The 67232-nt window shown below is 49.6% G+C and overlaps 7 protein-coding genes across 12 annotated transcripts in view; all 7 read right to left on the reverse strand.

The window, feature by feature from the left end:
* Window positions 1-3429, reverse strand: part of HOXB3 (homeobox B3) — a 16712-nt gene extending 13283 nt beyond the window's left edge. Inside the window, exon 1 of the mRNA XM_039564708.1 lies at window positions 1958-3429. The gene's annotated coding sequence lies outside the window, so the exon portion shown is untranslated. The remainder of the gene's footprint in view (window positions 1-1957) is intronic.
* Window positions 3430-13352: 9923 nt separating this feature from the next.
* Window positions 13353-45233, reverse strand: HOXB4 (homeobox B4). 4 transcript variants are annotated; one of them, XM_039564589.1, is made up of 3 exons: window positions 16154-16350; window positions 15594-16020; window positions 13353-13641 (listed from the first exon to the last, which is right to left on the reverse strand). In XM_039564589.1, the coding sequence occupies exons 1-3, from the start codon at window positions 16265-16267 to the stop codon at window positions 13418-13420; spliced, it is 765 nt and encodes a 254-aa protein (XP_039420523.1). In that variant the 5' UTR covers window positions 16268-16350; the 3' UTR covers window positions 13353-13417. The 4 variants fall into 4 exon arrangements, with proteins under 4 accessions (XP_039420523.1, XP_039420524.1, XP_039420525.1 ...); XM_039564590.1 differs by lacking the exons at window positions 13353-13641; window positions 16154-16350 and adding exons at window positions 13880-14715; window positions 45156-45233; XM_039564591.1 differs by lacking the exons at window positions 13353-13641; window positions 16154-16350 and adding exons at window positions 13880-14715; window positions 28690-28761.
* HOXB5 (homeobox B5) lies at window positions 30997-33185 on the reverse strand. Its single transcript, XM_039564592.1, has 2 exons — window positions 32299-33185; window positions 30997-31287 (listed from the first exon to the last, which is right to left on the reverse strand). Exons 1-2 carry the CDS (start codon window positions 32846-32848, stop codon window positions 31040-31042), a joined length of 798 nt encoding a protein of 265 aa, XP_039420526.1. The 5' UTR covers window positions 32849-33185; the 3' UTR covers window positions 30997-31039.
* On the reverse strand, window positions 36089-45242 carry HOXB6 (homeobox B6). 2 transcript variants are annotated; one of them, XM_039564596.1, is made up of 3 exons: window positions 45156-45242; window positions 37642-38230; window positions 36089-36394 (listed from the first exon to the last, which is right to left on the reverse strand). In XM_039564596.1, the coding sequence occupies exons 2-3, from the start codon at window positions 38048-38050 to the stop codon at window positions 36135-36137; spliced, it is 669 nt and encodes a 222-aa protein (XP_039420530.1). In that variant the 5' UTR covers window positions 38051-38230; window positions 45156-45242; the 3' UTR covers window positions 36089-36134. The 2 variants fall into 2 exon arrangements, with proteins under 2 accessions (XP_039420530.1, XP_039420529.1); XM_039564595.1 differs by lacking the exon at window positions 45156-45242 and adding an exon at window positions 38837-39477.
* Window positions 45243-47854: 2612 nt separating this feature from the next.
* Window positions 47855-52680, reverse strand: HOXB7 (homeobox B7). Its single transcript, XM_010390524.3, is given in 3 exon segments — window positions 47855-48904; window positions 51748-51946; window positions 51948-52680. Coding segments are annotated over 3 exon segments (654 nt in total). The 5' UTR covers window positions 52149-52680; the 3' UTR covers window positions 47855-48650.
* Window positions 52681-53722: 1042 nt separating this feature from the next.
* HOXB8 (homeobox B8) lies at window positions 53723-56642 on the reverse strand. 2 transcript variants are annotated; one of them, XM_039564593.1, is made up of 2 exons: window positions 55763-56642; window positions 53723-54948 (listed from the first exon to the last, which is right to left on the reverse strand). In XM_039564593.1, exons 1-2 carry the CDS (start codon window positions 56181-56183, stop codon window positions 54641-54643), a joined length of 729 nt encoding a protein of 242 aa, XP_039420527.1. In that variant the 5' UTR covers window positions 56184-56642; the 3' UTR covers window positions 53723-54640. The 2 variants fall into 2 exon arrangements, with proteins under 2 accessions (XP_039420527.1, XP_039420528.1); XM_039564594.1 differs by having other exon boundaries at window positions 53723-54945; window positions 55763-56641.
* A 7983-nt stretch (window positions 56643-64625) lies between these two features.
* Window positions 64626-67232, reverse strand: part of HOXB9 (homeobox B9) — a 4768-nt gene continuing 2161 nt past the window's right edge. The window contains exon 2 of the mRNA XM_039564714.1: window positions 64626-65409. Coding sequence (XP_039420648.1) covers window positions 65174-65409 — 236 coding nt within the window. The 3' untranslated portion in view covers window positions 64626-65173. The remainder of the gene's footprint in view (window positions 65410-67232) is intronic.

Consider the following 67232-nt stretch of genomic DNA (forward strand, 5'->3'; position numbering starts at 1 on the left):
CGGGCATCCTCATCACCACATCAAAGGGCTCGCGGCCATCCCGAGCTCCGGGTTAATTTTTAATCGGGGGAAAAATTTGGGAGCGGGGATGTTCGAGGCAGCAGAGGACACGCAGGGGGTTAAATCCTATTCCTATTTTTAACAGGGATGCGCGGCCGTGTCGGGACACAATTCCCTGTGGGTTTGACCAAAATATCCCTTCCCTACACCCACAGAATCCCTGCAATAACCCACAGAGGGGAATAACCAGAATAAATTCATTTTTCAGTGCTCAACCTCCCCTGGAAAAAAAAAAAAAATCTTATCAAGGATCTGAGCTCCCAGGGAGCAGATTGCCCAGGCTGGGAGTAAAATCCGGGTTTTTTTTAAAGGGAGGGTGGAAGAAACGCCAACTTAGAAAGGTGGAGAAATAAATCCACATTATTGCCCTAAAATCCTCCTGTCCCAAAAGAGCAGGAGCGGGAGCAGCAGCCCCACAAAGATCCATCCGGTTAAAGATCAGAAAGTGTCCATTAATATCAATTTACTTCAACGAAAACTTTGGTTCTTCATGAAGTTGGTGATTTATGATAAAATCAATTAAATTACGGCCACTTAGGGCCTGCGGTTTCTCCTCGGATTTCATTCGCCAACAGATCGAGCTCTCGGTTAAAGAAAAAAAAAAGAAAAAAAAAAAGAAAATTCAAGTTTCGCTGGAGGCGAATGGAGATAATTCCGAAGCTGGAGAAATGGGATGCGAAGCAATTTTCAGGAAATAAAATAATAATAATAATAATAATAATAATAAATAAAAAGGAAAGCAAAGCAGAGCAGACGCTGGTGGAGCCGAGCTCCTGCCAATGCAGCCTCGGGAAATATCCGACACCGAGCCCAAAACTTTCCCAGTTTCCCAATGGATGAGGACATTTTCAGAACTGGCAGCTTGTCCTGAGTTATTATCTCGCTCCAGAGGCAGCGGGGCCACAGGAGAACAGGGAGCACAAATAAATTCAAATTTAGAACAAAACTTCGCTGCTTTAATTCGATTTCTCGGAGGTTTTTGTCCCCACTCCGTATAAAGGATTTTCCTGTCTTGCCGTTCAAACTCACATCGGGCCTTCATGGGGGAGGAGGGAGAGGGGATTTTGGTTTTGCCCTGCGACAGAGATTTTCACCACAAATCCACAGAATATAAAATATCCGCTATTCCCACGCCCTCCCTTTCCAACCCTGCCACGGTTTTGAGCGAAACGAGCCATTTTCATCATCCCCCCCTCCCCCCTCGAAGCTCCAAACCAAACATTTTTCAAAGCCTGATATTTTTAAGCCGGGATTCCCCCAAAAGAGCCGCCGATTTTTTGGATGAATTCTGAGGCGCCTCAACCTTCCCCACTCCCCTGAAACGCACGCAAAGGAAAAGCAGCTCGAGCATCCAGATGTTTTTGAGGCACATCTGGCCGCTCCAGCCCGACCTGGGGAGGCAAAACACGCTCGGGACAGACGCAGAGCTTGGGAAACCTCTCCCTCTTTTTCTTTTTTTTGCTGTAATTAGGCTTTGCTCCGAGTAAACAAAAAACTTGGTGGGGCCATAAATCACCGTCCCCAACATTCGGCGCTTTAAAAGCCGCTTTTCCAACGGGCTTTTTTAGGGGTGGTTTTTTTTTTTCGGTCGTTTCTTTTTCAAACGACACAGGAGGTGCGAAACCTTTAACAAATGTGTCCCGGGCAAACTTTGGCGGGGGGGAAAAACGAGTTTGGGAAGAAGCTGGTGCCGGTTATGGATAATTTTTGCTCCTCTTCTGCTTCCCCGAGGCATCAGTCTTAATTTGTTCGCGGGGGAAGAGGCAGCTCCGGCTCCTGGTGAAGCCTTGTCAAAGCTTTCGGAGCAATTAATTACAACTCGCGGCCCCGGAGCTGCGGCGTTCGTTGGTTTATTTATTTATTTATGTATTTATTTATTTATTTTTGAACTTCTTACCTGCGAGACTCCGGGCCAGGACTCCAAGGAGAAGGAGAAAAGCCGGATCGGGGCGGTGCGGGTTCGCCACTGGAGCAGGCAAATTAAGGAGAAGAAACTACTTTATTTCACCCCCGCTGGATCTCGCCGACAGCTCGCTCGGATTGGAATTTTTTTTTCCCCTCTCAAAGATGTTTTGAATATTTTTTTGATTTTTTTTTTTTTTTGGACTTGTTCTGTTCAAACAGAAAGGGCTCGAGGTGGAGAAAAATTAGAAATTCGTCCAAAAGAGCTCAAAGTATGGCAAGGATGAGAATCCCTTCGCGGAGAGACAGCGAGCCCAGAAGGGATGAGGTGGGGGAGAGGGGGGCGATCGAACGCTCCCCTCTTGGAAAAAAAAACCCATAAGAAAGAGGGAAAAAAGTCCCAAAAAAACCTCCCCCACTCCCGAATCCCTGGTATCTGTCTGGAAAGCTGTTTCTCTTTATAAAGACTTAAAATGTTGCAAGAGGGTTATAATACTGAGTGACAAGGGGTGCTGGAGAGAAGGGAACCAAATGGATTCTGCTTTTTAGAGCCAGTAGGAATTGGCCAGCCTTCAGTGTCAGGATTGGAAATTGATTCCATATGTCTCGTCCGGGGAAAGGGGAAAAAACCGAAGGGAAGGAAGAAAGACGGCAAGAAAGAGCGAGAGAGAGAAGGGGAGGGAGGGGAATAAAAGTTATTCAGAGCCCACCCGGGTTTTTACTTTCTTTCAGCAACCCCCCCCCGCCCTTCGCAGTAAATCCCAGCGCTAAATCTCGCCCTTTTCCAGGGAATATTTGGGACTCTTGGAGCACGAGAGAGGGGGAGAGGTACCGGTAGCAACAAACCAGATCCCGGAGGTTATTTTTAGCCTCGGCTTTGCTTGGAGCTGACCTCAGCGCGGGGAGAGGGAATACGGATCTGGGAGATGCTGGAGGGGCCGTGGTGCGGATCCTGCCCCCCAAAACCCTAAAAGCGGGGGGGGGGGGGTAGAAACTTCCCCATCCTAAAGAAAACCACCCCAAACCCACGCCGGGAGCCGGAGCAGGTGATGGGGTGGCAGCTCCCGGCTGGCAGCGGTGGCAGAGGGGCTGGCAGGGGGTGGCCGCTCCCTGTCCCCCCATCCCGGAGGCTGCGGATTCCCATTCCCAACTGATTCCAGCGGGAAAAGCCTCGGGGAGAATTCGACCCGAAGTTTTTCAGGCTTCTCCCCCTGACCTCCAATAGCGCTGCCAATAAAGCGCTGATGTATTTCACATCAAAAGGAGACGGGAGAGCAACGAGTGGGGATTTCTCCTTAACCCCTCCCCTCATATCTACGCTAAAAAACAAAGAAGGAAAAGAGGGGGTGGGGGGGTGGAAAAAGGAGTCGAATCGCCACCACGGCCTCTGATTTATAGCCTCCCTTTTCATCTCGGGATGGCTGCGCGCAGGGAAGTGTCGAAACGGCGTTGTTGCCTTTTATTCCCTTCGTGTCCCCCTCCTTTCCCTCCTCCCCGCGCAGCAAAAAAAAAAAAAAAAAAAAAAAAAAGAGAGAGAAAACTTCAAAGAAAACCCTCCCCACTTCCAAACTTTTCCCTGTTTGGCTGCGAAGCCACCGAACTCTTCCCTTTTGTCTCGGCTGCCTGCGACTCGTGTTCGCCTCTGGTTTTAGAGATGAAAATGAAGCGGCAGCCGCGGCCCCGGGCCCTCCCCGGCGGCTCCTCGGCCCTGCCGAGGGTGGGACCGGGGTGATCGCGGCTCTGGGAGCCCGGGGGTGACGCTGAGGGGGCCAAACCCTGCCTCAAACCCCGTCCCGAGGGAAAACACCGATAAAAAGGGGGGGAAACAGCTTCTGCCCCGCGCCCGAGCCCCAGATTGCCGCTTTTCATCCTCCTTTTTTTGCTCCTCTCTCCGCTCCTCGCAGCTCTCGCCCTCCGCGAGGCTTTGATCTGAAATAACTCTCCCCTGCCGCCCGCAATAAATTATGAATTAAGGTGCTGTTGACTCATATTTACGGCGTTAATCGCTTCCTCTCTGGGAAAAGATCGGGCCAGGAGGGGAAAGGGGGGGAGGTTTCTTTTGGGGGCGCGCTGTGATGAGCGCGGACTCGCGGCGCTGATGGACCAGGACCTTCGGAGGAGATGACAGGCGAGGAGAAAGGCTGATTGCCCAGAAATCAATGAAATACCGCTCGCTCGAGCCACTTGAAATAGCCAATTATCCCCCCCCCGCCGCCCCCCGAGCGTTTTATCTGCCGTGTGTGGCTGCGAGGCACAATGGCTGCTGCTGGGGGAAAAACTCGTTTTCAGCCAGTTAATAAAGAAGCGGGGCTTTAAAAAATAGTGAGGGAGGGGGTTTTAGAGGATCTGGGGAAGAAGAGAAGCTGCTGAGAGGGGAGAGGCTGCGCGGGGCAGGAGCTGCTGGTCCGGACTTCCCTTCGCAGCTCCGGCCCAAACCGAGTCCCGTCCCTCGCGTCACCCGTGGGGGAAATTTGGGATTTTGCAGAGGATGGAGCTGATGGGAAGGAGGGAGGCAGAGCCCTGAGGGTCTGAGGCAAAATCCGGGGGAGCGAGGCTCTCCCAAAAAAAACCTTCTGGAGAGGTTTTGTGTCAGCCCAGCCCTTCCCTGCTCTGGACCCGTCCTGGAGCCACCGGCCAGGATGGAGCAGGACAGGGGGCTCTGCCTTCCGCAGCCCCAGAGCCCACCCTGGTTGGTTTTGGGGTCCCCTCCCTCCTCTGGCTCCCGTTCTGGGTCTGTCGCCCCCTCCCAGCTCTGGGTCCTGTCGTGCTCTGGGGTCTCTCCAAGGCTGCAGACTTTTCCCTGGAGTTTTGGGGTCTTAACTCTGTTCTGGGGTGTCCTCCTGGCTCTGAGTCTCCTGATGGAAGTGTGGAGTTGTTATCCAGGATCTGAGCTCCTGTTCTGGCTCTGAGTGTCTTAATCAGGAGCTGAGAGTCGTGTTGGGGTCATTTTGGGGCCCGGAGCCCCACCCCGTGTCCGGGCTCCCCTCGGGGCAGTGTCCGCAGCGCCAGGGCTCGGCCACAGCCACCCTGCAGCCCTCGGCCACCCCATCTCCGGGTGACATCCCATCACTGAAGGGCGACACTCGCACAAAGGCGTCTGGACCGGGGGTAAATAAAGCCCCGGGACCGATTTAAAGGGCGCTGACTCCCAGGGCGGGGGGCTCCGGGGTGGATCCCCCTCCGAGGGCCGATTTCTCACGCTCTGGGTCCCAAACCGAGCGGGGGGGAAATAAATAAATAAATAAATTTTTTTTTAAAGGCAACAAAATGCAATAAAATGCTACCGAATAAAATAAAGAACTGGGGGAAGTGGGGAGGGGTCTGCATCCAAGTCGACAACTTAAATTAATACAGGGCTTGACAGAGAGTGATGCCGTATTTCTGGCTCAGTCACCGTCCCTGGATCTCCCTGAATATTTAATGAAAGTCGCTGAGCTCCTCTAATTCTGCTACATAAAGGTTTACTCTGGCAGACAGAGTTAAATATCCCCGGCCGGGCTGTGCGAGGCTTGGCTGGCGAGCAGAGGGGAGGGAAGGGAGGGGGGGGGAAAAGCGGTGAATTCTCACCCGAGAATCCGGTGCGAACATTTAATCTTTGCTCCTGTTGTCAGTTTTATTGACTCCTCGCATGTTGGAGCTTGTAAAATATTTAAAAACGCGAGCTCCCACTTCCTCCTCTCCCTTTCAACACTCCCGCTCAGGACCGATTTGGTCCGGTTCGGGGCCGGGAGGGGAGGGCAGCGCTGCCTCCTGAGCCCCGCTCCCCGCGGAGGATGCGCTCCGCGGGCTGACAGCCGCGCAGGTAGCGCTGTCCCCCGTTCGGGACATAAATCTCGTCCCCAAAGCCTCAGCCTTCCCTACCCCGCCTCAGTGGCTCGACTGAGATTTCCCCGTGGCAGCCCGGCGATATTTTACATAAGGTAACAGCTGCCGGCCAGGTTTTGCTGGTTTTAAGCCCATTTTCGGCGCTGTTTCTCCTCGGAGCTCTGTTTTTCCCGAGGTGAAGCCCAGGCCGAGGCTCCCGAAGAGAAAGGCGATCCTTCAGGGCACTTTCTCCAACTTTCATCCTGCACATCCTCAACCTCTCCTAGTCCATCTCCATCCCAGCCTTAGCGGGAGCCTAAAAATGGGCGCAAAATCCGGCAGGAAAAGCTCAAGGAATGAGCCACAATGAGTTTATTCCCCTCGCTGTCGTTGCCAGGGGTTATGGGGACAACCCGCCCCTGTTGGGGTCACTCGGCAGCGCCCCAGCTCCCCATTGTTCTGGGGCTGAGGGGCAAACCCCTCTTCCTGCCCGCGCCCGGAGCCTGCGCTGAGGCAGAGCTCCCTCGCAGCCCTCCCGCTGCAGCCCCTTCTTTTATTATTCATTTTGTTTTCATTTTGTTTCCATTTTTTTTAAAGTCCGGATTCTGGTTTAAAATCAGCGAAGCAACCTGTGCCTGCGCTGCAGCCAGGGCTGGGGAGAAAATGAGCTCTCGTTGATAAAGGGACGCAGCAACGCTGTAATTTTTATATTAAGGTCGTGCTCTTTTCCCGAGGTTTACACGCCAATGAGGCGTTCCCGGTTTCCCAAATTTATACAAATCTCTGCTTAATTGGTAATCACAGATGCCGTAATTTAAGACCCCCAGCTACAGAGCTTTCATATTAGCCGCTGATCTATTACTGTAAATCGCCTGAAATAATCAACTCCAGGGAGCGGGGTAGGGGAGAGATCCTCGCTCTAAAATATCATCGCTTGCACATCATTTTCACTCGAGCAATGATTTATCTTGGACACCGCCATAAACAACACAACTCTCTCCCAAACACACACACAATGGCAGCCGCGCTGCTGCTGACATGTTTATTGTAATAAATCAAGAAAGGGGGAAGAAGGGAAAAAAAAAAAAAAAAAAAAGAGGTTGCGAGGAGAGAGGGAGAGGGAGAGGAATATTCCTAAAAATATCAATGAAATGCCTCGATGGGTATAAACACACATAGCCCCATGTGAAGAGAAATGGGAGGAAATGAAGACGGCGATTTGTCACATTTTACGACAATAACATTAATAACAAACAATAAATTTACATGGACATATAGACACGCTAGGAATTGGGAAGCCCCTGCTACTTACAATAATCCAGCCCTCGGCGTGGCTTCGTGGTTCCTGAGAATTGTTTTATTGCAGACTCCTCTCCCTCTCTCCTCCTCTCTCCCCCTCTTTCTCTCTCTCCCTCTCGCTCTTTTCTCTCCCTTTTTTTTTTTTTTTTTCCTCCTTCCCTCTCGGCTCTCGGCTTGTTTTTTAAAGGACAGTTGAATTTCACGTCAGACACAAGGAGACCATGTCTGCGATTTTCCTGACGAATACATATCTATTCTGCAACCTCTGCATTAATTATTTAATGAATCACGTGATGGGGAAGGGGGAAGGGGGTCTCTCAGTTTCAGACTCAAAGGACCACTGTGACCTTCCACCGGAACAGGATTTTTTTGAAGAAGTTTCCAACTGAACGCGGCTTTGCTCGGTGGGCACGGACCCCTCTCCCCGGGCTGGGTCGCAGGGTGCCAGGCTGTGAAGGGCGAGGGGCACCCAATTCTCTGTTAAACAGCACGATTTGGGGTTTATTTCCCCACCCTGGCCGGAGCTGAGAGCGCTCAAACCCTTCCCTAAGCCTTTCCTGGAAGTTGGCTTTGTTGGACCCTGGCTTAGCCAAGGCACTTCCCCACTTCCTTTATTTTAGATTTTCTTTTTCTCTGCCCACGCTGAGATTTTTTTATCACAAATCTCTCCCTGAATGGCACAACTGTTCCAGAGCCCAAACCAGCTGAGAATATTTATATTCCTATTTTAAAGCTCTCGGCTTCCCCTGACTTCCAGGCCTTCTCTCCCCGCTGCTGTTATTGTTTGGCCAGACTTTATTGCATTAGAGAGGGAGGGAAAAAAAAAAGAAAGGAAAAAAAAAAATCAAATTTTGAGTCTGGGGAGAGCTGCCAAGTACAAGGATCTCGGGAAAAAAGAAGAGAGAGAGGGAGAGAGAGAGAGAGAGAGAGACAGCAACAAAGGAAACCGCAGGGAAAGGCCGCGGAGCAGCCGCGGAGCAGGAGCCGGGCGCGCTGCCCGGGCAGAGCGCTGCCTCCCCAACGCCCACGGGGGGAAGGGATCCCCCCAAAACTGGCACCGAACAGAACCTGGAAGCCTCAGGGTCACGACCCAGAGCCCCCGAGTCCGCCAGAGCCGGGGGGCGACCGCGACACCCCGGGACAGAGCATCCCCCCGCCCCCTCCACGCACCCCCACCCAGAACTCCAATTCCTCCCTCGCTCCCTCCCGGGATAAAACCTGGAGGGAGCTCGCATGAAACGCAAAAATGAATTAAAAGCCTTAAAAAGCGGATTTTTGACTCCCTGGAAGGCGAACCGCACGGGCTGGCCCGGGGGGGGCCGGGCTGGGCTCCCCCCGGGCGGGAAGGAGCGAGCGGGGAAGCGCTCGGGTTTCAAAAGCCCTCGATTATTTCTGCATCGATTTTATCGAGTGCGAGGGGCTGGCGGGAGAAAGACGCTCGGGAAAAGGTGTGGGAGGGATAAAAAATCAGATGAAAAGGGGTTCCCGCGGCTGGGGGGCTCCACGAGGGAGGAAACTTCGCGGGGGTGGCGGGAGGAGGGAATTTTAGGACAACTTCAGGTCAATTCGGAAGCCGCTACTTTCACTTCATAACCACTTCCTTTTTTTCTCTCTCTCTCTCTCTCCTTCTTTCTCTTTTTTCCCCTCTTTTTTCTCTCATAAAACTCGTGTCCCCGTGAATGGGTAAATACATTTTAAAAGAGAGGGGGGAAAAGAAGGAACAACACAAAAAAAAAACCCGAACAGAGCCATCCCAGGCAACAAACGGAGCAGAGACGCTCCCCCCGCCCTTCACCTCCGCTGGCATTTTTGGGTTTGTTTCATGCAAAAGAAGCCCCATTTTGGGTTTGGCGGTATTTTTTGTTTTGTTTTGTTTTAAAACTCCCCGGTTCAAAGGGTCGGAAACGCGGCCATAAACAGCGGCTTCACCCTCCGAGGTGCCGTGATCAAAGGCGTCCTCTTTGTGAAGATAAAATGAACGTTTATATAGTGCGAAAGCGAGATTGATTTACAGATTTAAACACGCCGTTCTTATTGCGGATCATAAATCTGTCACCGGCGCTGAGAAACTCCCAAGCCGCTCCCAGAGCAGCCTTTAAAGGGACTCGGAGCTACTCCGGGCCACCGCCGCCCCCCCTCCGCCTGTCCCCAGCTCCCCTGCACCAGCCAGACCCCCCCTCATACCCATATATCCATATAGAAATATATAGACGCAAATAAATTTAATTTTCCTTCCTTTTCACTGCGTCCCTCCAGTCGCTACGGCCCGCTGGGGTTGGGCTCCGCGTTTTCCTCACACAACCCCCGTTTTTTGTCCGATTTTGGGATCTTTTGGGGGGATTTTTTTGTCCAATTTCGGGATTTTCGGGGGGGATTTTTTTTTTTTTTTTTGGTCCGATTTTGGGGATCTTTGGGGGATTTTTTGGTTCTGGGTTTGGGTAGAGATAACAAAGCAGATCGGGTTTGCGGGGGGCTCTGGGAGGATCGCTCCGGTTCGGGAGTCCCCGGGAGAGACTTCCCGAGGATCCCAGGTCCCGGGGGGATCCCCCGCGCCGCTCCGCGCTGCTCCGCGCAGGCAGCTGAGCACAGAGGAGCTTTTGAGAGCGCCGTGGGCAGCGGCGGAGTGGGAGGAGGTGCGGGGGGGAGAAAAGGAGGGAGGGGGGAAGCAGAGGGGCTCTGGGAAACAAAGGAATTTCTGAAAATAAGCGGAGAGATGAGACCAGGGACGCGGCGAGGCCGCGGCTTCGCTCCTCCGCTTGCGCTTTGGGGTTGGTTTTCCCTCCCCCCCAGAATTATTTTTATAGGGCCAAGAGCTGCCCGGAGCCAAACCGCCGAGGTTCCCCGCGCCCGCCGCCCTCTCCCCTGCCCAATTTCCCTCTCCCAAAGCAAAGCAAGGCGCAAAAAACCCGATTTTTTGCAGCGAAACGAGAAGGGAAAGGCTCTGGCAGGCCCGGCCTCGGGGCCAGAACGATTAAACCGTGAGAAAGCACAAATAAACCAACTTTTAAGGATTTTTTTTTTTTCTCCCCTCCCGGTGCTGATTCCCCCTTTTCCAGGGCCGGGCACCGGCGGGACACGCGGAGTTCTGCTGGGCTGGGGGCTGAGCTGTCGGCCAGCACAATGTCCAGCCTCGGGGAGGTCAAGGGGTTTGCGAGGTCACTCCCCGGCTATAATACCCAGCTAATCGCCTAGAAAACGTGTCCTCTGCGTGAACTCTATCCCCCGAGCGGGGCTCGCCACAGCTCGGTTTTGTCTCCCCAATTTTCCCCGTTTTTCCCAGCGTAATTCCCGCATCGCTGGCGGGACGAGGGAGTCACCCCCGGGAGCGCCAGCAGCTCCAGGACAGCGACAATCCCGGGATAACGACACCGCCGGCACGGCCTGAAACCGGGAATATTCACATTTCCCGGGACAGCCTCAAACCGGGACACCCAGCGGACGCTCGGCCAAACCCTCCCCAAACCGCCCCGTGAGAGATTTAGCTCGGGGAAAAAAAAAAAAAAAAAAAGAGGACATAAAAACCGACTTTTAAACATGAACGGCCCCCCAAAATCTCCCCCCGGAACCACCGCCCCGGGGTCCCACAGCAAAACCCCAAACACGCCCAGCTCCAAAGCGAGGAGGAATAAACAAAACCCCCAACCCCTCCCGCCACCGACGCGCCTCAAACTTTCTCCTCCCGCTCCCCTCGCTCCAAAGAAACGGAGGAAAAGAAGGAAAACCCCACGCGAGGACTCGCGGGGTGTTTCTCTTTCCTCTATTTTTTTTTTTTTTTAAACTCCTTTTTTCCTCCCGATTTCGCGCAGGTTTCTGGCGAAAGGAGGCCACAAACCGATCCCAAAGGCATGCCAAGAGAGCAGCTCCGTTACCTGGTTCGCTCCCACATCCTTTTTCCAACGCCCTCATGCTTGGGGTGGTTTCTTCCAAAGTGAGAGAGCTCTGGGGGAGGGGGGTGGCTCGGGGAGGGGGTGCTGTTGGATTTTTGGCTTTTCTCCCCCAAAAAGAAAAGCTTTCCCCTTTAGGGTGCAGATTTTATTAGGAATATTATTGTTATTATTGGTATTATTATTGTTATTGCCCCTGAAGGTTTCTTGGAGGACTCCGGGTGCTTTTTTCCCGACAGACGGTCTGCGGAGATTTGCTGTTGAATAACAATGGGAAAAGGGATAAGTATTTAAAGAAAAGAAGTGATTAATGATTTTCTGTATAATTCTCGCATTTTTCTTGGCTTCTGTCTGCTTATAATGGCTGTGAACTTTTAGGTCCTATAGAAATCTTCTTTTCTCCCCCTTCTATCCCATTCATACTTCCCAGCTTTGATTTGCCTCTATAGACCCCGCATTCCTGGAAGCATATGCCTCTCCTTTTTTTTGTTGTTGTTGTTTTTTTTGGGGTTGAAACACCCATTTTTTGCCATTCTTAGGAGCCCCCTCTCGAAAATAACACCCTCTTTACAAGCGCAGCAGATCAAAGAGAGAAACAGCGGAATAAAATGCAACAACAACAAAACAAAACCTCCCCCCCCCCCCCAAACCTTCAGGCATTAGAATAAAATACAACCCTTGCCAAAAAGAAAAGTGAATAAAAAAGAAACTTTCAACTTTTGCAGTCGCTACCTCTAAAAACGCCAGAATTGAACAAAAATCCAGCCATAAATCCGTTTGTGGTTTGTTTTTTTTTTTTTTTTTTTACATCACACCGTGCAGCCCGGACCATGTGACCGCATGAATATTATTTTTAAGTATTAAAAGGGGAAGAAAAAACCCATCCAGCAGCGCTTTGTTGGAACCGGGGGAGGGGGATTTTGGGGGGGACACTCGGATTTGCGCAAGGTGCGGTGGCGGCTTCCCCCAGCCAGGGCAGCGACGCTGCTTTTGAAGGGTTCCAGCCCTGCCTTTGTCTCTGGATAAGGCGAGGGCGGGGGGAGGAAATTTCGGTGCTGTTCGGGGTTCTCGGAGAATTCCGTGAACGTTGAACAAATAAGCAAAACCCTTTTATTGTTATTATTATTATTATTATTACTGTTACTATTATTGTTATTGTTATTATTATTGTTGTTGTTGTTATTGTTGTTATTATTATTATTACTGTTATTACTACTACTATTGCTACTACTACTGCTATTATTATTATTATTATTTTTGAGGCGAATCCGAGAAAATGATCACTTTCTTCAGCTGCCGCACACGTTCCACCCCCCCTCGAGGACAATCATCTTTTCTTTCTCTCCATTCCTAACTCAGAACCTCGCCGTTATTTCGTCCTGAGCGGGGCCTTTTTTTTTTTTTTTCCCTTTTTTTTTTTTCCGATACTTTTCTATGAGAAAGAAAATGAAAATTAATACAAGAGCTGCGGCTCACAAAAGGAGCCATTTGTCTTCTTGATTATCTATTTGCTTGTCAGGCTATGAGCTATCGCAGGAGCCAGCTCCTTTGTAATATCAAAATACACAGAAAACCTGCAAACACCGAGAAACATCTGTGCAAAAATTAGACTCATTAATGCATTAACTACCTTGGAGAAGGAGGGTTTGGGTTTTTTGTTTTTTGGTTTTTTTTAAATTAAAAAAAAAAAAATCCAGAAGGCTCTCTGGAGAAATCCAAGGCTCCCTCCATCCCTCGCAGCCCAGCAAAGCGCTAATGAGCGCCCCTGTTTTGTCTGGGTTTGGGAAGAGCGTATTAATATGTGCTTTGAACAAATAAATCATAATATGTGAGGCTTAGCAGTACTTAAAGCTGATCTAGCCCTGCTCAAACATCTTTTGTTTTCATTAGGGGGCTGGAGGCTGTGCCACTGACAACAGAAACCCCTGGAAAAAAAAAAAAAAAGAAAGAAAAAGAAAAAAGAAAGAAAGAAGTTGTTTAATTCATGGCTTGAAATAAATACATTTATTTTTTTTCCCCCTCCTCGCCAACAAAACAACCCACATCCAGCCCAAGAAACAACCGAAAAAAACCACACAGGGGCAGATTCAGAATGAAAAATTTATTTCCGAGTTGTTGCTGTTGTTGGGTTTTTTCTCTGCTATTTACAGGTAAATCCTGGACATCCCGAAGGACAAAGGGAGGGATGGACACGGCCGGGGGGGTCGGGGGAAGCCTCGCTCACCCCAGGAGGGGCAAACCCCTCCCCCCCTCCCTCGGCCCGTAATTCACATTTTCAGCCCCAAACCAGGGCAGGACGGTGGCGGAGGAGCTTTTCCCCCTGCGGGGGCGACTCCAGGTGCCCCAGTTCACCCCAGTTCCTACCCTAAACCCCCCCGCTCCCCTCTCCCTCCCCACCCCCCTTTTCCCAAACTCACAATGAACCTGCAGGACTCAAAAAAACCCCACAAAATAAAGGAAGGGGGGGTCTACATCACTCTCCATCCTCTTCCTTTCTTTGTCCACCACCTACTTGACCCAATTTTCCTCTTTTTTTTTTTTTTGTCCCCCTCCCCCCGGTGTCCGAGAGCTCCCCAGTCCCCGGAGGGGATTTTGGTTGTGTTTGTTGAGTTTTGGTCGGGTCGTTTTTTATTTTCCCCTCTCTCCAACTCCGTCTCTTTGGGATGGCGGGCCAGAAACTTTCCGTTTGTGGCTGGGAGGCGAGAAAAGAAAGGAGAGGAGAGGAGAGGAGAGGAGAGGAGAGGAGAGGAGAGGAGAGGAGAGGAGAGGAGAGGAGAGGAGAGGAGAGGAGAGGAGAGGAGAGGAGAGGAGAGGAGAGGAGAGGAGAGGAGAGGAGAGGAGAGGAGAGGAGAGGAGAGGAGAGGAGAGGAGAGGAGAGGAGAGGAGAGGAGAGGAGAGGAGAGGAGAGGAGAGGAGAGGAGAGGAGAGGAGAGGAGAGGAGAGGAGAGGAAGGGAGGGGAAGGAAAATTAAAAATAAAATTAAAAAAAAAAAGAAAAAGGGGGTGGTGTAGAAAATCCAGTTCGTCTTGAAGAAACGGAGCCTCATTTATTAAAGTGAGCGCTGGTTGTCGAGGTAATAGCAGACATAAGGTCCATCCTTTGTACGGGAGAGTAAACATGACAAATGGGGCAGAGCTTGGCGTGATTAAAGATGAAACAAGGATCCATCTTAGCCAAATCTGAAAACCACCATCTCCAGCCTCCTTTTAATGGGAGAGAGGCACCGCGGCGCAGCTCTGCTTTGTGTGGCAGCTGAGTCTCTCCCTCTGTTCCCTCTATAAATAAAGAGCACCCCCGCCTTCCCCTCGTTCAAATAATAATAATAATTATAATAATAATAATAAAAAATAATAATAATAAAAGTTAGAATTCTCGCGTGCTCCCTCCGCACTCGCACAAGCTCACAGCCCAAAACACGCACAGCCATCCTCGCAGCCATCCAGGGACAGTTATAGGCTGGCGGCCGGTCCGTGGGATCGCGTTTGGGACGCTCCTTGTGGCATCTGCAGGCTGCCGGAGGAGCTGGAGGAGTTAGACCTGATCTTGGTGTTGGGTAACTTGTGGTCTTTTTTCCATTTCATCCTCCGGTTCTGGAACCAGATTTTGATCTGGCGCTCGGAGAGGCAGAGGGAGTGCGCGATCTCGACCCTGCGCCTCCGCGTGAGATAGCGGTTGTAGTGGAATTCCTTCTCCAGCTCCAGGACTTGCTGCCTGGTGTAGGCTGTGCGAGAGCGTTTCGGTTCCCCTCCTGAGTAATTGGGGTTTACTGAGCAAACACAAAAGGAGGGAAAGGAAAAAAAAAAGGAAAAAAAAAAAAAAAGAGGGGAAAACAACAAAAAAAGGAGGGTAAAAAAAAAAAAAAGCCAGAATTACCGAGCTGTTCCTTTAATGGGTTCTTTCCCCCCTCAAAAAAAAAAAAAAAGAGAAAAAAAAGAAAAAACAAGCGTCACGCATTCTTTAGAAGGGGGGATTTGCTTTAAAAAAAAAAAAAAAATAGAAGGCGAACCTTCTAAAAATATCCCCAGAACCGATCTGCAAATCTCCACCTCCATCCTCATGGCTTGACGTGTATTCCTGTCTAAAGGTTTTGCTAAGGTCCCCCAGACACGTTTTCCGTGCCCTCTGCTTGTGGATATTCACATTTATGCGCACACAGCTCTGCGAGAGCATCGCGGAATTATCCCCAAAAGTTCCCCCTACACGCTTGGAAGCAGGCGGACACAGGCGCTCCCATTTATTAAATATCTCCCTAAAAAAAAAAAAAAAAAAAAGAAAAAGAGGAAAAAAAAAGAGGGCAGGGGAGGGGAAAATAGTAAAAGTTTACTCAACCCGCCACTTAAATACAAATTACGAAAACATAAAACTTAACTTATGAAGATTCAACAGCCATAAAAAGAAAAAAAAAAAAGAAAAAAAAAAAGAGAGAAGTAGCCTGCAAGAAATTGGAGGAGGATGGTAACAGAGACTTCAAAGGCACATGGCCAAGCAGAGCAATAAAAATTTATGGAGGATGTAATTATACCGCTCTGCAAACAGGCGCTCGTAAATCTCCGCGAATGGTTATTTTACAACTGGTGCAATAAGATTTCTACAAGACTTTGAGGTGCTACTTACTATAAAGCAAAGCCACTTTAGTTCACTTACCCGTGCTTACATGGACTTTTTTCATCCAGGGGTAAACTACCGGCTCTTTGCACGAGGAACTGGGAGGGCTTTGGTTCACAGAGTTTTGGCTGCACGAGGGTGGCGGGCTGGGGGTGCCCGGCTCGCGGGGCTGGCTCGGCTCCGAGAGGTGGCTCTGCAGTCCGGCCGGAGGATGGACATGACCCCGGGGGGATAACACCGCAGCCGGGTGGCCGGAGCTCTGACAGGACGAGTAGAGCTGCTCCTTGCAGGCGGACCGCGGCTCGTACATCGCTTCATGTTGGAAAGTGCTCTCTCGCCTCTGGCTGCTGTAATATTCCGGCGAGTGATTGGGAAGGTAATCGCTGTGGGAATACTCTTCACAGGGTGGGAACTTGGGGTCCACATAGTTGGAGTTGATCAAAAACGAGCTCATGGCCATTAATTTCTTGGAATTGCACACACGAAAAAAAATATATGTATATATATCTCTCTCTCTCTCTCTTTCTCTCCTAAAATTTATTCCTGTCCCCCCCCCCCCCTTTCCTCGTTTTCCTGTTTCGTGGAACCCTCCTACTTACTGTCAAGTGAACAAAGTTGAGTCCATGTGACAGCGCGGGCCAATGGCGAGGGGCACGGCGAGCCCCGGATAAGGAAACCTGCCCAGCCCGGGCTCTCCCGGGGCCCCCCAGCATCCCCGGGGAGGCGGCCGGGGGCGTCCGCTCCCCTCCGGCCGCCTCCGGCCCCACCGGCCCCGGGCTCCGCAGCGCCCCGCGGGCGAGCAGCGACACCCCCGCCTCGGCCCACACCCCTCGGGGGTGTGTCCTGGCTCGGGGACACGCAGGGAAGGGCGGTGGGAGCAGCAAATCCCCCCCCCACCACCACCACCCTCAAAAGCCAACAAATAGAGAATAATTAGAATATGAGGTAAAAATGATTTTTCAGGGGGTTCGCGGCCGCTGCCGCTCGCTGCCCGCGGCAGCTGAGCCGTGGCCCCCCCCTCCCCGAGCGGGGGCTGCATCTCATTCCCGGCTAAGGTGATCCGGGAGGGGACACTGCGCCCCGAGCCTGGCAGAGATGGATAGGGCTTGTTTGGGATCGATAAGAAATTCATCAGCTAATTCGGGGTACCCGGGCTCCTAAATCACATTTAGCCCGGCTCGGAGATTGAGTGTTTTCCCACGCACCGGTGGGAAAAAGGAGCCCGTCCTCCAAGCAAGAAATCAAGGACTTGATGAACAATTACAAAAGCGAATTAGCCCGAGTCCTAATGCATCTTCGCCTCGCCCTTCTCGTAATAAAGACGCTTTAAAAGCCAGAGCGACCCGGCAGCCTTTGAAAAGCCACCCCCAATTCCTCAAGCCAGACCCCAAACGCGCCGTGAGCTGCTGGCGAGCGGCAGGGAGGAAAGCAATCATATCAATAATATTTATTTTTTTAGCGATGTCAGCGCTGAGACCACACAAATTAAAGCGGCGGCGGGACCCCCGCTCTGCAATCGCAGCAATAACGCCCTCGACCCCCTCGCCCCCCTCCCCAAATCCCCCCCTCGCAGCTCAGATTTTATCTCGGAGTGATGATAAAGTTTTATCGCAGGAGCGCCGGAGTTGAGCTGAGGTCAAATCCAAAGGATTTCTTTTGAGCCCTAAAGCGGTTTTCTGGTTAAACCCTCGTTTCCACTCTTTTATTTTATGGGGTTTTGGGGTGCGGGTGGGGTTTTTTTTTTTGGGGGGGGGGGAGTTTAATGGCTTCTGGGTTTGTAGTGTTTGTGTCAACTACATATTCCCCTAGATACGAATTTGTGACCCAACTTCCTTTACACAAATTCGGATCTACAGGGTACATATAGAAGACAGATGCGTCCTCCTCGGTCAGAGATCTTCTCCTACCGCCACAATTCTCTTCTGGGGCAAAGTTTTGGGGTTTGAGGGATCAGGGATTCACCTCTGGGTAAAGCGGGTTGAAATATTCACTCGTCAGGGGGAAGGCGATTAATTAAGGCAGCGGGTCAGGATCTGAAGAGCTCATAGGAGAGGAAAATCAGGACTTTTCCACCCTCCTCTCCACACCTTGGGCATTGATTTGGGCTAAAAAAATCAGCGCCTAGGTTGAATGTGGACGTGTAGGCACGCAACGAGACGCGAACCCAAAAATCCGCCTTTTAAAAGCGAAATCCCCCAAGCTCCGTCCCCACCCCGCCCTGAAAGTCTCGTCATTATTTTCTGATCGGCAGCGCAAAGATTTCATCCATTTTTCGTTCTTGGAGGTCACCCAAGGTTTGGGTTTAGCCGTGCGTGTGCGGGTAAATGATACAAAAAAAAAAAAAAAAGGAAAAAAAAAAGAAAGAAACAGATGAAAAGAAATACAGAATGTAAAGGCAGATGGGACGACAGGTTTTTTTTTTAATGACAGGCAATTCTTTTTACAACCCGAGAAAAAGATCAAAGGCGTTTCATTTCCGAAAAAGGGATATAAAGCAATAAAATATTCATACTGTCTAGGTAATGAACCTTCATTCGGAACTAATGAGGGTAGCATCATGTTGAGATTTCGTTTAAAATTACAGTTGCCCAAGAGATTAAAAGTAGAGCAGCCCCCCCCCCTTTTTTTTCCCCCCTGTTTTTGTTTTTTTTTTTTTTTTTTTGTATTTCAAAAGGCAGAACATTTTTAGGTCAAGTATCTCCCGAATTAATTGCATTTAAATGCCGCAGCAGAGAGGGCATCAGGGAAAACCTGCGTTTCCCCTGCATTAAAATCCCTCTAAGTACATCCAGCAGATTCTACAAACTCCCGCATTTTCCCTAAAAAAAAATAATAGTTCTGGCCAAGAACAAAATCCCCGAATTCTCCCCCTTCTCGACGCCACGGAGTTTTTCAGGTACTTTGAGGTGAATAATCGCTTTTCCTGCTAAAAATTCCCAGATAAACCCGGGATAACCAAGCAGCGCTTTCAGAAACAAACCCAAACGCATCTAAGACAGTCCCAAAACCATTTTAGACGCATTTTTTAAAAACCCCCAAATTTCCAGCAGAAGCAGCGAGACCTTTCCGCACCGAGCAGAATTTCCCACCTCCCACAGCAGCACCTCCGGCTGCGGAGCCGCCAGCAACCCTCAAAATTTACCTTTCCCTCCAAAACCTGCCATAAAAGTGAGGAGCCAAATCTAATCTGCTTGTGGATGCCATAAAATAACGCTACAGAACCGACCCCCTTAGAGCTCCTGTCAGTTTTATTTTTATCCTTCCCCCCTCTCTCTCTGTCTCCCTCTCTCCCAGATTTTATTCCTCCTTCCCGAACTCCCCTCACTGATTTATTTTATTGGATTTTCTCACAGCCGCCGCTCCCTTCGCTATCTCCCACCCGAGGACGGGAGTCCGACTAGAAATATCCAGGCCTTATTCTCGATTTTTAACCCCCTCCCACATCCCTTTAAAAAAAAAAAAAAAAAAAATCGGGTTTAATTTCGCTTCCCGGTGACAACACAGGGCCGGTGTTTGCCAACCAGCACCCCTAGCGTCTACCAGAAATTTTTTCCCCCCTCCACACCTCCAAGAAATCTCCCCCTCGGCCGCCCCTGATCCCAAATAAACCCCCCTCATAAACACACACCTTCGGAATCCGCCCCGCGCCGCCGAAGTTTCTCACAGCGGATTTTGGGGGCTTTTTTTTTTTCCCATTACAAAGCCACCTCAGGCAGGGTGGGGTGACCCGGGGGAGCCCCCGGCCTGTTCTCCCTTTCCAGAGGAGTCCCAAACCCTTCCCAAAAGCTCCTCACGGCACCTGCCAGCGCAGGGGGAGTCTCGCAGCGCTGTCCCTGCCCCAAAAACAGGGGCGGGGGGCACCGAGCGGGCAGTGCCCGGGCCCCCCCAGCCCGCCCAGGTGTAGCGCCCACAGCGGTTCCTACCTTGGCAAAACGCGGCTCCTTTTCCTCGGAGTAATTCCCGAGGGGGTTTTAGGCGCTCCCTCAAAACTTGGGGAGGTTTTGCAGGCGGAATCCTACAGAAACCCCACAGCCCCCACCCCACAGCCGCCCCCTCCCCACTGCAGCCCGCCTTATCGTGCTCTCTGTTTCCGTGTTGCTTTTTCAGTGCGATTAATTCTGCCTAAGAACACTCATTTCTCTCTCTCTCTCTCTCTCTCTTTCCTTCTTCTTCTTCTCCTGTTTTTTATTTTTTGGGGGTTTTTTTGGTTTTTTTTTTTTGGTGGGGTCTGGCTGCTCCCCCTCCCCCGCTCCCCCACCAGACCCCACTATTGTCCTTCAAGGCGAGCGGAACTGCTCCTGGCAGCGCCAGGAGGCCCTCTGAGCATTTTGGGGTGGGAAACCCGCAAGTTTTGGTATTAATCTCATAGTTTGTCAGTCTTTGTTAAACAGCGAGGCGTGTCCGCAGCGCGGCGGCCGCCGAGAGCCGCGCTGACCCGCGGTTCACCCCGCGCCGCGCAATTTTTAGGGCTTTTTTTCTCCTTTTCCATCCCCCCCGGGGTGTTTTCCCCACTCCAATCTGGCAGCGGTGAAGACGGAGATTTATTTTTTTAATTTAATTTTTTTTTCTCTCTCTCTCTCTCTCTCTCTCTCTCCCGCTCCACCTCCTCCCCCGCTTTGCAGAAGCGCAAAACCTTTCGGGTTTTGGGAATTCGGGGGGGATTTCTCCCACGGAGGGAAAAGGGGAGCGCTGGAGGTCTGAGGGTTTTCTTCAGGGCAGAACTTTTAATAAATAAAAAGGCCAAAAGCGCCTCTGAGATGGATAAACGCAGGAAAGGGGAGGTGGGAATCAGCCCACACCTGCTTTGCAACGGGGAAAACTCAGCCTTAAACCCCGGCGTGCTTCCCCAGTCAGCTTCGTGCAGGCTTGAAATTCATAATAATGATCCAAAATGCAGTATTTTCGTGTCAGGCCGGGAAGCAGCACGCGAGGAGCCCCGGCAGGGTCGGGGTCCGCAGCCCTGCGGGAATTCCCCATTCACCCCCGCGTTTACACCACCAGCTCCAACACCGCCTTTCTCCCGGCCATAAAGGGGCGATTTGGGAAGTAAATCGCGATTAAAAAGCGTATTCAATTGATTGTCCGGCGGAAAAAAGAAACCCCAATAATAGGGGGAAAAAACCCAGCCTGAAACGCGTTCGCAGCGCCTGAGCCCGGCTCAGAGAGGCTCAGCCGCGGGCCGAGCCCAGCCCGTCCCGGCACGGGAGATAAATTAGAAATATCCTTGAAAATGATACCTTTAATTTCCTCCGTCTGCCCTCCCCTCCCCTCCCTCGCTGCCTCCAAATGAGCTCCCACCGCAGCCTCGCGCCCCTAAATTGAAACTTAAACGCTGTGATGGGGGAGTGAACATTAGAGGGGAAACTTGGGAGGTGGGTGTTGTATTTATACATATATATATATATATATATGATTTTATTTTTTACTTTTATTTTTATTGCCGCCAAATTATACCTGCTTGTTTTAATATCCCGAAAACAAATGGCCTTTATTATCCATTACCTGTTCCATAAACCTGGAGTAGAAATGACTGTTCGGGAGAGATAAGTGTAGTAATTACAAGGGCGAGGAGATGGATCACCCGAGTTGCGACTAAACGGTAGCCCTTATACAGCGATATTTTATAAATACCCAGCAAATTCACGGCAATTAATTAAAGCCGAGCCTTATCACGCGAAACAAAACGCTCCGCGTTCTCCTGGATTTCACCTACTCCATGAATACACCCCGCGTCGGGAAAGCAAATGGATTTTCCAGAATGCCTTTCCCAGGGCTCTAATATTCGCCCTCTTTCTCTCCCAAGAAAAATGAGCCTTGTTAGGAATATTTAGTCCCTGAAAATATTTAAAAGCCGGGAAGGAGGGGGGGGGGGGGGGGAAGGAAAGGAGAGGGGGGAGCAAATTCGCAGGGATTTTCTTTTTTTAATTCCCTTTTTTTCCAGGAGAGTTCGCCTTGCTCCGACTGTTTGCTTAAGGAGCCATTGAAAAGATCTTCCCCCGGTCCCAGCGCAAATAATATTTAAGAGTTTGGAGGGTTTCGAAGTCTGGCAGCGCAGAAATAACTTTGGGACGCCAAGGGAAATATTTATTATATCAGTTCATTAAACTGTTGCAGCGACCGGAGTGGAGTCGAGTTTCAAGCCAGGAATATAAAGCATTTCAGCCCAATTCCGACTGCAAAATAAAAGGATAAAATCGGCTCCTTTAACCGGCCCGAGCGAGGCGGGCACTTAAAAACGCCTTTAAATACATATATTGAATTTTTTAAAGCCCTCAGCCCATTGATTTCGCCCGTATATCACCATCCCGGCTTTCCCACGATTAAGGTGGGAACGCGAATAAATCGCGGACGTTACCCCGCGTAATTCTTTTGTTTTTGGGATTGGGGTTTGCATTTTAAAAACCATTCGGTGCCGGGGCTCCGGCACCTCTCCAAAGGCTTTGGAAGTGCTTCCAAGCCAAGATGTTCGAACAGATTTTCACCAACCGTGTCAGCTTTTTTTTTTTTTTTTTTTTTTTCCTGCTGGATAATTTAAACCCTCTCCAAACAAAATTGACGCTGGAATGAAAATTATTTTTTAACTGCTCGCGTTAATATCCTAGAGGGACCTCGGCGTAATTGGATTTAATAAATGCATTTCCCTGAGATTCTGCTAATTCCAGCCCAAACAGCGTTTCGGGGGTTATCTTAAAAAAATATTCAGCGTTTCCTCGCGGGAGACCCGAATCAATCCGCTTTATTTTCCACCCAAATTTCGCATCCCTCTCTTTTTTTTTCTTTTCTCCAGCCTCTCCTGCGGCTGAAGGTCGTTCCCACCTCTCCCTCGCCTTCTCCCCTCTGTGCCCAGACTTTTCCTCGCCCCCCTCGCCGCTTTCTTTTTCTCTCTCCCCCTCTCTCCCTTTTTTTTTTCCCACTGCCATCGCTCTATCAGGGTTATACACAAGACTGACTCACGCACAGCGTAAACTTTTGACCCTCAACTTTTTGACCCCTCGAGCTATAATGCTGTACTAACAAGCCCCCCAAGACCGCAGTTGCCGTCTGCAGCTCCAGAAACCAGCGCGGCGCTGCCATTCCCTGCTTTAATTCTTTTTTTTTTTTTTTTTCCCAAAGAAGGGGGGAAAAAAAAGGTTGGGGGGGGGGGGGGGAAATGGACATTTCTTGGAGATTTTTTTTCTCCCCTGGTGGGGAACCACAAAAATCAGAGCTTTATCTCCACATCGCCAGCGTTGTCTTAGATCTCTGCGCTTTTTTTCCCCCCCCTCTTTTCCTCCCCTCCACTTTTACCTTTTATCCGAAATATCAGGAAGGGAAAAAAAGAATTCCCTGAGCATTTAATGGCGTTGTTTCTCTTTTACCGGCGATTCCACCGCGGAATTCGCCCGCTCTGATATTTTCACGGGTGTTTTTTAGGGGATTAAAGAGGTTTGGAGCTGCGTTTTGAGGGCTCGGCACCAACAACGCCGCTGCCACCGGGGGGTCCCGGGGGTCCCCCAGGCTCCTCCCGGGGGTTGCGGGGTTGCGGGGCCGCCGGTCCCGCTCCAGCCCCAGCCCGGCCCGGCTCGGCCCGTCCCTGCTGGCAGTGAACTTGGTCTGAAGCGAGCTCTGCTGGCTGCTCGGGGACGTTACAGGCGCTGCAGCCAATTCACCGGACCCCCGTGCCCGGGGCTCGCCCGGTTTCCCCCGCTGCTCTCCATCCCCACCCCCCCAAAAAAAAAAATCCTTCCCCTCTCCTTGAGGGTTCGCGAAATCTCCCTCCATAAACAACCCCGGTTTGCCACCAAACAAAACGTCCCGGCCGCAAAATCCCAGCGCTGTGATTTGTTTTGACTTGAAGGGTGTATAAAAATATATCTGTATATACATACGTATATATATATATATATGTGTGTATATATCCGCCGACATCCCTCCACATGTTAAAAAGGGATAAATCAAAGGGCAGAAAAACCCTCGCGCCGCTCCGCTTCTTTCAACGCTGGCTGTCAAAATAGTTTCTTTTTGAAAGCTATTTAGGGTAACAGAACACGGAAAAACCGCGCCGGGTTGGACACCTCTCGAGTTAAGTTATCAAGCTCCTTCCAAATATCATTTATTTAATGTTAGCGGGGGGGGGGGAGAATGGGAAAAATCAGCGCAGACAGCGAAATAGCCGCGCTCTGAAAGAAAATTTCACTCCTAAATCCATCCTAGGGTTGGAAAGAGACCCCAGAGGAGGAGCCAAACCCCATAGAAGTCCTTTTCGGGGTCCCTAATTGAGAGACCTTTATCAAGAGGATTTTAAATAATCCCGTCAGTTTGTTCGCTTATTTAAAAAAAAGGGGGGGGAAAGGAAGAGGTTGGGGCTGGGGGAAAGAAAGAGCAATTTCTCAGCCTGAAATTCATCTGTGGGGGAGGGAAAGGGGCTGCAGGGAAGGGTTTCTTTGGGAAAGCGTTCCCTTCTCGGGGAGGTCACGGCGGGGCTGTGCAGGCTGGACTCGTTCAGGGGAGCATCGCAAATAAATCGCTGAATAATCGGGGTCTTCCCCGGAATAGAATGAGATACAAGAATTACAGCCCGGGCAGGGCGAGCTCTGCTCCCAGCCCCTCCCAGGCTGATCAGGACCCGCAGCCTCCTGACCTTCATTTCTGTGGTCAGGCAATAAAAAAAAAAATAGGGGGGGAAAAAAAAAAGAGGGAAGGGAGGGAGGGTGGGGGGGATGAAAAAATGGAGATCCCTGAGATCCCTTTGGCTCCTGCAAAGAATAATCAGCACATTGTTGGTGGATCGGAGCGATATGAAGCACACCCAGCCCTCCCCCTCCCTCTGCCAACACTCGCGGGCAGGAGGACCGGGTCCATTTGGGGGAAAAAAAGAAAAAAAGAAAAAAAAAAGAATGAAAGAAAGAGAACGAAAGAAAGAAAGAAAGAATAAAAAAAATATCCCGGAGCTGATGTTTTCCTTAAAAAGGTGACCCGGCAGCCCCGGGGTCCGTGTCGTGTTGTGATACTGATGCTCACCCTCTCCTCGGAGCGAGCAGCCGGGGCTGTCCAAGTCTGCTGACCTCGGGATGATCCCTCTCGCCTATGAATTATTGATGAGATATGAGCTCTGATTTCGCTGTTCAGTATGCAAACCCCATTATACTGTTAAAATGGCGATTTAATCGTTTAGAATAGCTGCGCTTTTTTTTTTTTTTTCTTTTCCTCTCCTCTCTTTCTCGCCCGACTCATTTGTGCCCCTTCCTTTTCATTTAATTCTCTTAATTAAATCCTTTAACAGATTTTAATCACTTTTCGGTGAATAAAATAAGACATCAGGCGCGTCTGTAACTGCGTTACCTTGGCGGAGTTTGGTTTTGGTGGGGTTTCTTTGGGTTGTTTTTTTTTTGGGGGGGGGGGGTTGTGTGAGCTGAGGCTTCCTCGGCGGAATTTTTGTGTGGGGAGGAAATTTTAATTTAATGTCGCACCTCACCCAGCGAGCGCGGAAAGGCCTAAACCGTACAAACGCTCAAAAAAAAAGGAGAAGAAAGCCTTAAAAAAAATAATACAAGAAATAAATGCCATTCAAGATGGCCTCGCCACGGCACTACAACCTCGAGCTGCTTTTGGCAGGGAAGCTCCCCCAAACCTCTCAGTGCCTCTCACAAATTCTCCCCTCCATCCACCTCTCCCCCCTCATTTCTTGCTGAACGAACCCCTGAACTGAATTTTATGGGCGAAATTTCATCCTTTTTTCACCTTTCAGCAGCAGCTTGGGCATGGAGGGGCCTTTCCTCCCCAGCCCCCACCCCCTTCCCCCCAAATGATGAGGGTTGTAATTAATCCAGATGCTCATCTGGGCTCTGGCAGGCTGGGGAACCTGAGCTTGGCTTTTGGGTGAGAAAGAGATGATTTAGGGTTTTTTACTCCCCTTCACATCCCTGTTTGTTACAGGAAACCTTCAGGAGCAGCACACAGGACAAGGGGGCAAAAAAAAAAAAGGGGGAAATTGGGTATAATTGCACCTCTTTTTTAGGGACGGATTCTGTGAGCCAGGTGAGCTCACGGGGAGGGTCCTCACTTGGCATTTTTGGGGCACAAAAAACCCCCCCAACCTACACCACTCAGCTTTGGAGAATCCTAAATCCCGAGGTTCCCTCACCTCGAGCCTGAAACCTCTGCACAGACACGGGGTTTAAAACCAGACATTTCCCTCTCTTAGAGCTTCTCCCTGGCCGGGGACTCGATATTAAAGCACTTTGTATTTATTCTGTCCTCTGCAGCTGCGGAAGGAGCGATTGTCCCGTGCCTGACGTGTGCCATGGAAGTGGGAGAAGCGATGAAAAATGCCCAGGAAAATCCCCGCCTACCTGCACGGTCAGAGCTGCGCTTTCCTGTTTACTCTCCTTACGCTTCCTTTGCACCAGAAACGGGGAGATTTGGGGTTTTTTTTTTAAATTTTTCCTTTAAAGGACAGCGAGGGGAAGCCTGTGCTGAGCCCGTGCTCAGCCCGTGACCCTTTCCAGGCTGTAAAATGGGAGACAATGACACCTCACAGGAAGCGGGAGGTTTGGCCATGCAGGAGAAAAAACAACAACAAAAAAAATACCCCAAAGAAACCCCAAACCCCTCCCAAAAGCCAGCTTGTTGAAAGAAAAACCTCCACGAACACCCCAAAAAATGCTGCAGGTAGAAATCAGAGCTCCTGGGCAGGGAGACTCCCTGGGATCGATTGGAAGGAGAAGGAGGAGGTTAAAATCCAGTCCCTGTGCCCGGGATGCTCCAGCCAAGGGGACAGCCCAGGGTTGGTACCTGTTGTCACCCCAACAAGGATCTCATCCCATAGCTAAAAACTCCATCGAAAAATTGGAAAATCCGCGCTTTTTTACCCCCTTGAAATCACAAATTGTCAGCAGCAACGAATTAGAGATGATGGTGTTTAGAGGGGAAAAAAAACCACCCCAATTTGTAGCTCCTGTGATCTGAGCGGGTTTGGAGGGAAAGTTTGGCTGGGAATATCTACAAAAATGAATCCCTGGGAGTGGGGACGTGGGGATGGGACGGGGATGCAGGGGATGGATGGGGAAGAGGTGGATGGATGGATGGATGGATGGATGGATGGATGGATGGATGGATGGATAATCTATGGATAGAGGGGCGCAGGAATTTTGGGAACACGAAGTTTGCGGCACGCTCTGAACGTGTGGTTACAGCCCAAACAGACACCAAAGCGAGGACACTTTTCCTGCCCAAATAGCTCGGATTTGGGATCAGGAGAAATCATTTCTGGCCCCCAGAACGGGCGAGGAGGGTGAAGAACGAGCAGGCCACTGCTCAATCCCATCCCAGCACCACCACATCCCTCTCCTCCAAGTCTTCCCCAGTTTGAGGACAAAACATCTGTTTTGGGGCCAAATTCCCCTTTAAACACCAACTCCTCCAGCATCCCACCCAATATCTTTATTATCCACTGAAAACAGGGATTCGGGAGAGGCTGCTGGAGATGGAGAAGGCTCCCCACGGCCTGGATTTCCAGGTTTGCTGAGCAGAGGGGGCTCAGGATCCGCCCGGCCAAGCCCGCACTGCTCGGGGAGCAGCCACGAGTTCAGCTGATGATAGCAAAGATATTCGGAGCCACATGGAGCAGGACAGGAAAAACAGCCCGAGGAAGGAAAAGCAATCTCCAAAGTGTGCTAAAGGGGGGACATTCTGCTCTGCGTGAAAAAAAAAAAAAAAAAAAAAAAAAGAGAAAGAGAAAGAGAAAGAAAAAGAGACGGACATGTGTCCACCAAATGTGGCCGGAGGGTGAAAAAAGGGAGAAAGAAAAAGAAAAAAAAAAAAAGAAAAGAAAAGAAAAAAAAAAAGCAAAGCTCGTGGCCGCTCTGAATTCTAGAAACTGCCCCATTCTCAGCCAGCACTTTCCCTTAGAGATATTCTTTTAAATTTTATTTCATTTTTTAAGGAGGGGGAAGGATGGGACGCGTTGGTTCAGGTGTGGACGAGGCGTCCCCCCCACCTCCTCTGCAGATGTGACAACAGAGCTTCCCCCCAGAAAAAAACCCCAAAAACCTACAGCAGCCTCTCCCGGCTTGGGATTTGGGGTTTTTCCCCTTCTATCTGCCCAATTCTGCTGTTTCTGCTGCGACCCCGAGCCCGGGGCCGGGGCCACCTGCCCGTCCCAGCCCCCGCCCCAGCCCCTCGCCCCCTTCCAGGGCCGCCTCTGCTCTCCTGCCCTTCCCCGCTCGCTTGTTTATTTTCCCAAAGAAGCGGGCTGGTGCCTGCCTTTCCCAGGAAAGCCGCCACCCTTTGGAGGGAGAGGGGGAAATGTGGGAGATGCCGGTGGGCGCGGGCAGCTTTGGAGGGTCCAGATGCAAACAGCAGCTCCTCTGATTATTTTTCTGTAGCACTTCAAGCCAGGCTGGAGACACAACAGTGGTCATTCAGTGTCTCCAGATGGCAGGGACGGAGCACGGAAATATGAGGACACTCGATCCTATTAAATGTGGGGAGGGGGGAGGAAACCCAAGAGGAAAAAAAAAAAAAAGAAGAAAAAAAAGAGAGAGAGAAAAAAAGGAAAAAAAAAAGCCCTGAGGCAAAACCCCCCTTCCCCCCCCAACAACCAAACCACCAAACCTCGGTCTCTACCCAGGCCGAGAGGAAGACAAAAAAAGTGCCGAGATATCTTTGGCGAGCAGGTGAAAAGGGCTGAAACGCAAAGGTGAGCGCGCAGACAGAGCAGAGGTGATTGAGATGCAAAGGCTCGGGCCGGGTCCGTGCTGGCCGCGAGCAGCACAAACCCCCCCGAGCCGCCCCCCTGAGCCAGCCAGAGCCTTTCCGCGGGGCCAAGGACAGCCCCAAACTTTGGCTGGAGTCCCCTCGTCCCCCTGCAAAGCCAGGATGGAGTCGGCTTTGCCGTGAGGAGGAATTTTCACAGATTTTTCCCCGTCTTCCCCCCCGCTTCCACACGAAGTTCCCCTGGCGGGCCTGGAAGCTGAGATGGAAACAACGCAAGCCCAGCTCTGGGGAGGCTGAGACCTTCCAAAAGCCAGAAATAAAGCTCTGCGAGAGAGCCAGCCCCTCTTTGCTCCCCATCAACCCTCGCAAACCGGTTCCTTTTGTTGGTTTTTTGGTTTTTGTTTTTTTTTTTTTAAGCAGAGAATATTTCAGGACTTACTTTGAGCACTGCAGTCCATTGGCCCTCTGGACTGAAAACGGGACCCGCAAAACATTGTTCCCCTGCAATTGCAACGTTTATCTCTCATCTGGAAAAGTGCTCACCCATTGCTGCCCCTTACAAGCCAAACCAAGCAGTTAAAGTGTCACTTAACATTCTCGAGAATGTGAAATATATTGTACATTGTCAACTCCCCAAAACCATAAAACTAACTTTATGGACCTCACGTGACTTTTGAGAGCCAGTGAGGGGTATCTGTCTGAGGTCTGGGCGATTTTTACGATCTAACTTCGAGATAAAACCCTATCCATTTGACATCTAAATGTCATACCCACTTTTGGTATAGTTTGCTATTGGGGAAAAAAAAAAAAAAAGGAAAAAAAAAAAGAAAGGAAAAAAAAAATTACCAAGGGGAAGGCGAGCAAATGGTTTGGGATCTGACAATCCACTTCACAGCCCTCTCAAAATCACTTAAGAAGTACCTAAACAGTGGGAGATTAAGTTTGGTAAGTTTGAAGCTCCAACTTTACTTGCTACGAGCAGAAAGCCTGAGCGGTGTTGTCGAGATGTCAGAGGCGTCGCGCCAAACTCGAGCGACTTTAGACCGAGCTTTTCTCGCGCCTTGCCGGATTCCCTGGGCAGCCGAATGGCAACATTTGCCATCCCTGATGATGTTAAATTGTCTGCGGCCGGAGTGGCTCGGTGTGGTGTCAGGAGTTGCGATTTCCATGTTAAGCCAGGGACTAAGAGGTAAAAGCACCACAAAGCGAGCAGGAGAAGCAGCGCAGAGCTCAGCTTAGCACAGAAATGTGTGATTTATACTCCTGTTCTCCGTCTCTAACAAAACCTCGGCGAACACCCGGCTCTGGGGTGCTCCAGAGCGCAGCTTTGCGTGGGCAGGGACGTGGCTTTGGTACCTCTCGCGTTTCAAATGTGCTTTTCTGTCCGAGCATCCCCGAAGCGCTCGGGAATCGGCCGGGGAAAAGCGTTGGGAGCGGTGTTGTTGCAACTTGGAGGACTTGAAACCACTTTGGCTGAGGGTGTTTTTTGGGGGGGGTGGGGGGTGCTCTGTGCGGTTTTGGGGGTGACGGAGCGCGGGGCGGTTGTGCTTTGATCCAGGATATTTATTGCATGCCAGGCACCTCGCGGGGCTTTCCCAGGGGCTGCGGATCTCGGAGGGTTGGGGATAAAGTGCGACTGGGAGCCTTTGTGAGTTGGGGAAACGTTTATTTGACTTCGAGTAAAGCTACAAACAAATACAAAAAGCTTCTTGGCAAAGTACTAACAGGCAGCTAGACATGACAGATGCCATTTTTACACAGAACACTGCATTCACTCTGCCCACTACGACCCGGCTATTACTCACGGCAGAAATATTTCTAGTATTTACAAACATCAGAGCACTCCAGCGTTGGTCCGGTTTTATACATTCTTCTTTTTTTTTTTTTTTTTAATTATTAATTATTATTATTATTATTTTTAATAGTGAAGTTCACCCACGTCTAAGAGTACGCCTCGGAATTAGGCTGGGATTAGAAATCCTGGCCTGAAGTTTGGACTAAAACACAGACTGGACAATTTTAAGACAGAAAGATACAAGAGCTGTTTCTTTTTTTCTTTTTTTTCCTTTTTTTTCCCTTTTTTCTATTTTTTTTTACATTTTTGTTTGGGTTTTTTTTAAGACTTTTTTTTCCTTTTTTTTTTCTTCCTGCGACTGCAACGCAGGAACCCCCGATTTTCACTTAGGCAGAGAAGAACTCACCCAAGAGCAGTAAACTCAGAAAAAAAGGGGAGGGGGAAAAAAGAAAAGAAAATCCCAACAAATAAACAAACAACCGTATCTGTCCTCAATTTATAAATAAGTTATAACATTTAAAGGGCTCACGGAACACATGCTAGCTTTCCAGAAAGCATCAAAAGAGCACGGACACAGACATTTAGAAGAACAACGAGAGCAGGAGGAGCATCTGGAAATAAAATTTAATTAATTTTTTTCCTTTTCTTTTTTTTTTTTTTTTTTTTGAAAACAAACAAAAAACCTCCAAAAGAGAACACGACATGAACTCAGTCCTGGGATAACGGTACCAACAGGAGCAGTTTTAGGATAATCAACCACATGCCGAAAAGAAGGTGCCTCACTGTACAGTACTCCGAAACTAAAGATCTGCGGCCATTCGTTTATTTATTTATTTATTCACGCGTTGGGGGTTTTTTTGTTGTTGTTGTTTTTTTTTTGTTTTTTTTTCCTCTCGCCCATCTCCTCCTCTTCTTCTTCTTCTTGTTCTTCTTCTTCTTCGTCTTCTTCTTCTTCTTCTTTCCCCCCCCCCTCGCTTATTCCTCCTCCAGCGTTTTATGGCTGAAAGGCGCTGCCCGCCGAGGCCAAGCTCATGCTTTTCAGTTTGTTATCCTTCTTCCACTTCATCCGCCGGTTCTGGAACCAGATTTTGATCTGGCGCTCGGAGAGGCAGAGAGCGTGAGCGATCTCTATTCTCCTCCTGCGGGTGAGATATCTATTGAAGTGGAATTCCTTTTCCAACTCCAGGGTCTGGTAGCGAGTGTACGCTGTCCTCGCCCTCTTCCCGTCTGGTCCAGTCATGTCTGGATAACACGGACAACAGCGGGGTTTGGGTTTGGTCTTTCTGCTTGGATTTTTTTATATATATATTTTTTTTTTTTTTTTAAATTATTTTTAAGGCTATTTTTCGCTTTTTAAAACCCGAGGTTAAATATTCGCCCGCTTGGAAAGCTGCGAATCCCCCCAAATAACAGCACCCCCCCTCCTCTTTCTCCCACCCCCCCCAGGCACGTGTAAAACCCCCCACCCTTGGCCCCTCCAGACCCGACATTCCCGACTCGATATCCATAATTTAACTGGGGGAGCGAGGTCTGCAAATCTCTCCCCTTTTTTCGCTCCTGCCTGGGTGTTCCTGGAGCTCTTGGCAGGTTTAGTGCTGCTTTCTTTTCTCCAGGAGAAAACCGGGAAGGGAGCGGACGGAGGGGGGGGGGGGGGGTGGCTCTTCCCCGAGTATCTCCTGGCAATTTTGGGGTTTGTCAAGGGCAGATTGTCAGGAACAAGCCCGGAAAATAAGAGTAGGAAAGGGCTCCAAGCCCCATCTGTGCCTACAATGCCATTTTAATGGACAATTCTTTCCTTTCTCCCCCCCCCCACCACCCCAAGGAACACCCCCTCGCCTCAATTTTTAAATTACCTTCTCCCACCATCCACACCGTGCTAAGAGCTTAAAATAAGCGCCCGCTTCGCGGCGAGAAGAGCGAAACTAAAATAAAATCGCCCCCCACAAACACACACACGCAGAGACACCCCCCCCCCCACCCCCAGGCGCCAGAGGCAGCTTTAGAACAGCGATCAGAGCAAGAAATACAAAAGCAATAAATAGCTGAGATTCTGATCAAAGCGCCTCCACCGAATAAAAGGAAGGAGAGAGAGGAAAAAAAGGGAGTGGGGTCGAGGGGGGGGGGGGTGTGGGGAGGGAAAAAAAAGGGGGAAAGGGGGAAAAAAGAAAGAGAGAAACAGGAGAGAAAAAGAGAAGGGGGTGTGCGAAAAATAAACAACAACAACGACAACGACGGAAAAAGAAGTAGCTGTACCATGGCTAATGTGAAGTTTCCTCATCCAAGGGAATATCTGAGGTGCCTGCCCTTCTGTTGCTGCCGTGGAGGTCGCGATGGGCTCTGCCTGCGCTCGGGGGATGCTGCTGCTTATTGGAGTGCCCTCGTCGGCTCCCGAGGACGCGCTGGTCTCGTCTAGTTCTGTGAAATTTGTGTTGGTGGTGCTGGCAGAAGTAGCTTGGTCGGAGGGGGACGGGGCGGGTTTGCCTCCATGGCTCTCGCTGTTGGAGCAGGGAAGGGAGTCGGGAGAAGATAAGGAGCAGCTGGACGCCTGTCTAAACCTGCTCTCCTGAGCTGGAGAAGGGAAACCGCGGGAGCTCTCGCCCACAGCCCCAAAGTGACTAGAGGAGGCTGAGCGGTTGATGCTAAGGTCCATCCCATTGTAGTTGTAGCCATAAGAGCTGGAATGCATGGTGCTTGAATCTCTGTAAGAACCGTTCATGGAACTGCTGGTCCCATAATTTAGTAACTGATAGTCGGGGCCATTTGGGTAGCGCCCTGAGAACGAGTTTACAAAGTAAGAGCTCATTTGGGTTATTTTGGAGGGCTTGATTTGTGGCTCGTGGTCGTTATAACCCTGTGCTTGACGATTTATGATGTATTAATGAATTATAGCAATGCACTGTACTTCGTTTTTGCTATGTATGCGGCCAAATATGGGGGGAGGGTGGGGGGTGCGTTTGGGCATCACGTGCTTTTGTTGACCAGTCGTAAATTCTCACTGATGACCTCAAGAGGTAATTCATGCTCTATGGTTACAAATAATGACGAGCGCGGAGCCGTTTAGGCCCAAAGTCGGTGCGCGGCGCCCCAAATCCGCCGCCGCCATCGCCCCCCGCCTGGGCGGAGCGCGCCACCTGCCGGCCGCGCCGGGCCACCGCACCCCCACCCCGGCCGGGGACCCCCCAAAAAAATCCGCCTCCCCCCCCCCCCAACTTTGCTCCCATCGGCTTTCCCCTTCCCTAAAAAAAAAAAAATATATATATATATATATATATAAAAAAAAAGGGGGATCGGGGTGGGAAGCGAGGAGAGGCTGCGGGGGTGCGGCGTGTCCTGCGGCTCTGCGCGGGTCTCGGTTTCTTCGTGGGAAGTCTTGGATTCCTTGCGTTGGAAAAGCGGTGGAGAAGTTTGGGAGGAGGCGAGGGATGAGGTTTCGGGTGGCTGGGAGGCCTCTGTGGATGTCTGGAGTTGTGGGGGGGGGGGTGGGTGACGAGGAGCTGCGGTTATTTGGGTGATTTCTCCGTGGTTATTTCGCCAGGAAAGTCGAGGTTCCTTGCACGCTTCTCTTGGAGCCAGCCGGGCGCTCGCACCTTAATTCTGGAGGGGGGAAAAGAAACCGTGGGGGAAACAGGGCTGGGAGAAAGGAAAAAGAGGCGAAGTCCGGCCGGTGGGGCTGGTTGACAACGTTGCTTTTTAGGATGTTCCTGTTCCTGAGCGTTCCACGTCCCCTTGGAGCGTTGTGCTGCCTGGTTTTTCCTTCCCATTTGTTTACCTGCAAGGAATAGTGGGGAGCAAAAGGGCTCTGAAATTGGGCAAAACGCTGGGGAAGTGCCGGGCTTTCTTTAGGCTTTACTTTCTCTTTTTTCCCTCCTTCTTCTCCTTTTCTCCGTCTCTCTCCTTCTTTCTTTTTTTTTCTTTTTTTCTTTTTCTTTTCTTTTTTTTTTTTTTTCTTTTTTTCCTTTTTTCCCCCCCCTTCCAAGGCAGTTTAGGAATTTCATGTGCTTGTCTGCAACTCATTGGGAATTATGCGCCATATTGAAAGTGACATATAATTATAATAATTACGGGCAATGAAAAGCGTGGCAATAATAGTAAATGTCCTACAGCTGTGAAGCTTCTGCATGAATTGATTTTAAAAGTGACTGACATTAAAACCGGCTCGTGGCGCGGGGGAACGCGTTCCCACCGAGGTATTTCTGGTGGGGATGGGAGGCAGGAGATGCTCTTTCCTCGCCTTTTCCCCCCGTGCAGGATCCGAAATCGGCCGGGCTGGTGCCGCTGGTTTCCAGTCCTAAATCCCCCGGCAGTAAAAAAGCGTTTCCTTTCGTTTCGTTCCCCCAAAACGCAGGGAAAAGTTGGATGTTCCGCAAGACATTCCTTGGTGAGGAGCAGAAACCTTCCCCGTCCCATCCCCGGCCAAGCCAAGGAGCCACTGGCAACGCTTTCAAGAGAAAAATGAAAAGCTGCCCTTTCCAAAGAGCTTAATTTAGAATTTTTCCACTTTTTTCTCCCCCAGCTTAAATGGACGCTCGTATTCCTGGCGCTGAGAATTTTTCCAGGGTAAATTCCCTGGAAATCTGGACGCTTTTTTTAAACTTTTTTTTTTTCTTTCCCCTTTTGCGCCACACTTCGCTTTGATTTGGGGGCATGGAGTAAGGGAGCAGATGTTTGAAAGATGCTGGGCAAATGTTAGGTACCTTGGGTAGATAAATGAGAGCGTACTTTTGCCCGTTTCCTTGATTTATTATGGATATGGGATGGCGTTTCGTCATAACTCTTTGTACTGTAACAATAAAAAAAAAAAAGAGAGAGAGAGAGCGGTGCTAAAGGCAGAAATGTCAGCGAGGAAATACTATTGGTGAAAGGTCTTCCATTTCAGATTAAAGCAAAAAAAAAAAGAGGAAAAAAAAAAGAAAAGGGGGGAAAATCAGATTTATCTCTCCACTGTAACTTCCGTGCTCTCGGAGTTGCTCGTCCTCGCAGATTAGGAGACTTTGTCACCCAGAGGGAAGCAAAGCTCTCCTCACAACCCTCTGCTCCTTAAGAATTCCCCTGGAAAAGGGAAAGATCATCATAAAAACAGCGGTAATAATGACAGGGGAGGGGGTGCGCGGGTGAGATCGAAGACTTGGCTTTTATTAGAGAATTCCATGTTCATACCTAAGACAAACTCCAAACACAACACGTACAAAAATTAATAAAATAGAACTTTCTGTTGTTGTTCCTTTTTTTTTCATTTTTTTTCTTTTTTTTTTTTTTTTTTTTGCAGCTCTGTAGGTAGTACTCGTTCTTTCAGTAGATTTTTCCTTTTTAAAATAAAATATATAAAAAAAAAAAAGAAAAAAAAAACCACCCCAAAACTAATTACAAAGAACCCCAGGGCTTGATTAATTTACCAAAGGAGAAAAAAAAAATTAAAAAAAAAAGGGAAATTAAAAAAAAAACAACTTATGTCAACCGTGCATGAAACATTTTTACAAAATTAAGACAATAAACACCCCAAATGACATATATTGCAGCACTTCCATTAAATACAAGAGTTAGCAGATTACTAACAGTGACACCAAGGGTAGAAACACGGCTAGGAGTCCTTTTTTTTTTCTTTTTTTTCTTTTTTTTTCCTTTTTTCTCTTTCCCTTTCTTTCCCTCCTCCTCTCTCTCTCTCTCTCCATCTCTTCACTTTTTAATTATTATTATTATTATTCCATTTCGTGCGTGAGGGGGGATGGGTGGAGTAGGAGGGAAAGGGAGGTGTAGGACGGGAAAAAAGAATTCAAAACGCGACTAGAAACCTGATTTTTGGTGGTCTTTTTTTGTTTGTTTCTGGACAAAATCACTGGGAATTCGAGTCCAGGCCACTGGTGGCCCAAACTTTGTGGCTGTCGCCGCTGCTGCGGAGGGCTTGTCCCACCAACGTGCGGGTTTCCCCTGCCCTCGCAGCCAGCCCACACCCCCCTCATCCTCTCGCCTCTCACACTCCCTCCCTCCCTAAATTTTTGTTGTTTTCTCGTCGCTTTTTGCGCGTGTTTTTAAATAATACTTTCTCTCTTTTTTTTTTTTTGTTGGGTTTTTTTTGTTGTTTCTGTTTCTGTTCACTCCGCTGCTTTCTCCTCCTCCTCCTCCGCGCTGAGCTGCGAGGAGTTGAGCAGTTTGTTCTCTTTTTTCCACTTCATGCGGCGGTTCTGGAACCAGATTTTGATCTGCCGCTCCGTCAGGCACAGGGAATGGGCGATCTCGATCCGCCGGCGCCGGGTCAGGTAGCGGTTGAAGTGGAATTCCTTCTCCAGCTCCAGGGTCTGGTAGCGGGTGTAGGTCTGGCGGCCTCGACGGCCGCTGGGCCCGAAGGAAGAACCTGTGACACCCGCAAAAAAACCACAGAAAAATAGGAAACAACTAGGAAAAATCCAGGGGAATGGGGGGAGGGGGGAAGGGGGTAGAGGGGAAAGAGGGGAGAGCCTCGGGGGTGGTTTTAGGGATGGTGCGGAGGGGCTGTGCCCGCTCCGCTGCCTTCCCAAAGCTTTGGCCAACTCCAGGAGAAGCCTGAAGCCCTCGGAGCATCCCCGCGCAGGCTCCGCGGCCGCGCAGCCGGGCGGAGGGGTTAATGCCGGGCTCGCAGGGCTGCGGGGAGAGAGACAGGGCGAGATCTATCTTATTCCGGGATGAGGAATCGCAAGGTGTTCTCACCCCCCCCCGCGCCCGCCCTCGCTGTTTTCCACCCTACCGGCAACTGTAATAGATCGGGGCATTTAAGCAATAATGAAGTGAATCGATCTGCCCAAACTCTGCATTAAAGAGGACACAACACTTTATGTCCCCGCGCTAATGGACATCAGTTTGGAACCTAAAAGGCAACAAATGCATCTAAACATGGGAAGGAGAGTAGGGAGCCTTTTATTATTTTTCTTTCCCCCCCCCCCTTTTCTTTTTTTTTTTTTTTTTTTTATTATTATTATTATAATTCAGATTGAGGAAACAGCACTTAAAGAAGTCATATATCACCGGGGGGGGGGGATGAACAAAAATAATCCTCTCCAGGCAGACTTTTCATTACGTGCGAGTTGCATTAAAAATGTAACCGTCTCCCTTCAAATATTTAAACACTTTTCTATCATTTAACTGCGGGTCGGAGGGAGAGGGAGCTGCGTGGGGGTGTGGGTCGGGCTGTGTGTGTAAAGTCATCCAGATCTGATTTAGAAAAGATATCTCCCTGTGCGTGTGGGGCAGAGACAGAGACAAATCGCTGTAGCTGAGTGACACGCAAACTGGAATGTGGCAAAGAAAAAAAAAAAAAAAGGAAAAAAAGGGGGGGGGGAAAAAAAGCGAGGGAGGGGGGAGGAAATACAGTATTGGGGTTTAAAAGTTGTTAGCTTGGGGCGGGGGGGAGAAAAGACTGGAGCGGTGGGAAGTTTTGGTGCGTGTCACGAGCAACTTGGAGCCTCTCACGTCGCCCAAGTTCCCCCGCTGGAAGTTTGGGCTCTAAAGTGAACCTTCCTCCTGCTTCCCTCGCTCGCTCGCTCTCTCTCTCTCTCCCTGGCGGTAACAAATAAGAAAGGGGGGGAGGAGATTGATGTATTTATTTCTGTAAAAGAGTAAACTCACTATTGCAAGAGTTCATCCGCTGCATCCAGGGGTAAACCGGCGCGGAACACTTTTGCTCCTCGCTCTCTCCGAACACAGTTTTGCTCTGCGCGCAGTCCGACTTGCGCGGCTCGGGGGCGAAGGGCACCTCGTCCAGGCTGGGAGGGGCGCACGCAGGGTCCTTCTCCCTGAAAAACCCGCCGGCCCCATAGTCACAGGCGGAGCCGCGGCCGTAGGCTCCGTTGCTCTGCTGGTAGTAAGGAGAGGAGGTGTAGCCCTTCTCCTGGACGCCCGTGGCTCCATAGGTGCTGGGGTAGTGCCTCAAAGGATCCGCATAGCCCGAGGGATACAGCGGGATCTGTCCCAGGAAGGGCTCCTGCCCCGCCGCCAGGCTCACCGGGAAGGTCGAGTTGACAAAATAAGAACTCATTGGAAGGAGCCTTTGCCGTCCTTGCCCGGCTTTATGATTTGTTGTGTTTTATAGTCCAAGTGGTTTAGCTATTAGTAGTATATCGGAGATTGGGTTTTAGCTGAAGGGAGATGGCGTGGTGCCAGCGAGGGACACAAGGAAATACAACCATCTGATCATGGGCTGACCAATAGCAGGCGCCTGAGGTTGCAAAATAGCACCCATGAGGAGCTGAGATTGCACCAGGGACCCCAAGAACAAACCATCCACCCCCTTTTTCCCTCCCTTTTAAACAACAGAAAGGCACCCCCTTAACCAAATATATAATATCTGCCGAAAGAAACATTCCCGGCGCGCTGCGAGCTTCATAAATAAATAAACGTGTGGTCCCCCCCCTCCTCCTCTCCCTCCCCTCTTCCTCCCTCCCCCGGAGCTCGGCGCGGGGGTGTGGAGCGCCCGTCCGCGCGGATGGCGGTGTGAGCGCCTGTATCTTTATATTTACACCCATAAAAACGTGTCCAGATACCCGCTGGAAGTGTGTGGAGCGGGGGGAGGAAAGAAAAAAGTTAATTACTCGCATTGCCAAAACTTTAACCCCTCGCGTTTGCGAACCGTCCTGAAATGTCCGGCTACTCCGCCGGAGTTCAATAAAACAGGGTGGGGGGAAAAGGGGAGGAAAAATGAAATTAAAAGTTTTTTGCGTGAAGTTTGCAAGGAGGAGACCCCGCCGCGGTGACTGAGTTGGGTTTGCTCTGTGAGGAGAAATAGGTTTTGACAACTTCTCTCGCTCCGCGCTTGGCTAATTACCATAGATTAGCGCTCCCCGCTCAGCAAAGCTGCGCCCGCTTGAACCCAACCTTCGCTCTGCCTCTACCGCATCTTCCCACTTTTCTTGTTGCTGCAAAAGCTCCGCGCTCGGGAGATAAATGGAAAATCGAAGTATTTCCTTTCTCCTTTGGCTAAATCCCGCTCTCCTCCGGTGGCCGGCACCGCATTGTGCCCTCTTGCGTTTTTTTGTTAATACCAGATCCAAGCCCGACCTTTTATGGCTAAAAAAGAGCCTTGGGTTAGGGTGAAAAGCGGAGTTTATTGATCGCTACCGATCGGGAGCTCGCGGGGGGGTTTAAGGAGAGCAGAGCTGGCGCTGTGACGGTGCCTGGAGGTGCGCAGGGTCCGCGTCCCCCCCTTCGAGCCCGTCCCCACCACAAAACACCGATTTTTGGCCAAGTTGAGCCCCTGCAAAGGGTAACACCGAAAGTCCCCGTCGCCCTGGAAGCTCCACTTTGCTCTGGTTTTTTCTTTTCTTTGCCTCTCCCGGTTCGCCCGGATTTCCTCGCTTGGCTCTACCTGCGCATCCCCCCCTGAGCTCCTCGCTGGCTCAAGGTGGGGTTGGAGCTCTGCCCGTGGCTTTTTTTTTTTTTTTTTTTTTTGCTTTTCAAGGAGGAAAATCAAAGTCACAGCAGCAGAAAGACACGGCCAAAAGGAAAAAAAAAAAAAAAAAAAAAAAAATGAAAAAGAAAAAAAAGAAAAAGAAAATCCACCTAAATTAACCCCAGCAGCGTCCCCCCGATCCGTGGCGTTTTATCAAGGGTTTGTTTCCTGTCCGAATTTGTAACCATCTGTCTGTCGGGGCTGAAATACCTCGAATCTGTGAATGTGTGCGCCACAAATCTAGAATTACATGTCTTACACGGCGGCCGCGGAGCTGCCAACGCGGCTGCCTCTGACAGAGCTTGAAGTGCTTCGGAAAAGCGGGATCTTTTTACGAGCTAATTTATTTTAAACATCGTGTTTACAGCAGCCAAGCCAAGATTGTTTCATGCCACGGCTGCGATGAACATCTCGGCCGCGACGTAATCCTTATAATTCAAGGAAATACCACGCAGAGGAAGTCGTTTTCCATCCGCCACCCCCCTCCTTGACTGATATCTCTTATATTTGTTCTTGCAGAGTTTCCCTTTGTGTGCGGAATGGACCCAAACTTTGCGTAGATCGGCTTTATTGGGATGCGAGGGGGAAAAAACATCGGGGAAAAAGGAAAAAAAAAAAAGAGAGTGAGATTGAGAGGGAAAGATGAGTAGAGAAGAAGGGGGGAGGGAAAAAAAGGGGGGGAAAAAGGGGGAAAAAAAGGAAAAAAGCTGGGATGAGAGGCTGAAGTGAACCGCTTTGCAGGAGCCGAGCAGCTCATCCATTTGATGAGTTACGCAATATTTGTGGCTCTGCAAAACCCGGCGATTATCAGGCGCGAGCAGCCCCGCATGCAAATTTTGGGCAGAGAAATGGGATGTCCTGATAGCCCAGCGCGTGAGTACAATCTGCCGGAAAAATGTTTGCCCTCCTGTTTTTCCGCCACTCCTCGCGATTGCTCTGCAAATAAATCCCTCGAAATAGTTTGGGAAAGCACAAAGAAATAGGAAAAAAAAAAAAAAATCTCACGGCCCCAGATCTCGACGCTGCTCGTTATAATAATTTGTGGTTGAAAGAGGCTCTGTGCGTGGCTGGACGAGCCAGGTTTTAAAAGAAAATAAAAACGCACTAATTGAAGCTGGCCGCTCGCTAATTGCGTATTGCTGACATCTCTGCAGATTAAAAAAATCTTTCCTCTCCCAAGGCCGACCCTACAGATGGTTATTTGGGGCAGGAAAAGAGGAAAACTTGATTCCCAAGGTGGAAAAAAACCCCCAAAACCCAAAGCCTGCCATAGTTTTCATCTTCCCGAGGGTCAGGCCCGCGGTGTAATTGATTTGCCACCTATGATACATTTAAATACGAGCAGGGGTCTTAAAGCGCACTAAATCTCCCAGAATTGAGTGTTTGGCGCAGGGGTGGTTTCCATCCCCGGTCCGAGGGCTTTAAAGACGGAATTTAAAATTTAAACCGCCGGGTCGTTGGCGGAGCTGTTGCACAGACGCCCTCCCGCCTGAAGTCCCGAGTAAATCTGAGGCGGATTTGGCGAATATATTTATTTTGGACGCCTCTGCCGCCCCAGCTCAGGCGGGAGGGAGCAATAAAGGCTGGAGCCGGCTCAGACAGTAGCCCTGAAGTTAAACTGGGCTTTGAGGGCACCGATGGGAGCGTCTTTAATCAGATTTTGGCCTCATCTCCTCAAAACAAAAACCCCAAAAAACCAGGCGCAAGGTCTGCTAAGAAGGAGCAATAAAGCGGGGAACTTGCGGGAGGCACCAGAAGGTGCAATAACAGATTTAACTGCGGCTTTCCCCTCCTGACAGGCATCACTCAAGGGTCAGGGCGGAAATAAAGATAAAGAGAAGTATTTCGGGTATGGACAAGCCCGGTTCTCTGCCCAGGAAGGTCCCGCTTTTTGCCCCTTGGCTTTGCTGGCCAGCAGCGCCTCAATCCCGGCAGAGCAGAGAGATGAGGGGATTAAAACAACACCCAAATATTTCGCCAGGCCAACAGAACAGAGCGTGGCTTGTGTGAAAGCTGAAGCCGCTCGCAACTTGGTGGTGGAAAGTTCAGTGCAGTTGGTTCCAATAAAAAATGAAACTCTCCTTTTTTTTTTTTTTTTCTTTTTTTTTTTTTTTCCTGGGGAGCTGGAATTCCCGACCCTTCTGAAGTGAGAACACAGCGGGGGTTTCCCCACCGAGGGACTTATTGCGGCCATAAAGTCAAGCCAACAGCACGAAAACAGTTGAAAAAACCCCTTGTTCTTGGAACTCAGACATAGAAAGCCATTGGCAGCAGTGGAGCCTGCCCCGTAATGCTCCTGCACACCCAAAATCACTTCGGAAAATAAACCCGGCGCAGCCACGAGCTTCAGGCTTGGAGTATTTAAAACAATGACCCCCGAAGGTGTAAAAAAAAAAAAAAACAAACCCCGCTCTCCCTGCGCAAAACCGCCTGAAACTTAATTTCCAGCAATTTAAGTTTAATTTACCTGACTTCCCGTGCAGTGCATAATAACCTTGTTAATGGGAGCTTTGGAAAGAAGCAATAATAATCTACCATTGTTCCATTAAGGAGTGCGGCTAATTATTAACAAGAAAATAAAAAAAGGGGGAGGGGGAAGGGAGGGGGAAGCAGAGGGAGAAGGGGACATTGAGGGAACCCAAATGCGTCCAGACCCGAATATTTCCGCGAAGGCAACTCCCGGGGAGGGGAGAGGGGGGAATCAAATGATGTGGGGAGAGCAGGGAGAAGGGGAGGGAAAGGCGAGACGGGTCTGGTGTAATGCGGGAAGCGAGTGCTGGGGGTGTTGGGAATTACAGCATGGAACAAGTTAATAATGGCTCTTGCTGGTCAAAGGAGAGAAACTTTTATTCCTCTCCTTTTTCATTTTGTTTTGTTTTGGTTTTGATTTCTTCCCCCCCCACCGCTCCAGAGGCTCTGGGCACGTCACTTTCTTGGGGGAAAACGTCCCTTATTCCAGACGTAAACAGTTGCCAGGAAACTGCGTGGCAGAAGGAGAAAACGAGAAGGGAGAAAGCGAGCGGGAGGGAAGGGGGGGAGAGAGGAACCTTTTAAAATAACAGGCACGCATTGTCCCTCCAGAGCCTACAGTAACTTAAAAGTGACCCCTCGTCTGCCCCTGTCCCCAGCAACCACCTCAGCCCCTCGCGCACGCCTGGACACATCTCTGCCAGAGCCCGAAGTGGCCGCTGCGAGCCACAAAGACATAAAAGCTCCTCTGCCTTTTATTAATTTTTTTTTTTTTTTTTTTTTTTTTTTTTATGACGAGCTGCCAAACCACGGCCCAGCTCGCCTCGCCTCGAGCGTCACGATTCCGCCGCGTTTGACAGCATCCCCGCCCGCGTCCGCGCTCGGCCAGCGCGCAGCCGCCGCGGGATGGGCGCGCACCGAGGGATGCGAGGCCGAGGGATTTGGGAGCGCTCGGCGCAGGTTTGGGGATGCTCAGATGGAAAAACGCATGGGGATGGTCCAAACCTCCCCTGAGGGCGCCCAAATCTGTCTTTCCACCCACTTTGAGGCGAAAACACCCCGATAACACCCACAGGAGGCAAAAGCACCGCTCCCGTCTCACAGCAGGCGCGCAGGGCGCGGCGCGGCCGCGCTCCCTCGGGGGGGCTGCGGGTCGAGGCGAGGGGAGGCCAGGCCGGGTGAGGACCCCCTGGGAGGGGGCTCGGGCTGCGGGGAGCCCCCGGGAGCCGCCGGCCGCCGCCGCCGACGGTAGATGGCAGCAGACGGCGGGGAATGGGCGAGTCCCGCGGCGCGGCGGCGGCGGCGGCGCCCGGAGGGACGCGCGGCGGGGGGTGGCCGCCCTGGAGGAGGTTTTATTCCCTTTTCCCTAAATCAGCGAGCGGGATGGCAACAGGGGAGAGCGGCCAGCAGCGGGGAACACCCCCAAATCACACCCCCCGCGTGAGGTTCCCCTCTCGCCCCGCGCCGCCGCGAAATGGTGAAAAAGCCCTTCCCCGCAGGGAGGTGCGTGGGTTCCACAAGTGGTTGTCCACGCGCGGTGTGGAAGAATCGGCACAAAAGCATTCCGGAGCGAGGTTTTTCAATTAAATTATTTGCTTCTAATTTTTTTGTTTTCATCCCCCCACACGAGTAGGAAAGGAAAAACAAAAAACCCCAAAACCACCGCGAAAAGATTGGGGGGGAAAGGGAGAACAGGAGTCTGAACCCGCATTCATTTCTTTCCTCGCCTCCTCGTGATTGATGAAAAATGTAACAGGTTCGGGAAAGAAATAGCTTTTAAAAATGTCTCTCTGTTTATTACTTCCACGGCTCGCGATCATTTACTCTCGTGCACACAATATTCGGGTTCAGTCAGTTCAGATGAGATAAATCGTCACGTCATAAAATGGTTTATGCTTAAGTAATGAATCTCCTCTTACTCCATCTCGCTCCGCACGCACAGGCTCTTTCATTATCTTATTTAAGAATCACCTCGTAACAGTAGCAATTAACACAATATTTCAAAACCCACCCTTGAAATATTGAGGGGAAAAAAAAAAAAAAAATTTAAAAGAGATTTAAACCGACCGGCACCTCCGGACAAATATTTCCTTTAAAGACAAGCGAGGCTTGGGGCATCGGATCTGAAAGGAGAGAGCGATTTGCGCAGAACCTGGCGCGGGGCTGAAACCCAAGCCGGGAAAGCCGTAAAGCCACGTTACCACTGCAGAACGCAATTAAAATCCAAGGAGCTTTATTGCTTCCCAACGTCAGCTTCATTTGGGAGTTGAGGGGGAAAAAAAATTACAATGAGAGCGCTGCGCTCTGGGTTGGCTTCATTCTTCTTCTTATTTTTTTTTCTCTCTCTCTTCTCTTTTTTTTTTTTTCCCCTCTTTTTTTTTTTTTTTTTTTTTTGTTGGTTTGGTTTGGTTTTTTTTTTTTAAACACTAATTTTCAGAACCTGATTTCCGCGAGCTGCCCTCTCTGCGAAGAAACCACCCACATAATAATGACCCTGGAGAGCAACGCAAAACCCAACTGGCTTCCACAGAAACTTCGCCAAATTACTGGGCTCGCCTGAAGACGAGAAAACTGGCACGAGATTCTGCGAGGGGGAGGAAAAAAAAACCCAAAATAAAACGCGACAACTGCCCACAAAGGGCTTGGTGTTTTTTAAAGGCAGTGTCTAAAAGTCTCCGTCAGCGAGCTGCTGCAAAATCCTTCATTCCAAGTCTGCTATCTCCAGGTGACCTTACAAGGCTTCATTTTTATCCTTCTTAGTCCGTTATTTCATTTTTCTTCCTATTTCCTCTTTCTTTTCTTAATTTTTTCCTCCCTTTTTTCTTTCCTCCTTCTCTTTTTTCCTTTTTTCTTTCATTATTTCTTCCTTTCCCCCTCTCGATTTCTTTCTTTCCCCTTTCTTCCACCTTTCTTTCTCTCGCTCTCTTCTCTTTTCCTCACCTCTAAGCTCCACTTTTTTTTTTTTTTCGGGTGAAATTGCCGCTTAAACAGATTCCCACCACCTTGAATTTCTTCCAATGCCTCCCTTCTGCATCACCCCACCCTTTTTCTTCCCCCCCACCACCTCCTCCCCGGGCAGAAGGAGATGGGGATGAAATAGGGGGGAAAAAAAAGGCAGCTTGACAAATACATTTCCTCATTGCAAAAAAAGAAATGATGATGATAATAATAATAATAATAATAATAATAATAATAACAAATGAAGAGAAACGTATTATTCCCTTACCTTTTGACGTCCATTTCTGTGGCATGAGTGCAACGTTTGGGGAAGGAGAGATAAGCGTTTGCTTATCTGTTGGCTGACAAATATTGTCCCAACCTGAGAGCCGTCGATCGCCTCTCTGACTCGTGAGGGCTTCTTGCATTTCTGTCACTTGCCCGGAAAACGGAGCAACTTCCCCCTCTGAAAAAACGAGAGCCTCCACTCCTCGTGCAGAATCTCCTCTGCCCTTCCATTATTACTGAGATCCCAAAGCGGCGGGCAAAATTGGGAGTGGGATTTTTTTGGGGGGGGGGAAAAAAAAATTGAAAAAAAAAAATTGAAAAAATTATTATGATAATTAAAAAAAAAAATTAAAAATGGATATAACTCTGTTGCTACGCGCGCGGGAGCGGAGGTGGGTGCCTATGGGTGCGTGTGGGTGCGCGTTCAGGAGGCCCCCCCCTCCCCTCTGCCCTGTTTTAGCCCTGCCGAGCTTATACACAAAAGTAAAAAAATGTAAAGAGGCGAGAGCCCTATAGAGGACACTGATCCGACCCAAGGTGCAGCGGACAGAAGAATGGTGCAATATAACCACATGGGAAATAATAAAAAGTTCATGTTCACGGTTAGCAGTCCACATGACCGGCTCTGGCCAATCCCAGAACCCAGCCACTCATAAAGTTCTATCACAAAGTTGTAAATTTTCATAAAACAACAAGGAATTTATTGCATTTCTTCATGACCGGTTTAACAGCAGTCTTTTTCTTAGCCGCCATCTTTTTTTTTTTTTTTTTACCAAAAATAAAAGAATATGAAAAAGGGGTTCGGGGATTTTTTTTTTTTTTCCGCCCCCCACCCCACCCCTGGCTTGGATATGGGGGGGTCGTTGGGGAGAAAAAATTGAAGATCGCCTCATATTCGGAACAATGAAACCCCCCCAGAATAAAGAGCTGGAGGTTTGGGTTGCCTTTTAAATGGGGGAAAGGCACAGTAAAACAGTGGGGTTCGCAGGGATTTTGGACGCCTTTCCCTCTTTTCGGGCGCAATTGGGATCCTTTCGGCTGCAAGGGGCGATCAGGAGGTTTCGGGGGGGGGTGTGGAAGAGGGGAATAAAGGCAATAAAAGCGTGGCCGGGGGTGCCCATGCTCCGGGCAGAGCGGAGCCGGCGGGGTCGCTGCCTTGGGGGGCTCTCGGTGGCCAAAACCCCCCCCCGGGAGCCCCCGGGATCCAGCCCGGGTCCCCTCCTTGCCCCCGCTGTCGCCCGGGGCGGGTTGGGGGTGCTCCGGCCAGGTGGGTCACCCCACCGCTCACCCCCTGCCTGATTAAAGCCTCGCTCTGCCTCTCTTTGCCTTTTTTTCCCTGGAATTCGCCTCAATTCCCGCTTGCCCCCCAAGCGCAGAGGTCCGGCCCGGGAGAGGGGGGGCTGCTCCAGCCGAGCCACTGCAGTCCAGGAGCAGGAGAGGGGCGGGAAATTTCTGGAATGGCTTCTATTTTTATTTATTTCCCCCCCTCACCGTGCTCTTCACGCAGCGCTCTTAAGAAGGGGCTGCACCAAGGGGGTTCACCAAGGAAAAAAGGGAATTTTCCCTCCATTTTCCCCTTGAAATGGGAATTTCGGCGTGCAAAAGCCAGCAGAGCTGATCCCTTTAATAACGGGCTTTCCATAATTAGGGCAGGCGGCGGCAGCAGCGAATGTGGGGGCGCGCAGATCCTTGACGTGGCGCCTTATTTTGGGGGAAAAAGCGCTGCTCGGGGATGCGCCGCGCCTTTATCGGGGCACGAAATCATCTGGGGGTCGTGGGAGGTGGGAAAGGAGCGAAGAAAGGAGGGGAGGAAGGGGGAAGGTGCAGAGCTGCCACCGCCAAGTCCTTCCAGAGCTCCCCGAGTTGCTGTTTGGCTTTTTCTTTTTTTTTGTTTTTTAATTATTATTCCCTTCCCTCTGCATCTTGCGCGATTCGTGGAGTAAATTCCGTGGAGCCTCCGCGGGAGGAATCCGCGTCTTTATGCGCAGTGGAAATAAATAAATAAACGAAGAAATAAATAAATAAATAAACAGGGCGGGGAGAGGGCGGCGGAGGCGCAAGTGCTTAAATTTACTCGCCTTTTGTTTTGCATTGTTGATTTTTTAGATTTTTTTTTTCTCTCTCTCTCCCTCTTCCCTGCGTTTAATTGCTTTAATTTATTTTATGCGCGCTTTGATGCTCAACATTATTTGGTGCTAATGAAAGAGTTCCAGTCCGCAGTAAAGTAATTGAAGGGCGGAGGGAGAACCTTAAAAAGAAAATAATAAATAAATAAAATTGCTAAAGGCATGGCGAAATGGAGCGGGTTGGTGCAAATTAGTTACGAGAAGAAGAGAATTAAAGCCAGGAGCGGAAAGATTATTTGGGGTGATTCTGGGTTCTTTACATCCCTCTTTTCTCGCTTTTATCTTCCCCAGAAATAATCCCAGCGCAATCACAGAGGGAGAGAGGGAAGAGAGCCCAGCCCGCGTTTCCAGAGCCCCGAATATCAATTATTTCTCAGAATATCCGCCAAATCTATTGAAAAAGCACCAGTATTTTGAGTGGATTGGCTGTCGCAAAGAAAAGGAGAGAAATTTAGGTGATAAATCGGGGTAAAAAAGGATATTTCATCACATTTATTTCACCCGGGAAAAGGCCATTCCAAAACCTGCGCTGTTTTTAATAAGCCGAAGAGGAAGGCACCCAACACGCTGTAGATTATTGGAGATCTCCTTTTTATTTCGAAGAATAATAATCACAGACGAAGGAAAATAATAATAATAATAATAAAAAAGCAACGCGCCGCCATTAAATAATCTGCTACTTTGATATACAACATTTGACGTAGCACAATATTAATTCCTCTTGGTTTTTTCTCTCTTTTTTTTTTTTTTCCCTTTTTCTCTTTTTTTTTTTTTTTTTCTTCCCTGTAGAGGCTCGAACAACGAAGGGAACCCAGGTAAAAATACCCACAGACAAAAGAGCATCGCAAGGAGAAAAGAACCACAGAGGTTACAGGGAGAAGGAGGAATAATAATTCGGATTATGTACAGGACTACACGCGCTAAATGTAATTTGCATTCAGGCTTTCGGGTCACATTTTCTAAATTAAAGGTGCTAAACACGACCACGTTACTTCATACCCCCAAAAAAGTACACAGCGAAGTACAAACGGAGCTTTACAAATTACTGGTGCTAGAGGAAGGCTCACAGAGGAAAGAAATGTGTCTATCCTGACTCTAAAGCCACATTTAATAGGTAGATATTCTATTGTACAAAAAGAAAAACCAAAAAAAAAACCCAAAAAAAAAAGAGACTTTATATAGGTAGTATTTTTCTCAGTGTCATCAAACACAACGTATCACTCCTAGGGTTTTAATTATTTATGCGCTTATCATTTATTTTTATATATAGTCTTTTTTTTTAATTATTATTTTTTTTTTATTTTTAATGTGTGTGTGTGTTTTCCCCCCTTTTCTTCTCTCGTTTCCTGCATCCTGCACCTCTCCCCTTTTCACTCCTCCTCGTCGTCCTCGGCGTCTGGCTTTTCCTGCCCGCTGGAGCCGGGGCAGGCGGTTTTATTTTCCTTTTTCCACTTCATGCGGCGGTTCTGGAACCAGATTTTGATCTGTCTCTCGGTGAGACACAGCGCGTGGGCGATCTCGATGCGTCTCCTCCTCGTCAGGTAGCGGTTGTAGTGGAACTCCTTCTCCAGCTCCAGGGTCTGGTACCTGGTGTAGGTCTGGCGGCCGCGTTTTCTGTCCGTTCCTGCGAAATTAACGCAGATTGGGGTCAGCTGAGGGGTTCTGGGAGGTGGTTTTGGGGTTTTAATTCGGTTTTTTTGTCTCGGTTTTGCCTCTGGGCGCAGCCCAACAAGAACCGCTCCGCTGCAGTCCCACCAGGGGCAAAATCCTGCACAACCTGGGCCAAACTCTCCTTTAATTTTGAGGATTTTCCTTCTGCTCCAGGCTCTCCCCACCTCACCCTCGCTGTTCTCAGCCCCCCAAACCACCCCAGCTCTCATTTCCCTTCCTCTCGGTGCTTTTTTTCGTGGTGCCTCCGAGCCAACAACAAAGTTCAGAAAGTTTCCTGCCCTCCCAGACCCGGCCAGACTCCGAGTTCCTGCCTTCATTTTCATCCAGACACCAGAAATTTGGGATGTTTTGGGGGAAATAAGTGCGGAAACACAGGCGAGCGGAGCGAGAGAGACATCTGCTACCTCCACAAATCCAACTATTTGTCCTCTCCTAAAGCTGTCATCGGGATGCCTGCGTGGAAGGTGTGGGATGGTCTCAATCATTCCAGGGGATGTTTTGGGCACTTTGGGGACTTCTGGGCCTTGCAGAGGAGCTTCTCCCCCTCCAGGCTGCTCTTTTTGGGGGTGTGCAGACGGGAAGAGCCTCAACCCTCACCTCAGGCTCGCCATCACCCTCCAGCTGCCTTCAGCAGGGTTTGGAAAGGGCCCAGCTCCTGATTCTCCCTTCCACCCGACATTTCCTGGAGCCTGATGGGGAATTATTCTACAACATGGTGTTTGTGATCGCGGGGCCGCGTTCCGTGTAAACGCTGGGTAGATCTGGAGTGGAACACGTTCTTCCCCGGAGCACCAGCCCTCGGCCTCTCCTCCACACATTCCACCCGACTCCTCTTCTTCTTCACCCCTTCCCCCCCCACACACCAACCCCAGCCTTCTTTCTTTCTTTTTTTTTCTTTCTTTCTTTCTTGCTCTTTTTTTTTTTTTTTTTTTTTTAAGAAGAAAAAGATCCAGTCATTAAAAGGAGAGAGAGGGGGGGAAAAAAAAAAAAAAAAAAAAAAAAAGGCAAAATAGCCCGGGCTAAGCTGTAAAGTAAAAATGTGCAGGTCGTGGAATGCGGGTTGTAAAATCCGCTGAGGGGAGAGCCATAAACCGCTGCTGAATGGGGATGACAACTCTATCTCTGCTCGCCGATGAAATTCCACAAGCGGGATCGCGCACTGGGCACGAGGAACGGGAAGGGAAGGGGGGGCGGCAAGGCGGGGACCCCCCTTTTTACGCCCCAGGTCGAGTTTTTCTGGTTTTAGGCTCAGCAGATCCCAGAGCATCCAGGTTTTGGGGTTGTTTTGGGGTTTTTTTGAGGTTTGCTCTCTTTCCAAAGCCTCTCCAGTGTTGATCCTCGCAGCGTCACCGGCTAAAAGAGGAGTGAGTGGGGGGGCTTCTTAAATCTAAAGTCGGATAAAAGCAGAGATGAAGTGTTTACGACCAGAAATATTTGGTCTTTGATAAATCAACTGTAAAAGCGGATGAGTTATGGAGCAGGTAATGGAAAGAACTGACCACCAAATAAGTGCCAGGGTAACTCCTGCCTTCATAAACCGCTCTGCATTGGCTGCTCCGCTGTTTTTCTTTTTTCCTCTGCTTCCCAGGGAGGCTGGGCCGCACTCCGCTCGCCCCCGAGCTCTCCTAACAAGCCCTCTCCTGGATTTTTCCGCCGCTGGAGAGCGGGGATGATGCTCTCAAGTTGCAATCCGGCGGCTGGAAAAGGAGCTCACGCCTGTCACCCCCCTGCTCCCAGGCGGGACAGCATCGCCTTTCTCCCTCTTTTCGGCATCCCAAGGGTGTGAGCAGCACCACGCGTGACCACGGACACGGCACGGGCAGCTCCGGGCGGGGGGAGCCCGGTGTGGAGCGCCCAGCCCGGCCCCGGTGCGCTCCGGGCAGCCCGGGGGGAGCCGGGCCGCACCGGGACCGCTCCGGCGCGGGAAAAAGGGGTATTTATTAATTGCTAATTGACATTAATACCCTGAGACGGAGCACGTCGGGCACTGAAGGCAGCGCGGAGGTTTGGGACCTGTGCGGGGGCAGCGTGACCCGGAGTGGGGCCGCTCCTGGAGCCCCCCCAGCCCCCAGCAGGGCCACGCTGAGCACCCCAAAAGTGCCTCCCCCGAGGGTTTCGGGACATGACGTGCCCCCACCTCTGTCCATCCATCCCTCCATCCATCCCTCCCTCCATCCCGATCCCGGCCGGGCTGTCACCGCTTGGGGAGCGGGGTTTTCGTGGAGCAGGGAATGATGTGCTGCTGTTTCTGACATCGCAGCGCTCGGGACACCGCGAGGGGCTGCCAGATGAAGCTTTGGCCGTCTCAAGGAAAACAACCCGAGCCCGCAAAGCACCTCCCATCAACAGTTTCCCCCCCGAATCCATCTCTCTATCTGCACGGGGTAGCGCAGCCTGTAAATACAGGAGGAGAAGAAGGGGCTGGCCATGATTTCTGCAGCTCCGTCTGTCCCCTCCGAGACAAACTGCCTTCTGCACGGCACAGACACAGCCCCGGCAGCACCGATAAATATTTAAAGCTAAAAGGATGGCTTTATGGCAAGGGGGGGGGGAGAGGGGTGGAGCGAAGGGGGGGGGGGGGGTTGTGGTGGTGTGTGGCTCTTCCCCTCTCTCTTTTGAAGACGCGTTTTTCAGTGAAACGTCATGAAAAGAGTTGGGGACAATTCCCCCCCTCCCCCTCCGCCACCCCCCGCGCACGCCCAGCAAATAATTTACACTCCCCCCACCCCCCAAGCCCCCCTCCCCTCCTCCTCCTCCCCAAGCCGAGCTCCTTTCTTCAGCGAGGCCGGGGCTTACCTGTGCTCCTCATCCAGGGGTAGATACGGAAGTTGCTGTCGCTTTGCAAATCTGAGTCCCTCTGGTCCGTTTTGCTGCAGTTCTGCTTGGAGGCATCTCCCGGGCACATCATGGAGAGGTTTTGCTCGAAAGGGGAACAGTGCATGTTGAAGGAGCCGGGCTCCAGGCCGTACCCCGAGGAATACATGCTGGGGGGCTGGGGGTGGCCCGGCGCTGCCGCTGGAGTAGAGCCCGGGCATGGAGGCGGCGAAGGGAGGCGTGGATCCGGCCCCATACCCCGCTCGCTGGGTGTTGGAGGCGAAAGCGCAAGAAGTTTGCTCGGGAAAGACTCCGGATGGGAAAACCGAACTTGCGGCTTGATATTTAGAAAATAAAGCATTCGCATAATACAATGAACTCATAATTTGGCCGGGTGATTTGTAGGTCGGGACGTTTTAGTGTCGGTTTTACGAGGTACCGTGATATATTACGGAATTAGAGTCCAGATTTACACCAAAAAGGAGCCTTTTTCCTCCCGGCCCCGGTGACGCGCGGGCACGTGGCTGCGCCGGCGCCAATCGCCGCCCGCCCCCTCCTCGGGGGCACGGGACTGTGCGGCTGGATTTATAAAATATGATAAATAATTGATGCGATATAAAACCCTCCACGATCTCTGCTGGAAGGGGTGAAATTGTGCTGGAGTCGATAAGCAACCTGTAATCAGTTTTCAGCTTAGAGCGAGGGAGAAAGAGGGGGGGGGGGAAATTAAAAAAAGAAAAGGAAAAAGGGGAGGGGGGTACCAGCACGTTGCTGATAAACCAGAGAGTCTCTCTCGGTCTCTCTCTGCTGGAGGAAAGGGAAGGGAGCTCTATTTATCCCTTTATTGATCCCGTCTAAAATTCCCTCCTTCGCACCATTTCCTCGGCTCCGAGCTACTTTTTCACCAGACTGTCCATAATTCCCTCCCCTCCCCCTTGACCCTCGCCCCCTCCTCATTCCCCCCCCCAAAAAAAAAAAAAAAGACAAATGTCTCATTGATACCTAATAGTTTCAGGCTTCTCCCCCCCCCCGCCCCAAATGCCATTCAGCTCTATATCTAATTTATTCCAGTGCCACAGGCTTTGAGCCGCGTATTGAGCTGGCATTTGCTTTTCTTGTTGCGAAAAATAAAGAGTGTTCAGATCCCTTGTTTCGCGTGTCAGCGCTTCTGCGGGGCTCAATTACAGTCAGAAGTAAAACCTGACCAGCTGGCTGATTTGCTTTCTGCTGGAGAAGCACAGAAACCATCCAAAACGCGATCTGCCTCGATTTTTCTTTTTTTTTTTTTTTTTTTTTTACGGGGACGTGGCGGCCCCGGCTGGGGTGGGGGGTGGGTGGGAGGGCGGGGGGTGTAGAGAGAAAGAAAAGTCTTGGAGGCAGGAAAAGCAGACAATGGTGGATGTGCGTGTGGGGTTTGTGCTGATTCTCCTTCCCCAAGGTTATGAGCATCCCCGCGCTCCTCCCCGGCCGTGGCAGGGCAGCTCGGGAGGGGAAGGAGCAGCTCAGCTGCGCGCCTGACAATGTGATTTTCACAGCCACAGCAAAGCCAGGGGCGCCCCGAGCTGCTGGGAGGAAGAGACGGGGGAAAAAGAAGGAACAAAAAGGGGGGGGGGAAAAAAAAAAAAAAAAAAAAGAAGCAAAATCCAAGGCACGTTACCTTCAGCAAGGATTTCCACCCAGCATCCCAAGCTGTCGGCAGCCAGGAGCTGTGAGAAACAACAAGGAGAAGAGCAGGAGCCATCGCAGCTGCCCCGGCCCCTCCCCTCGGCCGCGGCTCGCAGGCAGCGGCTCCCCGGCCCCAGCCCTGCCCCGGCCCCGGCGGCAGCTCCGCGGCCACGGAGGGATTTGCCGGCCACGGCTGCGGCTCGCACACAATTGACTTTTATTTCCTTTCTATCCGAGTGGTCCTGGAGGAAGCGGAGCAGGGCGAAAAGAATGATGTCACGGAATTCTCGCTTGTAAACTTTATTGTAACTTTCTTCCGCCGCTTCCAGGTTTAGACAATAGAACAAAGTGATGAAAGAACAACAAAATATAGCATTAGTTCCCCCAATAAAGTAATTCACGTATACAGTATACATTCTTTTTCACAGTTAACCTAAAGATCACTTTACAACTTGCTTCACTGTGCGCATGCTAACTAAAGGAGAGAAAACCGCTTTTTTTTTTCATGTATTTTTTTTTCTTTTTTCCTTTTTTTTTTTTTTTTGGAAGAGACATTGAAAAATTGGGAAAAAAAAAAAAAAAAGGAAAAAACCCTAACCAAGGAAAAGACCAGGAGGGAAAGTGAGGAGAGAGAAAGAGAGAGATAACTATAGCATAAATAGGCAGTTTCATGTTGTTGGGATGTTTGTCTCAATAGCTACCTCCAGTACATACAGATAAACCACAACAAAAAAGGGTGGGAAATAATAAACTAAAATTAAAAAAAAAAAAAAATTAAAAAAGTGCACAAATGTAATATCACGTAACTCCTATAGCGCTGAAAGCTATGTTAACCAACCCACCCCCCACCCCCGGAAAGAAGAGAGAGACAGAGAGAAAGAGAGAGAGAGAGAGAGAGAATTTCACAGTCATGTTTTACATAAGCTATTGCGTTACACTACCACTAGTTAATAACTGGCAAAAGGCAGGAGAGAGCTCCCGATCACTTCTGCATTCTGCTCATTGTATCAAAGGATAATCAGGAAAGTGGTGCTTACAGCTATATTGTTTTACAGCAATAAAAGGGTTGGGTTTTTTTTTTCCTTTCTCTTTTCTATGCACTGTTTTTTGTTTGTCCCCCCACCCCTCCCTTACATTAACTGCCATTAACGTGGGGCTCGGGGGCTCTTCCACCCCAGCAGCGCTTGCCTTTCAGTCCTCAAAAATCCTTTTATTTCTTGTCCGCCTTCTGTGCTTCCCCTTCCTCGTCCACCTCCTGGGCTCTTTCCATTTTCTGTTTTTCCAGTTCTTCCTGCTCGCATTTGCTGCTGGGAAACTTGTCTTTGTTGTTCTCCTTTTTCCATTTCATCCTCCTGTTCTGGAACCAGATTTTGACCTGCCTCTCTGTCAATCCCAGGGCATGCGAGACCTCGATCCTCCGTTTGCGGGTCAGGTAGGGATTAAATAGAAATTCCTTCTCCAGTTCCAGCGTCTGGTAGCGGCTGTAGGTTTGCCTCCCCCTCCTGCGTCCAGCGGCTGCTGGGGGATTGCAAAGGTTGGGGTGGGAGAGGGGGAAGAAGAGAAGGAGGTTGAGAGATACATAAACCAGGCTCGGGGAGAGGCACACACAGCTCACACCCGCTCCCACACGCTCCCAAACGCAGCCGCGGGCGGGGGGAGCGAGGAAAAGGCTCGCAGGAGCCAGAGCAGGAAGCGAGGAGGGCGAGGGAAAGGCTCCTGTAGGATATTCTAAAAGGGAAGATGGTTATAAAGGAAAGGGGTGATGGTGGCAGGGGAAGGGAAGGGAAAAGGGGAGGCGGGGGGGGTCCCCCACCAGCCCACCCCGAGCAGCCCAGCTGAAGCTGCACTTGCACACTGATTATCACCCCAGCACAACAACAGAGCCCGGCTCTATGGGACCACCGCGCAAGGAAAAAAAAAAAAGCCCCAAAAATTAAAATAAATAAAAGGCTGCAGCCCGGGGAGAGGCGGCAGCACGGCCGAGATCCCAAATCAAACGCCAAACAAAAATGAAGGGGCTTTTTAAGGCTATAAAAGTGCCATAAACTTTAAGGACGCTTCCTTCCACAGAAAGCCCGGCTCGCTCAGCCCCCAGAAGAAAAGGTCTCCTTCAGGGTAATTAAACTATAAAGCAATTTACAAGTGCAAAAGTTTACCCCCATAAAGCAGTAAAATACAGTCACCGGGGAAGAAAAAGGCAGCGAAAGAAAGAAAGCGAGCAAAGAGGGGGCAGAAAGAAAAGCAAAAAAGGGGTAGTGGTGGGGGGGGGGGGTGGGGGCTACTTTATGGGGCTCAGGAATGCCTCCTCGGCGTCCTTTCCATTTCGCCTCACCTTGCGGTCGCATCCAGGGGAAAAGCTGGGTCGGAGAAGGGCTCTGCTCCGAGCTCTCCGCCTCCTCTCCGAGGCCGCTGGCAGCGAGCTTGCAGTCCGTGTACTGCACCAAGTCCGACTCCTGCGCGCTGAAGAGGCTCTGCCTTTGCAAGGGGTCGTAGCCGTAGAAGTTGCCGGGGTCCCCATGGCACGCCACGGCGCAGGGATTCTGTTGGTAAGGGGAGCTGGAGAGTGAGGATGCTCCGTGGTAGAACTCCTGGATTTGGGGCGGGTGCTGGAAGGTGCCCCCCGTGCTGGGTCCGTACACCACGGTGGGTCTGCCCCCGAGATCCTGAGCGAACCCACAGTCATAGTAATTGGGGCGCAGGGAGTCCCCGGTTTTGTATTTGGAGAAGAGTGAGTTGACAAAATAGGAGCTCATTTTAATTTCAATAAGAGTTTGCAGGAGGAAGGCGGAAAAAAAAATTAAAAAAAAAATTATTAAAAAAAAAAAAAAATACCCCACAACAAACCAGACCACGGGAATCTATTAGCAAAAAAAGAAAGCGCTAAGATGCTAAGCAACGACAGTTTGTGATTTCCCTGAATATAAAAGGAGGATATAATCAAAACTCTAAGCCTGCATGATATTGAATTCTTTCCTCCCCCCCCACCCCTAAAAAAAAAAAAAAAAAAAAAAATCGCCACTTAAAGAGTTCTCGCTTTACATTTCCAAGAAGAGATGCCAGTTCATAAACAGTTTTCAGTGATTTACTTCAGCGCAAATGAGTTGTTTCATATTTTGCAGTGTCTTTTCATGATCATTTGCATCTATTACCAAAACCTCATCCTATTGGCTTCTCCTTACTCCACACGGACTCTGCACCGCATGATTGTGAAAGGAAGAGTGTGAGAGAATAAAGAAGGAAAAGCAAGCGAGGGGGAGCGAGAGAGGGAGACGGAGCGGGAGGGAGAGAGAGAGAGAGAGAGAGAGAGGGAGAGGGAGCGAGAGGGGAAGGGAGAAGGAGGTGGGGTGAATATACGGATTAAATATGTTTAACTACCTACATTAATGAGATATCGCTCGCCTCACAACAAATCACGTACCTAGACCACCCAAAAGATTGATTTTTGGGGAGTGTTGGAAAATTAAAGAGAAGCGCTCGCAGTCGTTAATTTCAAAATTTTAACGAGGCAGTTTTAGCCTTTTTAAATGTCAGGGTCGCTTTGGAAAACTGTAAAAGAACACGATTTAATTGCTACCAGTTTTAAAAGGTCCTATAAATGTAATTGGTATTTTAATACAAGTTATCAAATCATACAGCTTCTTACCCTAAACATATTTTAAAACAAACGAGGTAGTCATATTTAACATTTTAATGATCAATTTCCTTATTATTGATAAAGGTTTAACTATCGCATGAAGGGAATTGCATTTGTAATAGCCCCAAAAAAGGCTGTAAACTGTTTAACAAACTATAAAACGCCATAAAGCCGGGGATGTTGTTGTTGTTTATACCGCACTACATAAAAGCCGTTAGGATTTTACGAGTCCGCTCCTCCACCGCTATAAACCAGAGGTTTCGATTGGACCCGTCCGCGTTCGCAGCGAGATGTGGAGGTGTCAATATTGAATTAAAATGATTATAGTTTTTCATATATAACATTGACTTTCTGTGGCTCGCCCCGCAGCCCCCTCGCTGCCTCCTCCTCCTCCTCCTCCTCCTCCTCCTCCCGCACCGAGGACTTGCTCGAGATGTGGTCGGGGATGATTGGGAACGAAAAGTATCGAGGCTCTTATCACCTCCAGAGCAGGAAAACCTTCGTGCTCACAGCCCACCTCGCCCCCAGCCTCCAGAACCTCCCGTTTATTTATTTATTTATTTATTTATTTATTTATTTATTTATTTCCCCCAGGAAAAAACTGGGGGGAAACGGGGGATGGGAGGGCGGGGGGGGGGGGGGAGAGAGGAGAGAGAGAGGAGAGAGAGAGAGAGAGAGGCGCTTTCTCTTTTATTGGCATTTGGTAACAACGGAGCCAAACTTGCCCCTCAGATGCCAGCGCTGCAATTTTCCACCGCCTAAACACACAGGGGGTAGATTTTGAAATTCATTTATCGCAGTCAGCAAATATTACCGAGACGTTTCTCAGTTAATAACGACTCCGAACCCTCCCAGCCCAACCGCTGCCCCAGCCTGCCGGAGCCCCACGACGCCCCTCCAAAGCCCCTTGCAATTCCAGCTCTATTTTCCAGCCTTTCTTCCTTCAATTCGCTCTTTCCAACCTCAGTTTTCGATCTTTCCCCCCCCTTTGCCCAGCGTAGGTTTCTGCTGTTTCCCCATCACCTCCGCCTGAGCGGGGCTGGACACGAGAAAGGTGAATTTTAGGAGGGTTCCACTCGTGCCCGCCTCCGGCTGAGGGACAATTTTCAACCTCCACAGCACGAAAAAGAGGAAAAAAGTTGAGATATTTGGGTTTGTCTGACTTGGTTAAAAAAAAAAACAGAAAAAGAGAAAAAAAAAAAGGCACTAAAATTATCAGTGGGGATAGGCAGGGAATGAAGAAAGGGAGAGAGGAAGAGAAAGAAAGAAAACAAAGATAGCAACGGAATACAACTTTAAACCCATCCTTAGAGAAATAATTTAAGTAAATACGCTTCCTTTATTTCGTGGAGGGATAATTTCAGCCGAGTCTAAGAGCCTTTTCAAGTAATTATTGCTGTTGGAGTACTTGCAGCGGTATAATTAAGGCTTTTCCCCCCTCTCTAAAAGACAAGTTAACATTTTATTTTTTCTCCACACTTTTATTGTCGATTGAGCAGATTTGGGTTTCATCTCGGAACATAAAAGCCCCGAAAATGGTGCACAGAAGTAAATAGAGCTTTGCAGCCTGGCGTGTGGATGCTGGATGCTGGAATATTCAAGGGGGAAGGGGGAAAAAAAAATTGGAATCGAGTAAAGTAATTTTAGAAAAGAAGTTTCTTCTCCTGCGTGTATTTACAGCCGCGCCCTCCTCTCCTGAAGTTTGGGAAGGGAAAAAGAGCAGGAATTCCCTTTCCTGCGCCGACCCCGGGAAGTTGTTGTTGGAAGTTAACATTTTTATCAAGTGCAGTAGAATTTTATGGTCGTGATGCGCTGGTAACTCACCAATGCCCCAGAAATCAATGGCTGATCCTAAATCATCGCCCGTACTGTACTCGGCTTCCCGATGAAAGGAAAACGTTTCCATTCCAAGGAAAACCGAGCGGGGCCGGGTGTGAGTGCGTGGGGTGGGTGTCTGAGAGAGATAATTTATAAATACCCAGCGGAGGAAAGATTTATTAGGAATTCATAAAGAAAAGAAAAAATGAAAGAACCTCAAATCCTTTCCTAGGTAAGCCTCGAGTTTGCTCTGCTCTGCCTCTCGCCGAATGCACAGGGGCGAGATTTTTCTTCATTTCCCCCATTTATTTCTGTTTGCGCTCGTATTTCATTTTATGGCGCTGAAACAGAAGTCTCGAGATGCTGAAACTTTGCCTCTTAAAATAATATTTCCCACCCTGTTTGGTGCGTGTGGGTTTGAATTGTTCCACCCTCACCCAAAACGCTGATTTTGGAGCAACGGGAGCGGTTTCTGATGGAACTTCAGAGAAATATTCACTCAGAAAAAAACCCAGTTCATACCAACCTGAAAGAAAACCCATCTTGAAATTATTGCCGCCATTTGTAGCTGAAGAATTACAACATCTGAATAAATTTTTGCCTCGTAATTCCGAGGAACCAAAGGCCAAGATAAAAGTGAACTCATGCAGTTAAAAGTTGACAATATTACTGCCGCATTAGTGGCGTATTTACATGTACCCCAAACCGCGGTGGCTTAAGAGCATTTTGGGTTAATTTACTCGTTTGTGGCATTTAAAAATATTTCTAAAGCTGTTAAGTGAAGAATTTAAGCAAAGAGCATCAGCACTGCCAAAAGATGGAGCAGCCATACCAGAAATGAGTGATTTAACTTCTACAAAAAACAAATGCTCTGGTTTTGTTGCATGGTTGGTTGTTTCTGGGTTTTTTTCTTTCCCCGCGGTGGCTGGGATTATAAAACACATAAAATATCGAGCCGGGGAAGCGCAGATCATCCTAACGGCCGAGAGAAAGAGCCGGGGAAAAAAATATTGTCCCGGTTCTGCGCTTCCCTTTCTCCCCGAAATCTTTGAGCCGCTCTCTCTATTTTTTTCCAGCGCTGCAAACGTAAATCTGCGGGGTCGGGATAATTTAAGCTGTCCTCCCACCTCCACCCCGACCAGCAGAAGACAAAACCCGGCGCTTTTTTATTCCCCTTTAAACGCACACTTAGCAGAGATGCGCGCCCCACCTCTCACCGCATCTCTGCCGCTGCGTTGTTGCGTTATTTTTCCCCTTCGCAGCCTCTCATAATTTACCCTCGATAAAAAAAAAAATAGATGTAAGCTATAAAACCGGCAAAATAGCTATAATTAACCCTATATTTTATGCGCGGGGGGGGCCGGTAATGAAATCAAGGTGTTTGCGCGGAGCCCCGCGGGCGAGCGCGGAGGGGGCGCCTCTAACGTGGAGCAACGGCTCCACCTCGCGGCCGCGCGCGGAACTGCAGGGGGAGATTTCTTCTGGGGGCGAAAAAAAGGGGAAAAAACATCAAAATAAGAAGTCCCGCTCCTCGCTGGGAGGACAAAAAAGATTTAAAAAAAAAAAAAAAAAGAGGCGAAGGAGAAGAAGAGGAAGAAAATGCGAATTAATTTTTTTGCCCCCTCTTTGCCTGGCCGCGCTGGAGTTTTCTCCAACTGCACCATCCAGCGCGGCAATAAAAAAGAGGAGAAGGGGGTTTGCTTTTGAAACCCGCTATTGTTTCAAATTCCGAGACTAAACAATTGGTCATTCTGCTGCCGAGGAGGGAAGGGGGGGAAAGGCCGGGGCTGTAAAGTCATAAAGAGCTTCCCCAGCCCAGACGTCTCGCCAGAACTTCGAGTGTGCGAGCCTTCTGTGCGTGGTGGTGTTGTTGTTGTGTGCAGGGCTGGGCATTCGGGCAGCCTGGAATTGCTTTAAAGGAAAGAGAAAGAAATAAAAATTAAAAAAAAAAGGGGGGGGGAAAAAGGGGGAGAAGGAAACAAACAAACAAACAACAAAAAAAGAACAAAGGGAATCATCCAGAGCGCTGGATTTTCACGGCATCTGCAAGAGAAGAATAAATTAGCAAAAGTCCCTCCCCACCTTTTCTCTTCCCCCCCACCCTTCTTATTTTTTTCTCAACTGCCCCCTCCCTCAGGGAAAAAGAAGAAAAAGAAGAAAAAGAAAAGAAAAAGAGGGGAACTTTGTGGCTGAGGCAGAAACCAGAGCATTTACGCATTGGGCTTCCCCACATTCCCAAGTCGTTGGAGTAATTTAGGAGTTCCTGAAAGTTTTCTTGCACTGTTTCCTTTACAGCCGTTTAGTTCCTTAACCTTCAGAAATTTATACCCTATAAAGTTTTATAGCGGTCATATTCTTTTATTGCAGCACACTGCACTGAATTTTCCTTTTTTTATGACAAGTTACTTCCCTTTCTCTCTCTTCCCTCAGTAAGCTCCAAAAATCTTCCTTCTTCTTTTGTTTTCTTTTCAGAGCTGCCCCAAAGAAAGGATTTTTTTTCTTTTCTTTTTTTTTTTTCTCTTTTCCCTAAAGAAGTGAAATATTGCCCTTTGGAGTGGCCCTTTATGTTAAAAATTAGTGGGAAAGAGACTCTCGGTTCTGTTTCTCACTACCTGCTTCCTGCGGGGCTGAGCAGGTCTCGGGGTTTGTTTGGCTTTTTTTTGGGTTTTGTTTTTTTGCTTTTTTGTATTTTTTTTTTTTTTAAATATAGAGATAAAGCCACTTTCCAGGCACTTGTGTTTCTTCATGAGCAATAAAACGTCAAACGAATTTCGAGAGGGAATCACAGGAACCGCTCCTTGAGCCCTCGGAAAAAGGAACCGCGTGTCAAATCCGAGGTGATGCCAAGCGGGGAGAGCGGGGTGGGGTTTCCCCGCTGTTTGTTTTGGGGTTTTTTTGGTTTTTTCTCGGGCCAAGTTTCCCTTGGGCCAGAGGGGAATAAAGCGAGGAAAGGTAAAGAAAGCAAATCCGCGCTGAGCGTTTTCCCTCAGGCTGAGGGGGGAATAAAGAGATCAAACCTCCAAAAGTAAGAAATAAACACGCAAACAAGCGAGAAACGCAGCCAGAGATCCGCAAACCTCCGATTTCAGAATTAAAAATAATATTCATAACGAAAGATCAGACGCGCAGCAAGTTTGGGTGGGACCCAGCAAACACTTGCTGCTCCAGAGTGGAATTATTTCCACTTCTTCATCACTGATTTTTGTAAACCGAACCCCAAAGTGATGCTCAGAACGAGCGGCTCAAAAAACAGGAAAGCACAGGGAGGATATTTCTGGAATTTCGGGTGAAGCAGTAGAACACAATGACATCGCAGCTGGTTGTTCTAAAATCGGTTTTTATTCTGGAGCATTAAAACATCTCTGGAAAATACATCCGGGCTGATGCTACAGAAAACAATCTTTCCCAACATTTTTTTTTTTTTCATTTTTTAAGTAAGCATATTTCCTAATAAAATCAGCTAACATCTTAAATTCTATTTTAAAAGAACCTTATATCGTCATCTTAAAAATATCTGCTCTTTACCACAACTCTAAGGAAAGTGAGAAAACCGTTTCTAAATCCTGGTGGCCGCTGGGTTGCAAACATCAAGGAACTCGCGGAAAACGCTCCTGGGAATTAAAATGAGGATTTTGGCAAATCCGTGCTCGGTTCGAGACGTGAGGATTATCCCAGCTCGGAGCAGGTTTGGAATTCACCCATCCTCGAGGAGAATCAAACCAACCTGGGAAAATTTCGCCCAGCTCAAACGTCACTTTCCACCCCCTTTCTTTGACTTAATCACACTTTTAAAATAAATCAGCGCTTCGAGGCACGATCCTGCTGCCACCGACCCCGCAGCTCGAAACGCCTCCAAAGCAGCTCTTTTTTTTTTTTCATTTAGTTTTTAAACACAGAGCGAAGTTCGGTGGCGCTGAACTCCCTCCGGCAGCCGAACAGTTAAATTTGGAAGCCCCCAAGGAGCTGCTTCAGGGTGGTAAGTTTTACACGGGAAAGTCTGAGCGTTTAAAAAAGACCCAACCGAAAAACAAAACAACTTTCTGAGGAATGGTCTCAAACGCGTCAGCTCTGGTTTCTTGGCGAGGGGGGAGATAAATTTTTGTTTCAACCCCTCTTAAGAGGATTTGGAGTGGGGGAGATTTCAGTGCAGCTCCTCGGGTCTTATCTCCGGATCGCGGAGGGAGGGGGAAGGAAAAAAAAAAGCAGGAACACTTTGCAAACAGGCAAATCTGCGAATCTGCCTATCGCTGCTTCCCAGAGCAGCCTCTGCTCCGCAGATAAAAGTGGCCTCGCCAAACCTGGCGCGGAGGACACACGAGTCACTCCTGGAAACAGATTTGCGCTGGTTCCTTCAGATAAACAGCAGAAAAAAAAGGTTTTTCTCTGTTTTTCCCCTCCTCCCTATTCAAACAATCCGCCTTCCCCTCGCCTGGTTCCTCGAAAGCCTCCTGCCAGCTAAATATACAAATTCCGCACACGAAGCAAACGAGAGAGGTTTATTTCGATTTTTTTTTTTTTCAGCCACTACCAACTGCAGAACTCTTCCCAAAAAAAAAAAAAAAAAAGCCACAGCAGAGACAGAAAACGAGCTGCAACACTCACAGAAACACGAGCACGAAACACGGTTTACAACACCCACCACAGAACCGACTGGAACTAAACCCCCCCGAGCCCCCCCTCCCACCCTCATTCCCTCCCCCCTCCCTCCCCAAACCAAAGTTTATCCTTACAGAGATAAAGGGAACCCAAATCCCGCCCGGGCGGGATGGAGGAACCTCCAGCGGAGCTGTCAGAGCAGGAATCCTGCGGGACACGAGCCCGGCGAGCTCCAGATTTGGGACTTTCCGGGATGAGGATGAGGATGGAGAAGCGCGGGGGGAGCATCCCCCGGTGCCACTCGCGGGTTCCTCCCCGGGGTGGCACCGGGAAAACGCTCCCGGAGCTCGCTGGAGGAGGGGAAAAAAAAAAAAACCCCCAAGGCCACCCCGAGCCAAAGCCCGGCGAGATTCAAGAATTAAAAAAGCGTCTCGGCCAACGGGAGGGGGAAGGAATAAAAAGCCGGGCTGGGGTTGGCACTTCATCTCTGCAGCAGCCTCCTGCTCCAGGAAAAGTCAATCCACAATAAATTATAAATACCTAGCGCTAAGAACACACCCGGCCCCTCCCTGATCGCTCCACTAAGGTAGTTTGTTTTTGTTGTTGTTGTTTTTTTTTTTTTTTTTGTGGTGGTTTTTGTTTTTGTTTTTTTTCTTCTTCTTCTTTTTTTTTTTTTTTTTCCCCCTTAAACTAGAAAATCCCATTCTTCCTCTTCTCTAAAAAGTTAGGAATAAGTTGGCGGGGGTTCTTCCGCCCCCTTTTTTCTCCTAAATAATTTACAATGCGGCTCGGGGAGTGCCCCACGCACTCCCTCTCTCTCTCTCTCTCTCTCTCTCTCGTCTTTTCTCTCCCTCCCAGTGCCCCAGTATAAAACTACCAAAACCAGGAGGTTCTGCCCCAAAAGATCCCGCGAAACTTTTTCAGGTCAAAGTCCCAATTTCCGCCACTCGAATCAAAATCCCGCATTATAAACCGAGCTAAAAAAGTGAAATAACGGGAGGGGGAAGGGGGGGGGGGGAAGGGGGCGGGCGGAGGAGAAGGGGGGGAACCCCCATTTGGGGCTGTCATGGAGCGGCTACCCCGGGATGGAGTTGGCGAATTGCAAATGATTTGTTGGGTGCAATTAAAGGCGAGCCTTACGAATGTGTCTGTCTTGCAGGAGTTTAATTAAATCGTCTGGTTCCTCCTCGGCCACCTCGGCGGGCGAGTGCGAGCGTCTGGGGGGTTGTGGGGTGGTGGTGGTGGGGTGGGGTGGGGGAAAATCTTTGTCCTTGCTTGGAGAAAAGAAAAGACAGCGAGGTTTGGTGGTGGCCAGTTTTGTGGCGGCCGTCTTTGCTTTTCCACGGAAAAAAAAAGGGGGGGGAAAGCTGCTCCAACAGGAGCCTGTGCTCTGTCACACCGCGGGGAGAAGGGGGGAGAAAAAAAGAGGGGAAAAAAGACAAAAAGGGAGCAAGAAAAGAGAAACAAACCCCAGCACGTGTCCCCAAAAAGGAGCCGCACTTGGGGCTAAGTTGCCTCCAGCGTGGCAAGGCTAAGGAAAGAGATTTAGAAAAGGTTCATTAACAACATCTCGCATGCAAAAGTGGAGATGGGACTCGGGGAAGGGTCTCCCCCTGTTTTTTTGGGGGGGGTTTGGCAGCACCAAGCGGGGGGAAAGGGGGTCTGAGGAGGGGGTGCTGCCGCTTTTCTGCTCTTTCATTCCTTGCCCTGCTCCTTGTTCATTTTCTTCATTTTCATCCGCCGGTTCTGGAACCAGATTTTGACTTGTCTCTCGCTCAGGTTGAGGAGCCGGGCCACCTCGTGCCTACGGTCCCTCGTCAGGTACATATTGAACAAAAACTCCTTCTCCAGTTCCAGGGTCTGGTATTTGGTGTAGGGGCATCGCTTTTTCCTGGAGGAGCGGGCGTGCAGCCAGCTGGCAGCGGGGTTGGCTGGAAGAAAAAGCAGCGAGATCAATACGAGGCGAGCCCTGAGTGTTTCTCAGAAGGTTTTAATCACGCCATCAAATATTAAGATTATTCCTGCGCAGATGCACCCCCCGGCTTGGGGGGAAAAAAAAAAAAAAACAAACCCCAAACCAGGAGCTGCGAGGACGCAGGAAAATCACTGGGGGCCTGCGCAGATGGTGGGGGTCCCACCCCCGCATTCCAGAGGCATCCAAACCCTCTGGATTGGGGGGGAGGCGGGGATTGGGGAGCAGGAGGGGTTGTGGTGGGTGTTGTCCCTGTGCACCCCCTGTTTTGGGTGAATTTCTGCGGGTTTTGGATGCATTCCTGAGGGGTTTGGGTGCACCCCCGAGTTTTTGGCGTCCCCACGTGCCCTCCCCCTGCCCCATCCCTGCCAGGTGAACGCCCACATCCCCTCCCAGCTTCCCACATCTCCCCATCTGCACATTATATACAAAGAAACCCCCCCCCCCCAAAAAAATCACATTTCTCCCCATTTTTCCCAGGCGCGTTTATAGATTTGCTCCTCCAGACCCATCACGCAGAGAGGGGAGGTCTGGAGGAGCTTTTCCTATAAATCCTGCCTATTTTTCTTTTCCTTTTTCCTTTTTTTTTTTTTTTTGGGTGTGCTATGTGGCAAAAACCGCTCTGGCTGCGATAAACATCCTCTGGGAGCTGCCCGGGCTCTGCTGCCGGAGGTCTGGACAGCGTCACCCCGAGCCAGGGACGTTTGCAGGGCTGGAAATGCAGCCAAAAAATAAATAAAAGCCTGCCCGTCACTCTCGCGGGTGGGAGAAGTTGCGTGGGAATCGTGGAAAAAGGATATTTCAGGAATTCTTCGCGGGGTTGGGGGGGGGGGGGGGGAAGGAGGGACACACAAGATTTTGGGAGCAAAACCCACCCCCCTGGCAGACCCCAGAGTGGTGAAAATCGCACCCAAAAGCGAAGTGGGTTTAGGGTAAATAATGGGATGTTCGCTAATCACATGCAAATATTGGGTAACGGGGAGGCGGGCGGGAGGAAAATGAAGGGTTATGGACACACCACGAATTCCTGTTTTATTTCCTTTGCCTCCCCTGAAATTATGGCTGGAGCCATAAACCTTTACACCAATTAAATGGACCATTATAAATATACACACGCGCGCACACACACACACATCGGGACGGCTCCTCCACGCCAAAAAAAAATGAAATATATTGAATATTTAAAACTTAAAACAAAAATAAAATAAAATAATAATCCGGTTAATCTTCCTCTGTAAGTACGGCCTCTTACAAATTTGCACGGCTATTTCCTTAATGTAATTGACTTGATCTAATATGCAGAATTAAATATTAAAGAGGAGGAAAGCTGTTAATAATTGATATTGTTAATCCTGTTACCCATCCTTTAATGGCGATGGAGGGCTGTGCTTCATAACGGGTTTGGGGGGTTTTTTTCGGTCATATTTTGGGTCGTTGAAATATATTTTAGATGCCGATGTTGTTTTATCTCTCCACTGCACACAAATCCCAGAGCATGAAAGCGAACGGGGAGAGGTCCTGGCACCTCTTTTTCTCTAAAACCCAGCAGATAATTTAACAGCTCGCAGCGCCACGCGCGGGGCAGGGATTCATTAGGAAGAAATACTCGCAAAAATTGAAAGAGTCGGGGAAATCGGGGGCAGAACTCGCTGCAAACCAGCCCTGGCAGCCTCTCAACGGCAGCCCCAAATTAAACTATTCTTTTAAACAAAGTATGCGCTGCAACCACACGGGAACCACAGCGCGTCCACCCTCGAGCCTTTAAAATCGTTCTTTTCTCGG

Source organism: Corvus cornix, chromosome 23, assembly GCF_000738735.6.
Source record: "Corvus cornix cornix isolate S_Up_H32 chromosome 23, ASM73873v5, whole genome shotgun sequence".
Classification (NCBI taxonomy): Eukaryota; Metazoa; Chordata; class Aves; order Passeriformes; family Corvidae; genus Corvus; species Corvus cornix.

Excerpts from the sequence above, each read along its gene's own strand:
- HOXB8 (XM_039564593.1), bottom strand. The coding sequence starts at position 56,183 with ATGAGCTCCTATTTTGTCAACTCACTCTTCTCCAAATACAAAACCGGG. Across the intron at positions 54,949-55,762 it reads CCCCTGGATGCGACCGCAAG|CAGCCGCTGGACGCAGGAGG; the intron begins GTGAGGCGAAAT and ends GCAATCCCCCAG.
- HOXB6 (XM_039564596.1), bottom strand. The coding sequence starts at position 38,050 with ATGAGTTCTTATTTTGTCAACTCGACCTTCCCGGTGAGCCTGGCGGCG. Across the intron at positions 36,395-37,641 it reads GCGGATGAACTCTTGCAATA|GTTCTTCCTTCGGGCCCAGC; the intron begins GTGAGTTTACTC and ends CGGGTGTCACAG.
- HOXB5 (XM_039564592.1), bottom strand. The coding sequence starts at position 32,848 with ATGAGCTCTTACTTTGTAAACTCGTTCTCAGGGCGCTACCCAAATGGC. Across the intron at positions 31,288-32,298 it reads GAAACTTCACATTAGCCATG|ACATGACTGGACCAGACGGG; the intron begins GTACAGCTACTT and ends CGTGTTATCCAG.
- HOXB4 (XM_039564588.1), bottom strand. The coding sequence starts at position 16,267 with ATGCTGGGGGGCCCCGGGAGAGCCCGGGCTGGGCAGGTTTCCTTATCC. Across the intron at positions 16,021-16,153 it reads TCAACTTTGTTCACTTGACA|AAATTAATGGCCATGAGCTC; the intron begins GTAAGTAGGAGG and ends TGCAATTCCAAG. Across the intron at positions 14,716-15,593 it reads AAAAGTCCATGTAAGCACGG|TAAACCCCAATTACTCAGGA; the intron begins GTAAGTGAACTA and ends GTGTTTGCTCAG.